Source organism: Thermobia domestica, chromosome 6 (assembly GCF_964235325.1).
Source record: "Thermobia domestica chromosome 6, izTheDome1.hap1.1, whole genome shotgun sequence".
NCBI classification, from domain to species: domain Eukaryota; kingdom Metazoa; phylum Arthropoda; class Insecta; order Zygentoma; family Lepismatidae; genus Thermobia; species Thermobia domestica.
In genome coordinates, this window is record NC_137459.1 from 248,558,887 (window position 1) to 248,630,975 (window position 72,089).

The following is a 72,089-nucleotide window of genomic DNA, read 5'->3' on the forward strand; positions in this document are numbered from 1 at the left end:
GAAAAATGAAAACCATAGCAAGTGACACATCATTTTACTAGTAAATTTTCCCCAAAAGCCAACGGTATGCTTATTTTTGTTCTAGAGTTAACCAGTATGAATTTAAGACTGCTTCTAATGTGCACCAAACGTCCATTATTCGATCTTTTAAATTGTTAACACTCCTGATTTTCACCGCGTTTTAAGATTCCAACTGGCACTTTGCAATTGTTGCCATGGCTCATGTATTCTAAATTTATTACATTGTTTTAAGAGTTGCGATTTGTCAATTCATGAATAGTGTTGGGATAAGCATCCCGCAATCTTTCTAAATTTTGAAGACTTACCATTTAATTATTAATTTTTTAGCCAATGTAATTATTTTTTTTCTATACCTGCCCTTTAAAAATTCGTCTACTGACATGAATCATCGCACAACGAAACAACTCCAACTTTGCATTCAGGTAATACCGAAGACATAGCTTGCAATGGATAATAGATGAGACGAGAAATCAAATGAAAATTCACCTCAAAAGAGAAAACGAAATATGATTGTTGTGTAAACCAATGATCTTTTGTTTCGTCTTATATTTGTTTGTTTATTTATATTTATTTATTTGTTTTCTATGGCAATATTTTAGCTAGTCAGACATAAAAGTCATTCGTTTTCTAGCGATTGTTGTCGATGATTCATGTTTGTAAGATTTATAATCAGTATTGATCGGGATTAAGTTACACCTCTTTATAAACAAGTTACCTGTTTTCATATTTTGTTCATGATACAAACAGCGTGTAGGAAACACTCATATTATGTATCTTTGATATTTCTATCATTGCTACTGTTCCTTTAAAGTTGTATTTATTTTTAAAAAAAAATACCGTTTGTCGTTTGCGCAACATGTAGGCTACATTTCATGATAATTTGTGTTCGTATAACACCAATTTGTTATAAATTCATTTGTATTTCTTTATGTCACATAGGTCCATAGGTTCTTCATGTACTCTGGGTTAAAATAAATAATTACATGGCAAGTCTTCAAAATTTAGAAAGATTGCTGGATGCTTATCCCAACACTATTCATGAACTGACAAATCGAAACTTTTAAAAAATGTAATAAATTTAGAGAACATGAGCCATCACAACAATTGCAAAGTACCAGTTGGAATTTTAAAACCTGCGGTGAAATTTAGGAATGTTGCAAATTTGAAAGACTGATAATTCCACTTCTTCGTAAAAACTGTCTTTCATATCGTCATCCTTATCTTCAGTTGGGGCATGTACATTTAAAACAATAATATCACACCACCGTCCCTTAAGAGTAATAAAAGAAAGTCTGTCAGTAACAAATTCAACCCGTTTAACTGCTGGTAATATACGTTTATGAACGAAAAACCCTGTTCCTAACTGGTGATTTTTGTTTCCTTCCCCGTAAAAGAACGTAAAATTTCCGGAATTTGCAGATCCATTTCCTTCCCACCTAACTTCCTGAACTCCTACTACGTCCATCCTGTATTTCTCTAATTCTCTCGTTACGGATTTTAAAGCGAATGCCCTATAAAGACTCCTAATATTCCATGTTCCAAATCTCATGTCCATTTTCTTTTGCTGAGGTCGTGCCAAGTTATCAGTCCTTGTCCGAGACTTTTGTGAATATTTCTGAGTGCTTTTTTTTAGTGGATGAGGTTGTTAGCCTTACCCAAACCCCCAAGCTGGAGGACCACTCCTAGTCGGCTGTCCGCGACTGCTTATTGAGTATATTCGCAGCTAACCTCTATATCTAGAGGCCTTCTCCTCGATCCGCAACCTGAGGACGCGGCATGCCGTGGTGACAGGAACCCACGTTACACAGAATTATATTCCTACAACAACATATTTATAGACATGTGACAATAATTTTGGACATGAGTCTACAGGTGTTGCAAAGGATAGTGGTAGCCTAAACCATCAACCCAGTATACGCCATTGATGTACCTAAGTAATTATACGCATAGATTGAAATATTTGTGTTTTTATTTTATTTTACTTGACTTTTGGTTATTTTGTATTTGAGAACGTTTTAAATTATTTTAAATGTATTTTCAAATGTATTTGTGTGTATATTACTCTTCATTTTGAGGTGAAAGTTAAAGTTTTCTCTTTGTTAGTGACAACGGAGAGCCAATTTCTTGGGGGCAGTCGGACGGACAGAGACATTTTTGGGGGCAGGTATCTTTGGTATATCGAAAATAATAGTTTTATGTTATTTAACCTACATTATAGCACAATATGTTTGGTGTCTGGGAACAGTCGGAGGCGGACATGTCACGGGGGGGGAAGACCCTCTACCCCTCTAGCGTCGCCACTGTTCTTTGCACACCAAAACGCCAAACAGTGGTGATATGAGATACCCCTGTGTACACACTGGATATTGGATTTCTTTGGAGACAGCCCAATTTTCACAATTTCGTACATATCTCCCTTTACACAGAAAACAAATAAGGATTAAAAAATTACCTAAATAGAGAAAGCAGATCCAGTTTGACAAGACTTGTGCTAAAGACATTTTTGGTAGGTGACGTCTGATTTCTGATAGCAACTAGTCATGCCTCCCCCAACCCTTACCTACTTCAAAACCATTTCACTACTCTTGTTATAGCCGGGTCCTGACGACTACTATAACTTCAAAGATATGCATTTTTCATGTTATCCCATGGACAAATTTTTGTTCTGTGCTGAACGTACACCTTGTGGGGACCAGTAAGGAACTTGCACGTGACCCCTTAGACCAGAAAAAAAACCGTCATATGGACTTGTGATTTTTTTTTTCATGTATATGTACTTTCCAGTGCTGCAATATTTCATTATCAAACATAATATTAACCCTAGATTACAAAGCCTTCGTAAATTTTACGACGCGCCATTTGCAAAAACGATAGAACTTGAAAACCACATTTTTGAGCATTGCCATTTCCCCAGTACCTTCCTACCATAGCCGATAGAAGTCATTTCTAGTTTGGCAGTCGCGTAGATCGGATGTATGTGTCTCATTTCAGCAGTGCGTCGTAAAATTTACGAAGGCTTTGTGATTACGTTACTTTTTTATTTTACGTTAGAATTTTACTCTACAAGTTGTTCTAATTATACTGTGTACATAGTGGTGGCTCTTTGGGTTGATATATATTGTCAGTGTCATAGCAGATGCAGAAGAGCGGGAAAAAGATCGCATAAGACAGTTATTGAATGAGGATTTGTCAGATTATGATGACAACGAAGATGACAACGACATCAAGCATTATTTGTTGAAAGTGATGAAGGGGAGGTAGATGAAGTAGAATATGACGAAGTAGAAGACATGGATGACACAGTCGCCGACCCTGATTATACATTAGATGGTAGTGAAAGTGCAATAGATTCTAAAGAGTTATCTGCTGAAGGATCACTTTCAGGAACGAAAAGAAAACGGAGAAAAACTGTGTATTGCCCCTTTTCTGTCCCATTATCTAATGTTACGCCCTCTTTCTCAACATCCACGTCCGCAACTCTTGACTCTGTACCATCCGCCGCTGGCGCACCCCCTGCTGATGACCAGTACATTATGGTTCTTCCACAACACACAAACAACGCAAGATCTTCATGAAAGAACTGTGCATGGAACTAACAACTCCACACATGAAAACTCGCTTGCAAACACCGTCACTGCAAAGAAACTTACGTACTATGATCTCCGAGAATCTGGGAATACCTATAAATGCGAATGGTCGCTGCCCTGCAGGTGCAAGGAAAATCTGTTCCTTTTGTCCTTCTGCCAAGAGAAGAATGACTACCAATTACTGCAACCATTGTCAGAATGCAATTTGTGGGGAACATAAGTGCAATGTGCTGTGTAAACTGCGATACTGACTAAAGATATGCAAATTCTCATGGTCGGAACAGTGTTATTTGAACAATATTATGTGAACAATTTTATATGAACATTGTAATCAAACTGAAAAAAAAAAAACTTAACTTTTACTGTGTAATATTTAAAATTTTCCGTTTTTCAGTATTAAAACCTCACAATATTTACGGTTCCATCTAAACATGTTTTCTTGCTCCATACTCAAGTGTAATATTTTTTTATTTTACCTTATATATTCTAGTTTACAAAATATAGTTATAAAGTAAAAAAAAAAAAGTTCATATTCAATTTTTCCTCCCCCATCTCCAGGCATCATATTTTTTTAATTTCCAAATACACATGTGGCGAAAATATTTTTTTTATTTTCCCCGCACTGGACGTAAACAAACAAGTTATATATATTTATGATATAGACATACAACTGAATCCTAGATAATTTTTAAATTTTAAAAATATACAAAAATCAAGTAGATATATATAAGAAACCATTGCGTCGTAAAAATTACGAAGGCTTTGTGACGACGTGACAAAAAATGAGGCTTTGTAATCTAGGGTTAACCATAAAATAATAAACTACTAAGCTAGTTTAAAAACAAGAACGTGAACATGAAGTGTTGGGGTAAAATAACACCTACAGAAATTTTGAGCTGCATACGAAAAATATTTTTCATACCGTAATACTTTGCACAAGATTTAAGCCATTTTAAAGAAAATTGCATGTAACTTACAAACGTAATGATTTAGAACGTTGTATTTTAGACATATAATAGCTAGATATATAAGAAAAACATTAGTGCAAGTTCATTAGTAAACATTCAGTATAACCATAGTTATTGAAATATAAACTTTGGTGCAAAGTAACCCCATAGCTGTGATTACTTTGCATAATATACAAAAAAGCATGTTGAACATACGAAAATAACGTTTGTGTGCAATATTTTCCCTTCAGTATTTATACATTTTACTTTCTACACAAAACTGCGTGCAGTCTACAAATATTGATATGAGAATGATGATACCTTTATCAGTACTTAGTTTGAATTATCGATATTTGGAAAGAAAATTATGTATTTCCGGCACAGGAACCGCGTTCTAATAGTTTAGCATATGTCCCACAAAATGCGAACTCAGGAACAGAAAAAAAATCCCCGTGAATTGATTTGCCTTGGTTATTATTTATGTTCAAGAATATCATACCAACCATAATTAGTGGGGATTTGGGACTTTCAGGTTAAAACCCAGCCAAATTGCATTATTTCCTTTTTTTTAAAAAAAAAAACTAATGTTAGTCATTCCTATGCGTATAAGCTGCAAACCCCCCTCCCCCGTCAAAAATCTAGTGATTTCTAAAAAAAAAAGAAGAAGGTCTTTGTGAGTGGATCCTCTCTCAAACTACTTTTCTGGATCCGCCACCGTTCATAATTTATTTTCCAACAAGAAATTCATTCCGGCATCTACCTAAATAGGAAATTTACCTAACTTTAGAATGCAGGAGGTTCCAGTAGCAATAATTTCCTATCTAAGCGGTATTTTAGACCGATGCAAAATAACCCCGAGTAGAGGCTGAAACTGCTTTCTGCCAGTTTTACTTTTTTATGACTTTAAAACGTTTCACATTTCAATTTCAACTATTGCATCAAAGTCCCATTATACACAGTAGTATTCTACGAAACTGACTTAACTTTGACGGCAAATCTTGTACGTCATATCTTTCAAATTTTTGTGGGCATTATAGTGACTGCTTTCCACACCTCTACAACAATGAATCCTCCCGGTAATTAGAACTGATGTTAACCGCCCACATTATAGCCAAAATCCAGTTAGATGTTCTATCTTACGGTGGCAGTTGAAACTTCCTCTTTTCTGTTCACGGTTTTGCTGACAGAGGACTGTGAAACTCTTTTCGTATTATGTGCAAAGTAACCCCTGATGTTCAGAGTAACCACGTCTTACGGCAGTGGTGCTAATCCCCCCTTATGTTGATGACGCACCCCCCAACTGTCTGACTTACCCCCCTCCCAGCCTGATCGTATAATTATGACAATTCAAATTTAAATGTTATGTATATACAAACACTTTCTCTTGTCAAATCGTCTGTTCTACTATCCATAATTTTAAGTTCGAATACAAAATTCTTCCTGCGAACCACAAACAGTTCTCAGCAAGCAAAATCCAAAGAACACTGGCTAAAATTCAGGCTGAACTACAGTATGCCAAAAGTAAAAAAAGAAATCCTGAAACAGTTTCAAGATAGCGGCCCAGGATAACAAATATCTTATCTGAGGCTACTGATACTAGGGGTGTTCGGAATTCGATTTCGTATTCCGGAATTCGGAATTAATCTAATTCCGGAATGTTCCGGAATTCCGGAATGTTTCGAAATTCCGGAACGTTTCGAAATTCCGGAACGTTTCGAAATTCCGGAATATTCCGAAATTCCGGAACGTTTCGAAATTCCGGAATGTTCCGAAATTCCGGAACGTTTCGAAATTCCGGAATGTTCTGAAATTCCGGAACGTTTCGAAGTTCCGGAATGTTCCGCAAATTCCGTAACATTCCAAAAGTTTGGAATTGTGGAATGCTCAAAAGTATGAATTTCGGAACTGTTTTCAAGACTGAAATTTTGAAACTCACTGTTGATTCTGGAATCGTAATATTAATATTAGTTCGAAGTTTGAATATAAAAGTTCGAAACAGTCCTGAGGCAATGGTTCTCAAACATTATTACAAGGCTTTAATCCCACAAATTTACTCGCAAATACTTTCTCGTTTTCACTTTGGTATCTATGGAATATAGTAGCAACATGTCTTAAACAGTTATGCATTCTGGTATTTACAATTATTGGAATAAAGTACAGCATTTTATCTTTATCTTTTACATTTTTTTCAATCATTGCCATTTTGTATTTTGAAGTACCAAGGAAACAATTTACATGTTTGGCATTTTAATTCCAAAATATTTGTTTTACTATTAAGCAAACAATACAAGAGCACACGAAACATTTGTAGTCATGTCATTTGGAATTATATTAATGAACTTTTAATCTAAAGTACAAGGAGTACACATGAGTAATACATAATTGTGAAAATTTTGACAACTGAAACCCTGAAATTGTACAACTGATGCTACCTGAGACGTCATCAAATAATGCAACAAAAATGTAAATGTAAATTACTATTGAAAGAAAAAGCAAAATTTCTGTGCTACAAAATAATACTATTAGAGAACAATGATGTGGATAAAATATTATAAGAGCATGTATTAAATGTCAATTTTCATATAAATGCCCAGATGATTTTTTTTTAAATTAGGGGAAAGTAGACTTTAGACGATATTAGACAAGGCAATTATGTATGCAAAATTAGGAGACATGCATTCAAATTATTTCCTGTAATAAAAATTAGAATTCAACTTTCCATGGTAGATTGCACATGTTCTATCTCCGAACAAGGTGAAATACGTGCAATTTACTATGGAAAGTTGAATGTTAATTATTATTACACGAAATAATTTGAACGCATGACTCTTAGCATGCAAGATTGCATAGAAAATTGCATCGCATAAAATGGGCTTTAGGGACTTTTAGCTTAACAAACTTCTTTCATCCCATTGATCTTTTTTATCTGATTTATTTGAGAAATCAGGAGAAAGAAAGTTTTTGCCAACTTTTCTACTCAAGGAAAGTAAGACATCAATTTTTGTAAAGATCAATTTACGCGAAGTACGAATAGTTTTTGATACAAATTAATTTTTTCGTAAGAAATATGAACATTAGGCTAATACTTTTAATGTGAATATTAACATTTACGAAATGATTTCTTTCATTTTTAACTTTTACCATCGCTACTCACAATTTCGGGTATACTAATTGAACATTTACCTTTCTTGTTGTTAGTTAGTCATTGGTGCAGACCCTTTCATCTGAATGCATAACTACCCTTCATATTGCAGCTTTGTATGAAAATGTACATATTCTGTTGGCTTGTATCAATGTAATTGTTTAAAGAAAGTAACATGCTTTTACATAAGAATTTCACAACATTGATAATATATTGGTGATTAGTACAATTTCTCAACAAACCAATTTTAAATGTTTTTCACTCACACAATTCATTTATCACCTTGCATAAAATTTTGATTAGTAGAGTTAGAACTAATCTTCATACGTAGGTTCCAATGCTTAGTATTTAACTGATAGACACCTTTATTTAGTTAGTTATTCAAATAAGTGTCGCAGGACAAGAAAAGAGTAGCGCGTACATGTGAATAATTATAAGATATTATGTAAAGTTTGCACCTCTATTCGATTTACTCTCGTTGTACATTTTGACAAGTTATGCAAATAATGCTTAATAAAGCTTTCATTTTAAAAAAAACAGCAGTAGCATCATGATTATAGAAGTTACAAAAAACATTAAACAGTAATCCCTTGTTCTAAGAAATGTTTTGCTGTTTGCAGCATGCAGTATACTAAATACAATACAAGCGATGCATTAATAATTTTAGCTTTGCGTGATTTGAACCTGAAATATGAAATACTGATTCTAGTTTCCAAAAAGTTCATGTAACATCAATAATGCATATTTTTACATAATACGGACAGCAGCATAATAATTGTACATTTTTATTTCAGACTATCCTATCCCTTTAATTACTGAAAATCGTATTTTCTTTTAAATGATTCTCTGCCCCTACTTCAGGTACTTATACTTAACAATGGCCATACATCAAAAGATATGCAGTTCAATTTCTTGTTAGGGTTGCCTCGTATAAATGGAAAAGGTAGTCGGTATTCATTTAAAAAAGAGTATAGAAAGTGGTTTATAAAAAAGGTGTTTCTCGGAAGATAACCCAAACTAAAGGGAAGAACTAGCTCGAATTTCTATGTTCCGATTTCTGCAACAAAATCACGGAATTTACACTGAATCACTTATGATTGAGACTTTATGGATAACCAGACAAAGTTTCAAATCTTATGCGCAATCGTTCACAGTGAACGGATCTAGAGAATGAAACAAACCAGTTGCCGTGGACCAAAACTCCTTCCTTCAGCACAGCGGAATCAATATCCAGTTTCAAAGCTAAGCTTTGCGCACACCTCTCAGTTCGGGGTAACAGCAAAAATTATTTTTTCAATAAGAAGTTCCGGAATGTTTCGAAATTCCGGAATGTTTCGAAATTCCGGAATGTTCCGAAATTCCGGAATGTTTCGAAATTCCGGAATGTTCCGAAATTCCGGAATGTTCCGAAATTCCGGAATGTTTCGGAATTCCGGAACGTTCCGAAATTCCGGAATTCCGGAACGTCTTGAAACTGTGTTCCGATTCCGGAATTGGAATTTCCGTTCCGAAAAATTCCGGAATTCCGGAATTAGGAACAGCCCTAACTGATACGTGGAAGTTGTCGTCACTATAAAACATTTAAAATGCTGTTACATAAAAAAAAGCTACTATAACCGACTAATTCAAATATCAATCTGGTCTGATGCAACGAATTTTAACGCATATAAAATATAAATCAAAACAACGCTTTAATGAAAGAGGATTGATGACTCTGGTTAAACATGGACAAGAGTAATGACTGGTCAAGGATCTGCTATCTAAATACCACTTTCCATATTCCAAATTCTGGACAAAACACACGTGAACTTGAAGCTAAAGTTGGATGATTCGTTACTTAATTAACAGGGTTTTCGACATCGAAATTAATCTACCAGCTAATTTTTTTAAAAAATCTTAAATATCCCCTAATGTAATAAAGTTCAGAGAAAGTGCAGGTTGAAGTGGCGTAGACAAGATGATTTTCAGGTAATGAATGCAACCGAAAACCTTAAAACCGTTTCAACCCTTAACCAAACTGGTCAGTATCGTGGTATAAAGGACAGAAGAAAAAAATTATGCATTGTGTTCCGTAGGTGTTCTTCCATAAAAATAAAATATTATTTTCGATTAATTTTTACACCCCCCTTCAAACATATTTTTTATAGATTTTTACCCCCGCAAATATTTCAATGACGCAGTTTGCGTCATAGACCCCCGTTGTGGGCACCCCTGTCTTACGGTACTATTAATATTGAACGGGCGTGAGAGGACAGGTATTATGATAATTAAAGAAGAAAAAACGTATTCGTCCTCAAAAGAATTGTTTAATAATTAGGTACGTTTTGAGTTCATTCATGGAGCTAAATATTACCAATATTCAGTATATTGGTCATGTGTAGTTATTGTTTGTGTTGATGCACTGTAAACAATTACGGTCACATTTACTGATTGATTACCGTCAATTCTGGTTGCCAACTGATTACCCTAAAATTTACGACATTACTGTTAATGTTATGGTAATACGGTACAAATCCAGCCTTTTTATGGTCTATAACATAAATTTTACAGTAATATCGTAAATTTTAGAGGAATCAGTTGGCAGCGAGAACTGACAGTAATCGGTCAGTAAATGTGACAGTAATTGTTTACAGTGTAGGTTGAAAAGGAGCTCCATGAATAAGCTCAAAACGTACCAAATAATACAATAATATTTTTAATGACCAGTATTGAATTGTTTCTTCTTAAATTATCATAAGTTTTGATACCGTTTTAGAATAAACCCGCGTGTTTTTATTACATATAGACAAAATTATTTCTGCTGGAACGCTGGTTGCTATAGATACCAAGGTTAAAGCTTCTTTGCATTTGACTTGAGAACACAAACATCCCTTTTAGCTTTCTGTGCAAACGACTGGACGTAAACAGGAAAAAACAAACCCAAACACCCGAAGAGACGCGCAAGAATACATTATGCTAAAAACTATTTAAACTCATCACACTTGTATTGCGAAAAGTTCTTCCACGCTTTAACTGTTAAACCACCACCAACAGCAACTTGAGACTACCGTTGATTGCATTTGCTAAATTCATATTTTTTCGGAAATATAAGGTTTACAGATTTATACAAAACTGTTAACTTCAGTCAAAATAGGATATAGAAAATACTTAAATTGCAATGGACATACGTTATAAATGTCTTATTAGTCATAGATTCCGGCGCGTCGGTATGTGACGTCAGAATTTCTTTGTACGCAATAGGCGTCGCTCGCTATCATCATTTGGATCGTCGTTTTCACACAAGTAATTATGAGAGGACGTGGTAGGAATAATCAAAGAGGAAACAGAAGACCAGGTGATTATTATAAATGTTAAAATGTATAGTAAACTTGTTGTTAACGTTGATATTTCAAATTATATGAAATGTAGTGCATTATAAGACGTTCCTGGTAAGTATGCAGTTTCGAATAGCAGTGAGTACTGCTTCATCAACTCTATCTTACTAAGAGACATTCTGAATTTCTTTTTAAATGCAATGTAAGGAACTCACACAAAATTTAGAACTAATCGGTCAATTCCATAGTAATATATACAAATTAATGAGTTTCAGAATATAATAAAGAGTAATTTAGTTAGGCTTATGGTTACTTTCGACTCACTGTGCTTCGGCCATTTTCATTGAAGTCTTGGTTCACCCAATGCATTTGTGGAGATAGTAATAGAGATTATAATGCTTCATTTTAGTTTATATTATGTTTTGCTATTGCAAAATTAATGTATCGCATAGCGATTTAAAATATTTGTAAACTTTAGTTTTATGAGCGTATACAAGGGAGATTCATCCGTATCTAATCAAAGCACGAGTTATTGTTCCATAGGCTTAACAATCCACCATCCAAATTTCAGTAATGAATATTAAATTTAGCTGTGAAATGTTAAATCTTATATTTTGGAAAAACTGGAATTCCAATAATGATTCAAAGCATATATATGAGGAAAAACAAAAAGCATTTATCCTCCAAGATTCATGGTCACACCTTGCTCATAAATGTTAATTCTATTCTGCCCAACTAGTTCTTTCATTCGCTGTCAAAACTGTATACTAGCTGAATTGATGTAGACTAATAAACGTGTACAATCCACAAAGCGTGCGAACCTTTTATCAAAATATCTATAACGATTTCTGTTTACTTATCGTCGGCCATTTTGTTTGTTACTGTCTACGTGTTATATACCTTAGTACTAAAAAATGTACAAGGTGACGTGTAATGTTGCAAACAAGTTACATAAATAAACTATCAGTTCCGTTGTTATTTAGCTAAATTAAATTATAGTTTTCGTTATTGTGATTCGAATAATTTATTTTAAATGAGTATTATTTATCTTTCGTGTAACCTATAATATTGAGTTACTACTAATTACCATTTGAAGTTAGATTAGGATCTCAAAAGTAACACAAAATTAAAAATGCCGATTCCCTCAAGACCTTGCGCGTAGCTCCCTCTCAATTTACCATTCTGTCTCCCAAAATGTATCCTTATCGTCCAAAATTTACCTTTCTCCAGTTCGATTGTAATGAAGAGTTAGGTGCACCTATAATCTCATGGGTGCAACCTGTGCCCTAAAACTTGCATGTAGGCACCCCTACATAAAATGTATTTGTTCATTAATTTGGCGCAGAAAAGTACTTATTGTTTGCCTTATCTACAGTTAGAATAGTTGGAGGTGTTTCAAAACTCCCTAATGTTGTATCTTACTATTTTATGCGAGAATATGAAAGTAATTTAAGATAAACGCAAATAATGATTTCCATGAATATCATGCTTAGCTTGAAATTAATCTTTAAACTCTGCTGTTAAGCCTTGTGGGCTTAAAGGAACGGTAAACAAATGCAAGTGAATTATGATGGAAAAATTGTTAGAATGAAGATTGAAAGAAAAACGCGATCACCCCGAAAAAAAAAACGGGGAAAATCCACCAGCAACACTTTAGTTTTGTTTAATTGAGAAATTATGTGAGACTAATATCTTAAGTTTTTGAAACTTTATACTTGTAATTATTTTAACTAGTTGTTCCCCTCAAGCCTTTGACTCGCTGTACATTATAGGTTAAAATCGTACTAAATTAATAACTCTAATTTTTATATTTATGATTTATTTTTAGTTTCTCAACCAACTTATTGCGATTACACAAATACTAGTGCTCAAATCTAAATATAATTACGGTTTTTGTTTTAATAATAAACCAACAAAGCATGTTCATGTTCAATAATTCCCATTACTATCATTTTTCAAATAATTAAATTGAAACAGTACAGTTTAATTTGTCATTAAATTGACACAATATACTACCGTAAAAATACACAAATATTATTGCTCAAACTTAAATATGGTTACACCCCGTGTCCAAGTTTGAGGTAATTATAACTAATGCAGTTCTTAAGACCTTTGTGAACCTGGCCCCCCACCTCCTGGTACGAATAATTTCCGTATATCATTAAAATGTACTTCGTCTCTACCTATTTGTACCGCAATTACTTTTGTTTGTACTTACTGTAGTACGAGAAATTAAGAAGGTGGAGGCTAGGTTCATGGAGCCCCCACCACGTCATATGATCGATTTACTAGGCTCATTTGAAAGACTTTCGTTTCTACCGGATTGTACAGTAATTTGTTTCTTTTGTATTGTTTTAGATTATGAAAAAATAATACAATAAACTGGGGACGGGTCATCAAATCAGGTGTTAACACAACGGGTACACCTTACTTTTGTATATCACGTGAAAGTATTTGAGTTGTACAGGATTGTACCGCAATGAGTTTCAGTTGAACCATATTAGATTATGAGAAATTTAGAAAACAATATTTAAGGTTTGCGTGAACCTGACCCCTCCACCACGTTGTACAAACGATTTCATTGGCTCATTTTGAAGACTTTTCTTTATACTGGATTGTACCGTAATTTGTTTCGTTTGTACTGTTTTAGATTATGAGAAATTAACAGAACAAACTGGGGCCCATTTCTAGCAGGCCCTCAAATCACGTATTAGTACACCTGGTATATATTACTTTTATATATAATATGAAAGTACTTGGTTAGTATCGGATTGTACTACAATGAGTTTCAGTTGAACCATATTAGATCATGAGAAATTAAGAAAACATATTGGGGGTAGCGTGAACCTGACCTCTCTACCACATTGTATCATACAGACGATTTAATTGTCTCATTTGAAAGACTTTTGTTTGTACCGGACTGTACCGTAGTTTGTTTCCTTTGTATCATCTGAGACTATGAGAAATTAACTTAACAAACTGAGGGTCCATGTCAAGCAGCCCGTGAAGGCAAACCTTTATAGTATGTCCGTACTTATAACTGTTACACGTCAGTAAATAATGTTGTTACAGACAAATCAATGGGCCTTATGCAGAGTCGTTCTGCAACGTGATTTGTACCATACTAAAGAGCTCGACTAACATATGTTTCCTTCAGTAGTCAGGCCTTCAGTATGACGCTAATCATATGTCAAAACGACTTTGCATAAGGCGGAATGTGTTTATCAAGTCAAAATCCCCACGTCTTACAGGGGAAGAGAGAGAGAGATTATATATCGAAGTGGAAGATGGTTTATACATCAATCGAAAGTTCTAATGACGCCTATTAAGAATCTGTAATATATTTTTTTTCGATTGCATATACCGTGCGAGTCATATGAATATACAGGGTGTCCAGAAAGTTTATTTCCACCCCTAGAAATCGCAAACGGTGAGACAGGTGCCAGAACAGGAAAACACGTGTTTGATCATTTTAAAAGTACAACGCATCAAAGCAAAAAGTGTTGCCCCAGGGCCACCCGCAGGGTCCCAGACGGGGTCGAACTCAGAAATTGCAAATAGTAAGGGGGTCAAGTAGCATGTCGTTGGAAACCTGTTGGGAAAGGAAAGAAGACGGAACAGGTCTCGGCTCTCTAAAATCACTCTGTGCAGTATGGAGGCTGGTCAAAATATCAGCAAAAACATCATTGTAAAGTCTATGACCACTCCCATAAATCTGAAACGGTGAGACAGATGTCAAAACAAGAAGGCAAATGTGTCCTCATTTCAAAAGTACAATGATTGAAAGTAAAAATATTTGTCTCAGGATCCTCCACAGCAGGGGTGTAACCACGGGGGGCCCATCGGGACCGGGCCCCCCAAATGAGTTCTTCCCCCCCCCAAATGACCAGCTTATAAAACATCATCGTAAGATTACCTCGCTTTAGTCATTTAAAAATAACAAAGTTTTTATATAATTAATAATTCACAGTAAAATAGTATGGAAAATAATATTTTACCATGCCAATCGAAAAATAGTGTGGTATCCAGGGGCCTCGTTAAAGGGGGTGAGGGTGAAGCTTCTCCCCCCCCCCCCAAGTTCTCAATTTCTTAACAAGTTGGCAAATTAAAATACCTGGTTGGCAATTTGAAGAATGCCGCTCAGTTCTTTTATAGACTTGGCATAAATTTTGTGTAATTTCCTATCTTGAAATAAATTGATATATTCCTTGAAAGCTTCATTACTTGTTGCAAATGATCAGTGCCGGATTTACGTATAAGCTAAACAAGCTATAGCTTAGGGCTCCACTGTCTTGGGGCCCCGAAAACCTGAAGAAAACTGGATATCAATTTCCAATGTATAAGAAAATCAATCAATAAAATAAAATTTACATATACGTAGGACGTAGCAACAGTGCTTCCTGTTGTGTAGGCTACTATAATGTAAGTAATGGTGCCTCTTCTGCTAGCCTGCTTCCAAAAATATCATTAGTTTACCCATTTCTGTATATAGGGTGCCTACGTTCACCTGGACACGTAAGGGGCCCCATTACCTTCAACAGTTTAGGGCTCCACTAAACCTAAATCCGACTCTGCAAGTGATCGCACTTCACTTTTGTTCATTTGATATTCCTAAACATTTTGAAGAATCTTTAATGAAAAATCGGGAAATTGTACCACTGACAAAAGCAGAATAGAGGTGGCGTGCCAAATTAAAACAAAGACAGACAGAAGAAGCACTTCGGTTGCAGGTAGAGCATTGGACGCAAAAGAATTTGATACAAGAGCGTATACAAAACAATACACAGATTGTGGAGATTAATAAGAATTAATAGGCCTATTAATAAAATAAGAACAAGACAGTGACTTGTTAGTATAAACTTTTTACTATGTACAGTATGTAAACTTGACAAATTTAAGAGTTTTTTCCCAATAGTAAAATATCAAAGGGAAGTAGATTTTGATACTAGAGTGAATATATTGTGTAACCGTGTCTGCTTTGTGTGTGAATAGACCTTTCTCTTGGAACAAAAAGTGATCATATTAATACAAAGGAAAACAATAGATTATTTCAGTTGTTTTGCAGTAAGACTCTATTTACAGGGTTTTTCGAGTAGGGAGAATTGAACAAAACGTGTTTTGGGAATGGTATCTCAGTAGATTTCTGGGGGTGTTGTTCGGTGGGGAGAAAAGCTACAATGGATATCAAGCAGTGCCGTACCTTGTGGTGGGGGGCCGCCCCGGGTGCAGATGTAAAGGGGCACAATCTTCGGGAGGAAAATGCATGTGCGTACACATGTATAAAATGCAAGGAAAAAAGTAATTAAAAGTGCTCAAAATCAAGAGAAAGCAGGGTTTAATTTTGAATTTTTTTTTACCGCTTTGCGCCAAGCATGGTGGCGTTTCGCGGCTGGTCTGTCGATCTCACCCATATGTACGGGGGCACCGTCGTATACTTTCCCCCCGGGCGCTGAGTTACCACGGCACGGCACTGGAGTCCAGTCATTTCGTCGCTTCCGCTGTGAACTTAAGTGCAAGATGCCAAAAGTCACATTTTGGGGTTCAAAACAATACGTCTGCTGGGTGAAAGCATAGACCGGTGTGTGTTTCACCTCATTTTCATACAAATGTGTTGCCTTTCTTACCTTTTTTTTTTTTTTTTTAATTCCGTAATTGCTTCTTTCGAATGTTAAACAAAAATTGCAATTGTTCCTTCTTCCGCATTTGTAAGTTAAAGCTTTACATATACCGCTGTATGTTACTTATGTAGCTCACAAGGCTGCAACTATGGGGGAGGAAACGAGGCACGTGCCCCGTGCACGTGGTTGGAGGGGCGCCTAAAAGGGAGGTTATATATTAGTATTTTTCCTGCCGGTATTTAATATATTTAATCAGAGTGTGAAATCATGAAATCGAAGTGGAAGGAGACGAGGACTGAAGAGTTTTTTTTTTTTTTTTAAACTTTGCGCACTCTTATGCTTCAAAGTTTCGATATAGAAAGTTCACGTATTTGGGCATCCAGAAGTAGTAAGCTATACAAAGTTAGATATTACTAGTATACCGCTGATCACTAGTTCGTCTAATAATTAAATATGAAATACATGTTGATTACATATGAATTACGGTAATTACTTTGGAAACTTCTGACATTATTTCAGTGTATTATTTCCCCCAGCAAGGATTTAGTGAGGGAATTCTCTCCAAAAATATTCAGTGCGGAGAATTCCCCTGTTCTCCCAAGGATTTCGCACCCTGTTTTTCACAATTTCACTATTTCAATTCGATAATAAATAATGAATTTAATGTAGAATCAAATCTCATATCATAATATGTATTATAGTGCATTTTCCTCTTCTCTAACTACATAAATTATTCATTTTGGTAGAAAATCATTCTACAAAGACATTCCCTCAAGCTTTCTCCCACTTCTCTGCCAGAGCCTTTTTCCGTACCCTACCCAACAAGATCCGGCGTTTTACCAAACGTCCTTAAAATATGAAGTAGATGAGCTAAGAAGGTATTTGTGTGCAGGTTAGCCTGATCTCTCACTAAACCCCTCAATTGAATGTTTGTGTAAATTATATGTCCCTATATCACAAGCAGTAAATATAGCCTACATTTTCCTACGTTTTTTTAGTGCATTTCTATAACAGATTATAGCTTTGGAGGTTCTCGTGAGGATTGGGTGACGCAGATTACCTAACCTAGCCATAAGTTGTCAAATTAGCAGTTGTGCATCGTGCATGGTGATAATGATCCTGAGTTGAGGTGTAAAATTGCACTCGAAAGTGGGACAAGGGCTGTTAGTATTCGTATCTCAGACGAGGCATGGAATGGGACGAATATGAAAATAAGGTTGATGTAATAGATTTACACAGGGTTGGTAAAAGTGAGACTAAGATTTTCGAAACACTTTTCATTTTTTTAAAATAAGACTTGGCAATTTTTAAAATCAAGACTTTTGGCAATGTCAAGTTTCATTCCCCCCAATCTTGTAATGCTCGCTACGTCGCTGATGGTACCTCTTCCTTATACCGATCGGAATACTTTATACTTTATACATTATACTTTACAATGACGTTTTTGCTTACATTTTGACCGGCTACCATTTTGCACAGGGTAAGTTTAGAGAGTCGAAACCTGTTCCGTCTTCTTTTATTTTCCAACAGGTTTCCAACGATATGCAATTTGACCCCTTACCATTTGAGTTGGACCCCGCCTGGGACCCTGCGGGTGGCCCTGACACAATACTTTTAGCTTTGATACATTGTACTTTTAAAATCATCAAACACGTGTTTTCCTGTTCTGGTATTTGTCTCACCGTTTGCAATTTCTAGGGGTGGAAACGGATTTTCTGGACACCCTATATATTCATATAACTAACGTAGTATATGCATTCGGAAAATTTTTATTACAGTTTCGTAATTGATGTCATTAGTGCTTTCGATTGGCGTATAAATTATCTTCCACTTCGATATATAATCTCCCTCTCTTCCCTTGTTAGAATCATAATAAAAGTTATTCCTATCGATAGTGCTAAGTTAGTGCTTCAAGCATAAGTTAGTGTTGCTAGGTACGGAAAGTTATTAAAAAAATAAAAGTGGCGATTTTGACTTGACGTCAAATTAGAATCGCCTATTATCATTTTTAAAATATCGACAAGAAAAAGATTGTAATCGTTAGTTTTACGTTAGTTTGGTTAGTGCTACCAACACAATGTTGTGATTGTAGCACTGACGTAGCTCTAACAATTTACACCAGTTTTTGTTATCCAGAAAGGTATTTTCTAAAAATGGCGATTCAATATGACATCAAGCCAGAATCGGCACATTGATTTGCTAATAATTCCCCGTACGTAAGAGCACCAGCTCTATACAGAAGGATTTAAGTAACACTAATGGTTGATATTATTCTTGTTTTCTTCAAAGATAATTTTAAAGTGACGAGTCTAGGTTGACATCAAGCTAGAATCACTACATTAATTTGTTAATGGCTTTTCGTACGTAGCAGCACTAACAATTTAAAGTGGCGATAAACTCACTAACTAACTAACTAACTAACTCTATGGCCTATGGAACCCGGAGGTTCAGTGCCGCGTTCACAAAAGCTCTCCACTGACTTCTATCCTTAGCTAATTGGATCCAGTTTCTACTTTGTATTCCTATCTCTGCGAGATCCATCTTAATATTATCCTCCCATCTGCGCCTAGGTCTTCCTAATGGTCGTTTTCCTATGGGTCTACCAGTCAAGACTTTGAAAGCGTTTCTACTTTCTTCCATTCTAGCTACATGACCTGCCCACCTAAGCCTCCTAGACTTGACGACCCTAACAATGTTGGGTAAACCGTATAGACTATGTAGTTCCTCGTTATGAAGCTTCCGCCATTCCCCATTCTCGTTCCTCTTGGGTCCGAATATTCTTCTCAGGATCCTGTTCTCAAATACTTTCAGTCTATGTTCTTCCCTCAGAGTAAGCGACCATGTTTCGCAACCATACAGAACAACAGGCATGATTATCGTTTTATATATTTTAAGCTTCAAATTCCTCGACAGAATTCGCGACGACAAGAGATTTTGAACCGAATAGTAACACGAATTCCCTGCTTTTAGTCGACATTTAATTTCTTCGTGAATAAACTCACTGGTTTTCCAAAATAACTTCCAACAGAACAAAATGTCTACCAATCGTTATTTTTGCGTTGGTGCTGGTTAGTGCTCAGGCACATTGTTAGTGCTTTAAGTACGAGAAATTTTTAACAAATTAATGTGGTACAAATCAGAACTAACGTAGCACTATCGATTTACATCGCCTTTGTTCTCTTGGGAGTCATTTTAGCAAAGAACGAATTTAGCTTGACGTCAAGTCAGAATCATCAATTTAGTTTGTTCAAACTTTCCGCACATAGCAGCAAGGATGTAATGGGGCGTATACGGGAGTATACGTCGTATAACCACCTAAAATTTTTATAGTCCAGTGTATATTCACCTTAAATTTCCTAAAGAATGAGCGTATATTAGAGTGTGTATACTCCAAGTTGTCTTGCGTATACGCTATTCTTTTGAAAACGATCGAGCGTATTCCTACCAAAAATTATAGCATTACATCACTGCATAGCAGCAATATTATTGTGCTTATATCACTAATGACTGGCACCCTTTCTATTTTTCAAAATTGTTTTTAGTAGAAAGGGCGTTTCTAGCTTAATGTTAAGCCATAATCACTACTTTAACTTACTAATAACAATGTATTTGTATATTAACGATTGACACACTTTTTTGTAGTCCTCAAAGTTGTATTGTAGAACTGGTATTTCTAGCTTGAAGTGAAGTCAGAATTTCCAGTTCAATTCGTTAATAACTTTCCATATATAATAGTATTAACGTTGTGATTGTAGCACTAACAAGCTCTAACGTAGCACTAACGATTTGTATCGTCTCTGTTCTTCTCTAAGTTGTTTTGAAAAAGAGACGAGCTTGACGTTTAGCCAGAATCGCCAGTTCATTTTTTTTACATAACTTTCCGTATGTAGCAGCACTAACGTTTTCTTTGTAGCATCAATATTTGGCACTCTTTTGGCTTTCTTGAAAGTTGTTTTAAAATAATAGCGATTCCAGCTTAACATGAAGCCAGAATCTCCACTTTAACTTATTAACTTTCCGTTTGTAGAAAAAGTAATCTTGAGCTTATAGCACTTACGTAGCACCATCGATTAATATAACTTTCTCATTATGGCGATTAATCAAAACTCATTGCAGCTCAATTGGGTACAAATCAATTACATTCAATTGATATACGGAAATCATGAGTATCGCATGTTTCAACTCCTGATTAGAGAATTTGTTTGAACTGTGACTCCAGTTTGATCTGTTAATTTCTCATAATCCAAGATGGTGCAAACAAAACAAATTATGGCACAAGCTGGAACAAAATAAAGTATTTCAAACGGACAATTGAATCGTTTGTACGACATAATGGGCGGGGTGCAGGTTCACACAGCCACCAATTTTGTTTTCTTAGTTTGTCATAATATAAAATGATTCAACTGAAACTCATTGCAGTACAATCCGGTACAAGTCAAATACTTTCATACGATATAGAAAAGTAATGTGTACCCTGTGTATTAACACCTGATTTGAGGCTCTGCTTGAACTGGGCCCCCAGTTTCTTCTGTTAATTTATAGTAATCTAAAGCGATACAAACGAAACAAATTACGGTACAATCCGATACAAATAAAAGTCTTTCAAATGAGTCTATTAGATCGACATGTTAGGGTGGGGGCGCTTGAACCTGGTCCCCTACTTTGTTTTCTTAATTCCTCGTACTACAGTATAGTACAAACAAAAGTAATTGCGGTACAAACCGGTCGAAAAGAAGTGTTTTTTAATGATATACGAAAATCATTTGTACCTCTAGGCGGGAGAGGGCAGGTTCACAAAGGTGTATTTAAATTGCAAATAAATCTTCATAGTTGTTTTAAATTTCCAATTTGTCTGTCGGGCTACTGACAACTATTGGCATCAGGCAGGCAGACAGCACAGCTAGTTATAACTACTAATCTGTCTGTTAAGATATTAGGAATTAACGTGACGCACTGGCGTAGTAATTGTGTAACGAATAGCATTTATTTAATATATAGTTTCTAACAACATAATTGCAGTTGAAGTGCTACACATTCTTTGTAATTCAGAACAGCTTTTGAGTTATAAAACGCTATATGTGCTTTGAACCATTAGTGCTAAACAAAAAGGTGAGCCTCTAAAGTGATGATGTATATCCTTTTTTAGTGTTGAAACAAAATAATCTACAGCGCAAAATGCTATTGGGGTACTGAGGCTGTAGAGGAAGGATTTGAACTCACGGTAGCGAATTCGAGCCGAGAATATATGTGAAAACACAATGAGATAATGAAGCGTGTGAGAGAGTTACTTCGAAGTTCATATGTTTCTTACTTATATTTATTTATTTAGATTTTGTCATTTCATTAATTAATTCATTTCTAGTGTTTAGGAGAAATATGAGTGGCTCAAAATTAAAATGTGATTTTCGATTAAAGTTTCAAATTAACTATTTATATCGTCTCATTTTAACGAAGAGAGTTGCGTGAAGTTCTAGGAATCTCACATGGTTTAATTTTTGGTTGAGAATAAGCAAACTATTGTTCTTTTTAGAACTTTAAAGAGTAAAAGTTAATCCTTCAGTTCATTTATTTGTTTTCAGTGAAAACAATTTAGCTCATTAGGACATTTTTTTGAAACGATATTCTTTCATATTTGTAGTATAGTGCTGAATTTTGTAACATTATATCCTAAGCTTTTTTTTTTTTTTTTTTTTTTTTACTTTACTCATATCATGTAAAATTCAAGCGGATATAAGTACTACCTAGGTCCATCCTGAGCATTTTCTTTAGGGAATTTCGAGAACAATATGACACCACTGGAGACTATGCCTATTTACAAAACGAAAAAAAGTATCAAACAGAGAACTTAACCATTGATAACTGTCATATGGCACGATTGCAACCTAAACTTTTATTTTTACTCAGACTAACAGGACACTGAATAAGTAAATGTTCTGAGTGTAGAGTCAACATTTATCAGTCACAAAACTCTCAGTTCTTAAAATCTACCATATTCACAACTAAATATTGAATGAATAAATTAACTAAAGCTATATACATATACTATTTTGAAATTTTATACATTATGGGCTGGTAGAAAAATTCTTAAACTCTGTATCATCACTCTGATAAAAAAAAAATGAACTTATCTCCAACGTAAAGCTATATATTGAAATGTAGTTCAAAACATCGAAGACAATAATTAATTAAATTACTATGAGTAATTAATTAAATTACTAATTAGCTTACTTTATTTAGCTATTTATGTAAAGTTTATGTATTCTTAGGAAGTTATTTGCACTAAAACATCAAGAAAAAATGTTATCCATTATGCATAATTATACACATCACACAATACACCCACATGTAAAAATAATAATTACTACTATGTGAAACAGAAATTTTTAAATGGCTGATTCCAGTGAATAATCGGCTACTAATGAGATTTTACAGGTATAAGCTTCTTTTGGTGAGTTCTACATTGTGTAGAAGCGGCTAAGACGAATTCATAAAATTGAGGAAGTTACAGCATTTGGTTATGTCAAAATTAGTACTTTGTAAAATTTACCTTTAAACTGCTCTCCTGTAAAATTTACTTTTCCCGACCTAGCCGGTTATTCACTGGAACCAACCATATAGGAGATGGGGGAAAATATATATATGAGAAAAAAATAAACACGTTAGGTTGGGGATTCAAAGGGGGCGTCAGGATCAAAGTTATTGTCATAAACATATCAGAATTATATTACTGTATAAATGTATCTACGGCTCTCCAAGAGAAAGAGTTAGCTTACCTATTTATTTGCACTATTTTTAGCCTTTCAGAGCAGAAAATTAATTTTCAGAGAAAAAGTAATGGCAATGTCAGCCTTATACTACTGGTAGTCGAGTACGCTACTTCAGTATTTTAAATCTAAACTAGGAAATAATAATTGCTGCATCGTCACCTGAAATAACTTAAAAACGTATTACTCTTATACTATAAAGTAACAATTAATTTCCTGTTACTATAAAGTAACAGTAACTGGCGCGATTAATGTACAGTCCACTTTTGGCCATTTTTGGATACAATATATTTCAACTGTAAGATCTCAGTCTGAAGCTCTTTTCAGAGTTTGAAAGATTCATCTCCAGATATTGTAAATAACTATTATAATGCAAAAAAAAAGTGCTAACTTTTCCATGTACTTCGCACTGTACAGACTTTATCTCTCTTTTTCTTACATAATTTCCTTTTCCTCTGAACATCCCAATTATTATTACGAAAACTTCATCATAATCAGGAAAAATATAAATAATCAAACCAAAGTTTTTTTTACAGCCGGGTCGATTATAATAGGCTACAGGCTTTTCTCTTTTTTTTTTCTTACAGAGGGAATTGCTATGTATACAAAGAGTTATTTCCATTCCATCTACCGGTAATTTGCACTTTGATTCCCATGAACCAAGAAAATATAAACAAAAACAGATTTAATTCATTTTTAATGGCTAACCTGGTGAAATAGTAAGTTTTTGTTTAAAAAACTCAGACTAAATTATATATATAGACTAAATGATATATAGTATTCTTGACAAAATTAATATATTAAACTTTCCGTTGCGCTTTTAAATAATGCGTTTGCGTCACCATCATAAAATGTATTAATTTAACTTTATTAAAGTAGTTGAGGCGTTCCAATATAATGTGATACATCCCTAGTATATACACGCAGATATGATTTGTGACTGTTCATTTTAATCTTATCACTATTTCTTAATTGTTATTAATTATATGTTATTTTCTACATCTATACTTAATAAAGAATACACGAATTAACTTTGCACTGTAATGTCTGGGGAAATTTCATAATTTAAGTTTTAAAAAAAGTAAATGAACATTCTTAAATATCATACATTTATAACACTGGATCAGATTCTGAATTACCTGATCACGTACAGTGTGCATCAGGAATTTTTGAAGAACATCACCGGAAGCAAAGCTCATTTTTCTAAACGTAATATTAATATACATACGTATTTTTATCAGTTTATTTCTTGTGTATAAGAGAAAAGACTTAAACCACAAGATACTGAAGAAATACCGTGTTAAAAGTACGTTCATAGTACCCTATAATAAAACATTTTATAATAAGAAATTCTTGCAACTATGAAATCTTCAAGTAGAAGTATCATTTTGCTATAAATATATGCTCACCTATTATGTAAATAGTTTTAGTGATATACCCAGTATACAAGGGAATAAAAACTTTCTATTGTTTCTATAAAATCACTAGAATATGATATGTTTAAGTGGAATGAAAATGACCATGTTCCAAAAATGGTACATGTGAATATATCTTGAGAAAAAAGACAAACGTATTACTGGCTAGTGTACAATATAAAAAGAAATATAAAATAATGAAATAAATATGAATGAAATAAGATAATTAACTAAATTAAGAAATTAATTAAAATAGGATTAATTTCTAGTCGAAACAAATGCAATTAGTTTTGATATCATATGACCACATATAAGTTACATAAAGAGATCCTGAATATCAACACATGGAGAAAGGCACATTTTTAAGTGTCCTCACGATGAAAAGTGCGTTCCCATCGCCTTCTAAAGTACTGATCATGATTTATGTCTAAAAAGGGCAGATTGCATAGAAATCTGTGATATGTTATTATTATTATTATTATTATTATTATTATTATTATTATTATTATTATTATTATTATTATTATTATTATTATTATCTTGACTAGAGAATAAAGGAGCGAGTTCATGCAGTTAGAACTCAGGTTCACACTATTAGTGCAATATCATTTCTGAAAAGATTCTAAGATTCGGATTCTAAGATTCTCGATTTTTACTCTATGTTAAAGAAAGCACCACAATGTGTATCAGCAACTGACCAAGATGATTTTAGCAGAGTTTTGACTTTTCAAAACTATAAAATATACAGGGGTGCCAATATACATTATTATTTTTTATATTATCAGTTCTATATATTTTTCGTGTTAAGTCCAAACTTTAGAAAACTATTATATTTCCGTACGAGGTCCAATCTTTCATTTAAGATGTATATAAAAGTGAGCTGTTTATAATTTAAGAACGATGTGTACTAGGAAAGGAGTGTAATTTTTAGAAAAAATTGTCAGCATTTTCCCCTATATCTCTAGTGCCAAGGCAAATTTACAGAAAATTATCATTTTATAATCTTCATTTTATCATTTAATGTGCAAACAAAAGTGGACTGTTCATTATTTAATTATGATATGTACGAGAATAGGTCAATAATTTTTCGAAAAATTATCAACAATATTTACTCATATAAAACTATATATCTGTGGTGCGAAGTCAAAACTTAATAAAATAATCATTTTCTAACCTTTTACCAGACTACCTTTGTCACCGAATATGCATATAAAAACGGGCTGTCTATTATCTAAGTATTATATGTACGAGAATAGGACAGTAATGTTCCGAAAAATTATCAAGACCACCTTGATATAAAGGTATATGTCACTCGTGCTAAGTCAGAACTTAAAAAAATCATCATTTCCTAATCTTCTACAGGACCAGCTCTTTCATCTAATATGCACATGAAAGTGAGCTGTCTATATTTAAAGAATGATATGTACGAGGATAAAACCATCGAAAAATTATCGACATATTTTTTCTCACATAAAGTTATATATTTGTCTGAAGTCAAAATTAAGAAAATTATTATTTTATAAACTTCTAACGGGTCTTCTCTTTCACTTAGCATGCATATAAAAGTAGGCTGTCTATAACTTAAGTATGATATGTGGGAGGAAAAGACAGTAATTTTTCGAAAATTATCAACTCATTTTCACTCACATAAAACTATCTATCTATCTAGTTATCTTTGAGTTTTGATTTGACACCAGGGATGTCTATCTTTATATGTGGCAAAAGTGTTGATATTTTTTTTTTAAAAATACTGTCTTATCCTTGTACATATTATACTTACATAATAAACATCCCCCTTTTCTATGTACACTCATGTCCAAAATGATTGTCGCATATCTATAACTGTCTTCTTGTAAGAATATAATTTGATAATGATTTTGCAGGGTACTTTTAATACTGATACTATGTGTATAATCGGGAAAGGTATATTTGTGGTAAATTTCATAGCAAAAGAATTATAAATACGAAAATTAGAATGAGTAAAAAAAATGTTGCTAAGTGGACAAGAAAGTTTTATTTTCATTTTATTGTTCTTATTTACTGCTCTTTTGACATGAAATTTGCCACATACCAGAGTTGGCGTGGGTCAATGAAAACTTGACCCATGACCCACTGACCCGCGACACACCGTGACCCACGACCCACTGACCAAAGCGACCCACCATGACCCACCGTGACCCACTCTTACCCACCACCCACCATGACCCACTCAGACCCACTCTGACCCACCGTGACCCACCACCCACCATGAACCACTCTCATCCACTGTGATCTACTCTGACTCACTAAAATCCATCGTCATCAACTCTGAACACGATCCACGGCCTCTTCTGTACTGACTAAAGAGTTTACACTTGTAATAAAACAAGACTGTGAAACTGTCACTAATCGGAGTTTGAATTTCTAGTCAATCGCTCAAGCACTACTCTCTTACAATAACGGTGGATCTGACCTTTACGATATAAAATGGTAAAGTGTTTGTCAGTGAGGAAATTGAAACAGTTCGAGGTGGGGGGAAATTAGTGTGTGCCTAAAATATACTTGTACTAAGAGAGTATTCTTGCAAGTGTTAATTTCTGAACGCATTCCAAAAGAAACTTATATTCGCAGGAAAATACCCCTGTACAATATGGAAAAGGCTATGATTTCTCAATTCACAGTATTTTTCTCACAAAAGACTTGAAAAATCAGTTTTTCATAGTGTATAAAGGTGCTCGGGTACCCTATGTGAAGGCATCTCCATAAAGTGTGCTCATAATTGTAATTTGTGAAATCACTAAAACACAACGTTAAATTTAAGTTACAAATATGCATAATTGCAATTATTATGAATATTTATTCAAAGTAGTTTACCTAAAGCAAAGAAGAGACTTACTAAAAATTAGGTACAAAGTTGAATAACACAAATAAGCCATTAGTAATACAAGTAGGCTATACATTTTCCATAATTCGTAATTTTCCACCTTAAAACAAATCTGAAATCGGGTATATTTCCTGTTGGTAACTTTTTCGTGGTAAATCATCCGCAGCGGAATGATGTCCATCCTTCAGCCAAGAAGTAACTAGCTCGTCTATTTCGAGCTTGTCTAGCGGTGGGCCATTAACATTGATGAAAAACAAGTTAGACAATGTTTGAGCACTTAGTCTATTTCTAATATCAGTCATCTGTAAATTCATAAGGGAAAATCCCCGTTCGCACTCTGTCGTGAAAATTGATAATACTTCTACCCGATTTCTGCAACTCCTCACCGACAATCTGCTTGTTAGACTTAAGTCTGATAACGATTTTTCTCGGTAAGTTTTGAAATACTCAGCAAGAAGTATCTCTCTCGATCACCATACAACATCCTTTCCATGTCGACCATGTCAGTTGGCAATGCCGATTCATGGAGAACAGAAACTTCATCTACCACGCCTTTGATAGGGAATCTTGTGCTTAAATTATCAATTAAAGCCTGATAAACTGATGATTTCTTATTTCTTTATAAATTTATTTTTTGTAATTACACATGAAGGTTTGATGCCATTACCAAGTTCCCTACCCCGTCTAGAAAGCGAAAGGGAACGAAGTTCCTGGAAAGTGTTCAGAGGTGAATGGGAATTTCCCTCCTTTTTCAACTTCAATTACCACACTGCTGTTTGCCATGGACCAAATTACGATGATTTTAATTAAATTATCATAATGTTGAATTATCGATACTTTTCAGTAGAAAAAAAGATGAAATTTGAAAGTTCCAAACCAAGGTAAGTAGACCAACGTAAAGGGGGAAAAAAGTGTAAAACTTTTCATATAATTATGCGTACAATCCAAACTTCAAATTTTCGTGTAATTGAGCTTACGGTACAAATTTTATGCCTATTTTTCTCATAACTTTATGGGTTGATTGCTCTGTGCTGTAAACGCTCCATATAATAAACATAAGCTTCAGCAATTATTATAGTAGAAAGCAATGGGTATATGAAGCCACGCACTGTATTTTTGTTTGATTTTTTTTCTTAAATAACATGAATCATTTTCGATCATTTTTACAAACCAACTCACTACCAATTTTCCATATATAGAAATCCCCCCCCCCCCACACACACACATAAAGGAGAATTTTAAAAAATGCTAGGACACATTCTATTTATTTTCAACAAAGAGTTAATACACTGAATTTCAGCTCCGTAAGTTTAACGGTTTGCTTGATACTCCTTTTTTTTTCTCAAAAATTCGGATCCTCACTACCTCCTTAGGATATTATGCATTATAATGAAAACAATATAACATCCCAGTTTGGATTAAGGCCTAACTATATACCAAAGTAATTTCATTTGACTTTGCAATTTGACCGTGATGATCAGGCACACATAGTTACATTCAATTTTTTATATAATAATTTATATATTACAATGATCCAAAAGTGTATTTTTTCCAGTAGTTACCTCCTCGAAAATCTCACAGGTCTCGAAAGCCAAGTAGTAGTATAGTAGTAGTGCTATTATTACTATTTAAAATATCAATATCTAAAAGTGCCTGATGTTCATTTTTTCACTTAGTTAGATATACCCACCTGAGGTAAATAGACAGAAACAAATGGAAAAGGAAGGGAAATGAAGGTCTTGAAAGTAAAACGAAGACAAATTTACCAGTCATCAGAAGATATTGACATTGTCTACAATGCAGTGAGCAGAGTGAGTCGGTAGATCATACTGAGTCGGTGGGTCGCAGTGGGTCACGGTGGGTGGTGGGTCGCAGTGGGTCATGGTGGGTGGTGGGTCACGGTGGGTGGTGGGTCACATGGTGTTGACCCACGACCCACTGACCCACTCAGAAAATTGACCCACTTGACCATCTCTGCCACATACATGTCTTTTCCTATTATACACATACTAACATTATAACAAATACCGGGCGAATTCGTTATCAAATTATATTCCTAGAACAACATATTTATAGACATGCGACAATAATTTTGGACATGAGTGTATATAAAATGAAAGGTCTCAGTAAAAGATTATGAAATAATAATTTTCTTAACTTTACAATTGGTATCATATAAAAGGGGTAAAAACTGGGGGGAGGGGCAGCCTGAACCCAGACTATGATAGGTATACCGTGAGTTTACTATAAACTTTCAAAAATATTTAAATAATTGCTTAAATTATTTTTGTCGTTCAAAAAACTGGGGGCCTAGGCTCCTCCGGCCCCAGGCTATATCCACCCCTTGTTCCAGTTCAACTAAACTATTAAGAAAACAGTTTAATTTCAACATATCCACCTGCGACCTACAAAATTGGGCAAAAAATAAATAAGAGTTACTGGTGTATACACACTGAAACCTTGGTAACAACCACACTGTCGTGAATACCTGTTTTATGAAATTCTCAAAAAAAAAAAATAAAATAAAATAAAATAAAATAAAAATAAAAATAAAATAAAATAAAATAAAATAAAAAATCGTACATTTTAAAATGATAATATCTCTCACTTCTACAGATATTTCCTATTAATTTGTCCACTACCTGTACGTGCTGCTTATGCAGACTCTTTGAATCTGACCTACCACGTCATTACCTTAGACGAACATTTTGAAAATTAATTGCAAACGTAAACTTGAGGATTTACTGAATAAAAATACAAAAATATTATTTTTTGCCCTTGCAAAGAGCGGTTCCTTTACAGAATTACGTACGTACGTCCACTATACAAGCAGGTGGAGCTATAGTAACAAATTACATCTTTCGAAATAGTCTTGTCTGCTTACAGTATGGAATGTTCACAATAAGTAACTCACTTGATGCTCCAGCCGACTTGAGTAGTTTTGTGTCCCTCTTAACAGCTAGCAAGGCAAGTTGGCGGAGTCTGTGATGATGACGACGTCAAACGAGGAGTTACAACGAAGGTGGCTCGAATTAGGAATTAAGAATTAGATTTCCATGCTCTCGGCATCTTATGGCTATTCAGGCCGTCACGAATATGATGGATGACGTCCCTCGGCGAGCACACTATCCAATGAAAGGGAAGGAAAAAAGGATTGGGCAAGGAAGGAATCAGCCTGGAACCATTATGTTAGGTATCATCCCGGCCTGATGTGAATGAGGTAAATCCAGGGAAAACCTTACTCAAAATGGCTTGCCTGAAAATGCTGTTACACTTCCTCGACCAAGTGTCCCCACCGGAATCGAACTCGGGACTGCTGGCACCAAAGGAGAGAGCGAACGTGGTTCGAAGCCTAGAGGAAGAACAAAAATTAACCTCCGTGCTAACAACTACAAAGTGATTTAATGATTTCAGGTAAAAGAAATTGCACGTGTAAAAACATTTTTATTCCATGTGCTTTAATTGGTGCGAACTTTTAACACTAAGCGATCAATATCCTATGGATATACAAGGGGTGTCCTGCGAAACGTTCCTTGCTATGTACATGAGGTGGACCTTCGACTATTGCACTAACAGCATCGTAAGATGTCTGTGGGACATCCCAAATGGCTCACCCGGACATTCCCTGGACATCCGCAAGATATTGAATGCTATAAGGACTAACTCATGTTCTTAAACACAAACAAACTATTTGCTGAACAAAACAATATATTCGCATTTAAAAACTACATAGGTGTTACAGTTTCGCCAACTAACACTTGGCTTCATCGGACACTATATTTTATGTCTGATGAAGCCAAGTGTTAGTTCGCGAAACTGTAACACGTATGTAGTTTTTAAATGTAAATATATTGTTTTGCTCAGCAAATAGTTTGTTTGTGTTTAAGTATATACAAAGCAAAGCTTCTATTTATGGAAAATATTACAACTCGTGTTCTTTTGTTTTGCCTACTCCCTTGAAAGGGTCTAATAATTTTAGGAGTTTTGCATTTTTTTACTTAGCTACTACCTACTAAATGACAAGTAAAACACAGATAAAATTACAGCTGTTAGATATCAATGTATTAGAATAGGAAAAACAAATATAAGTAAACCCCTACAGCATTAATAACAAAAAGTTTAATTCTCAATTTGAAACAGACTTGAGTTATTGTTACAAATAGAAAACATCGACATCATTTGAATTGTTAAGTTACTTAATATTACACCATTTAAAATAGTTAAAGTAGCCTCATAAACTTCCCGACAGAAGGCAGGAAATCTCGAATTCCTAGGACTAGATTACGTTTTTCATAATTTAAAATCAAAGTTACTATTTCGCAGAACAGTATGTTTCTATATAGTACATTTTTAAATATATATATATATATATATATATATATATATATATATATATATATATATATATATATATATATATATATATATATATGTGTGTGTGTATGTATGTATGTATGTATGTATGTATAAACTAACAAAATCAACAACTTGAACCTCGTACCAGACAGCATACCTTTATATGAAGGAAAATACATTTAGAACACTAATAAAAATTATTGTCTTAGCCTCGTACATGTCAGAATTATAGAATAGACGGTTCACTTTTATATACACCTTAAATGAAAGAGGAAACCTCGTAGAAGAATATAAAATAATAACTTTCTTAAGTAACCAGTAGACATGTAAACCTTTATATAGGGGGAAAATTTATTAGAGTATACAACTTTATTTGAGAGAGAGAGTGTGTAGATAACTTTCTGAAAACTTGCTGTCGAAGCCTCGTTCATATCATACTTAGGAAATAGACAGGCAACTTTTAAATACATCTTAAATGAAAGAAGAAATCTCATAGAAGAATATTAAATAATAATTTTATTAAGATTCGATATAGCATCAGAGATATGTAGCAGTATATGAGAGAAAAGCATTGACAGTGTCCAAAAAATTATTGTTCTGCCTCGTACATACGCTATTTAGAGAAGAAATGACCCACTTTCAGATGAATCTTAAATGAAAGAGTACCATAATAGAAAAAACGGAAAAATAATAATTTTCCTTAGTTTCGAACCGAGCTTCAAAGATATATAGCTTCATTGGAAAGAGAGTGTGTGGTCAATTTTCCGAAAAATTAATAAACTAGCCTCGTGTATAACATACTCAGGGAATAGACAAGCCACTGTTATATATATCTCAAATGAAAGAGGGAGCATTCCGGCACACTTTCGTATACATTATAAATAAAATAGGGGAGCCTAATAGAGAAAATACTTTTCAAAATACTTTTATTAAAATTCGACTTGGAACAATAATTTGTGTGAGAAAAATGCATTGATAATATTTTGAAAAAATATTGTTCTATCCTCGTACATGTGTTACTTAGAGAGAATAGACAGATCACTTTCATATACATCATAAATAAAAGAGAGCATCTAATAGAAAAACATAAAGCGATACTTTTCTCAAGATTCTAGCTGGCACTAAAAATATATAACTTTACTTGAAGTGTCTTGATTGATTTTTCGAACAATTACAATCCTACCCTCGTACAAATAATACGATATAAAAATAACAAATATTTTATATGCATTTTAAATGAAAGTCTGAGCTCGGTAGAAAATTACTAAATAATAATTTTCTTTAGTTTTGACTTGGCACCACAGATATATAGCTTTATATGAAGGAAAATTGTCGATAATTGTTGGATAAATTACTCTCCCATCTTCGTACATATCATACATAGACAATACACAGTCCACTTTTGTATGCATATGAAATGAAAAAGAGGGTACGATAGAAGACTATAAAATGTTAATTTTCTAACGTTTTGACTTGACACTAGAGGTATACAGTATTATATGGGGAAAAAGTGTAGATAATTTTTCGAAAAAAAAAATGTGTATTATCCTCATACATATCACACATAGATATTAGACATCTTACTTCTATATGCATACTAAATGAAAGAGAAGGCTCTGTGGAAGATTATGAAATTATAATTTTCTTATGTTTCGAAAAACTACCAGTTTTCCTCCTACATATCATACTTAAATAATAAATAGACCACTTTCATGTGCATATCAAAGAAAAAGCGCGAAGGTTAGAAGGTAACAAGTTTTTTTCGTTTTGATTTCGCATCAGAGATATATTTCTTTATATGAGGGAAACGGATCGATAATTTTTCGAAAAATTACTGTCCTTTTCTCATATCAAACCATACTTACAAGGAACATCATCTTAGTGATCCAAGCCGATTTTGATTAAATTTGGCAGGAAGATACTACACAGGAAATAAACGAATACGTGTTTTTTATTTTCTGCGTAAAAACGGTTTGAGGGGACAAAAGAACCCACCCAAAATTTTGAAAGTGGGCCCCCGAAGGGCAAGAACAAGTGGACTGAAGCAAGTGAAATTGTACACACATACACTAGACATAAAATAAGGGAATACGTGTTTCGTGTTTTCCGGGAAAAATCAGTCGGGTGGGGCACAGACCCCTCCAAACGTATAAACACAAAATCTAAAGAGATAGTGTAATGCAAAAGTACCTCAAGTACATGCAGAATTGTAACCAAACTCCGTGTAGGAACAATACACAAAAATAAGCGAATACGTGTTTTTTATTTGCTGCGGAAAAACGGTTTGAGGGGGCAAAAGCCCCCACCCAAAAATTTTGAAAGTGGGCCCCCGAAGGGCAAGAACAAGTGGACCGAAGCAAATGAAATTGTACACACATACACTAGACATAAAATAAGGGAATACGTGTTTCGTGTTTTCCGGGAGAAATCAGTCGGGTGGGGCACAGACCCCTCCAAACATATAAACACGAAATCTAAAAAGGGATAGTAAGCGTAATGCAAAAGTACTTCGTTTATTTCCAGTGTAGTATCTCCCTGCCAAATTTTATAAAAATCGGCTTGGATCACTAAGATGATGTTCCTTGTTAGATAATTTAATGTCCACTTTTATTTGCATATCAAATAATACAGATGATCTAGTAGAAGATTATAAAATGATAATTCTCTAAATTTTTGAATTTTTACCAGAGACGTATAACTTTATATGAGGGAAAAATATCGTTAATTTTTCGAAAAATTACTGTCCTATTCTCGTATATCGTACTTAATAATTGACAGTCCACTTTTATATGCATATAAAATAATAAGGTGACCCTGCAGAAGATTATAAAATGATAATGTTCTTTCCTTTTGACATATCACCGGAGGAATATTGTATTATATGCAGTGCTGAAAATTTTCGATAAAGTTTTGAAACGGAAAATTTTCCGATTCATAAAAACATACTCCACTTATTCCTACGTCGTTCTTTAGCCGTAAAATTTATTGGTAATAAATACTGTCTGAAAAAAGTTTGATGAAGTGAAAATCTCACGATTCTTCATTTCTGCAAAATTGTTTCAAATATTTCAATGTGTTCTTCCCTCAATATTCACTTTTGATCTCACAAAATCATGTTTCGTCAGTTTAATACTCGTACGACTCACAGTATAAGTTTTCTCATAACGTTGTCACTTTTCTGGATTTACATACTTGCAACATATATAAATCAGTAGAATTAATATAAAGTACTTATTGTAAATTTTTGACTACCCAAAATTCCAGCTTAAGTAAGTCATGAAAACAAATACTGAACATTTTCTGAAAATAAACATTTATTTATTCAAATTTTCATTCAGAAGAGAAAGTAAAATGTAGCTAATAAGCAAGCTGACTAGTGTAGTTGTTAAAATAAACGAAACGTAGGAAGCTGCGCTATTAGCGCTTCGTTCTAAAAGCAACATGTAATCTCATTTTAATTTGCAAAATAAAAAAAATAAATTTCTTTTCCGTAATATATATGCTTGTTCTATCGAATAGTTATTGTTTCTAATACATTTTTATACATAATAATGGTAGTTTTACAATACAAAATATCTGCTCTAAGATATTGATTATACAAAAATCCAATATTGAAGTTATAATTTACGAGTGTTAAACACATTAAAATCAAAGCATTTCTTCTTATTTTCTGTTACAAAAATTATCTCCATGAGGAACTTTTATGTAGTTATTTCATTATGCAGGCCTATATGTGAAGAAATAGTGAAATTTTCTGTTTTTGAAATAATTGATAATTTCACAAACGTTTCTTTTCGCTTTTTGTAACATTTTAAATAATGGGATACGATATTTGTATTCACGAACTCGATCTATGTTCCCTGCACTCTACACACACACACACACACACACACACACACAGATAGACTATGTAAATTTTTACTTGCAAATCGAAATATTAGAAAATTTTCCGGTTCCCGAAAGCTAATTGGAAAATTATAATTTGTTGCTGTCTAACGTTCCTCTTCAGGAATTCAATTTTATAGCTCAATGTGCAGTTAAATATAGTGGAAAATTTTCTATCTAACATCACTATACATAATATTCAAAATTGTCCGGCTCATGAAAAGCTTTTCCACTTGTTTCTACTTTGTAATGAAAATTTTCCGATCCATGAAAATTTCTTTCATTTGTTTCTACAGAGCAGTAAAACTTTCCAATTCACAAGTTGTTTTATTTTTGCTTCAAAATGATGAAAAATTTCCAACTCATAAAAAAAATTCAAATTTTCCATACACGACATAAAATTTTTCGATTCACGAAAAATTGTTTTGCTTGTTCCTACAAAGTACTGGAAATTTTCTGAGCCATGAAAATTTTCAGATTCTTTAAACGATCTTTCAGTTTTAACGTTTCTGTACATGAATTCAATCAATTTTGTGGTTAATGAGGAATTGTTACTTGATCACTGATATTTGTTTAGAACGGAAAATATAACTGAAAATTTTCCGGAAAAATATAGTGGAAAATTTTTGGAAATGGAAAATTTTTCGCGGAAAATTTCCACCTCACATCACTAATTATATAAAAGAAAAATGTTGATAATTTTTCGAAAAATTACTGTTCTATCGTTCTACACATCACATTTATATAATAGACACCTTACTGTTAGATGCATATCAAATGAAAGAAGGGGAACGGTAGAAGGTTAGAAGATAATTAGTTTCTTACGTTTGATTTCACAACAGAGATACATTATATCACTTTATATGAGGGAAAAGTGTCGTTAATTTTTCGAAAACTTACTGTCTTATTCTCTTACATATCATACTTAAATAATTGAAAGCCCACTTTTATACGGATATCAAATGAAAGAGGGTCTCTGTAGATTATAAAATGATAGTTTTCTTAACTTTTGACTTGGTACCAGACATATCTAGCTTTATGTGAAAGAAAAGTTTTGAAATTTTCCGAAAAAATACCATTTTCCCTCCTACATATAATAATTAAATAATAAAGTTCACTTTTATATGCACATTAAATGAGGAGACCGGATAGAAGATTATAAAGTAATAAGTTTTTTTACATTTTGATTTGACACCAGAGATATGTAGCTCGATATAAAAGAAAAGTGTTGATGATTTTTCGAAAAATTATTCATTTCCTCCTACATATCATAATTAAATAATGAACACCCCGCTTTTATATGCATATCAAATAAAAGAGGTGACCTGGTAGGAGAGCGTAAAATGATAATTTTCTGAAGATTGGACTTGGTACCGAGGTATTATAGGAAAGAAAAATGTTCGAAAAATTACCATCCTATCCTCCACATATCACACGTAGATAATAGACACCGTATTATTATATGCATATCAAATAAAGCAGGGTGCTTGATGGAAGATTATAAAATGATAAATTTCCTAAGTTTTGACTTGGCACCAGAGATATATAGCTTTGTATGAGGGAAAAGTGTCGATAATTTTTCGTAAAGTTACTCTCCATTGTCCTTTTCTCGTACATATACCTAGAAAATTTACAGCCCACTTTTATGTGGATATCAAATATTACAGGAAGCAGGTTGAATCTTATAAAATGATAGTTTTCTTAAGTTCTGACTTGACACCAGACATAAGTAGCTTTATATGAAATAAACGAGTTCATTTTTTTTTTCGAAAAATTACTGTTTTTCCCCCTATATATCATAATTAAATAATAAGCAACCCACTTATATATGGATATCAAATGAAAGAGGGTGCCCGAAAGAAGATTTTAAAATGACAATTTTATTAAGCTTCGGCTTGGCACCAGAGATATATAGATTCATATGAGGGAAATTTTTTGTTAATTTTTCGAAGAAAGTAGTGTTTTTTGAAAGTATATGTACCTAAATAATAGACTGCCCACTTTGATATGTATTTTAAATAAAAGATTGAATCTCGTACGGAATTATGAAATTATAATATTTTAAGTTTTTACTTGTCACCAGAAGGACCTGGATTATTTTAGAATGTATTAAAACAGAAGGTACGCTGGTAACCCTGTATATTTTATGGTATTGAAAGGTCAAAAGTCTCCGAAAGTCACCCTATTAAGTAGCTGGGTAGTTGAAAATCGAATTTGCAGTGTATTTGTGGGAATATACATCTCTATAGATGAGGAAGAGAAAGAGAAACAAAGGCCTGTAACGTCTATAACATCTATTTGATTCACTAAACAACTATTCTCGATTTACAAGAAGTTAAGGGAGGAACAAAAGGATCTACAAATTTGAACTTTTAACAATGTCCTAGTGAGGCTTAAATATGATTTTAAAAAATTGTAATTATTATAACGTAATTACTCTCTTTTCTTATATTTTCGTAAATTATTTTGAGCATCCTAACCTAGCTATGCAAGATTACGAGAGAAAGGTAATATAGGAAAAAGTCCCTTTTAAGATTTAAAACAGAAAAATTTAATGCCCGCCGACCAGGATTTGAACTTAAAATCTTTCGATTGAAAATTCAACCCTCTACCTCTCAGCTAATACAATTATGACTAAACGCTGCGTATTGGTATCGGTTGTAAAAGTCCAAACCTAATTAATAGTTTGTTTTGTTATCCTAACTATAAAACTGCATGAAATCACGGACACAAAATAACGGGTACTTGCATTTGACATACTTTTGGGACTAACCCACAAGAAAATTGTCGAAAGATAACATTTTTAATTTTGGGGGATCTAAAGGGCGATGAAGAAATTCTCCGTTATTTAATTTGACCTATAGTCACATGTTTTAGAAACTTGGAATAAGAAGTTAAAATTAGGTATATTTGTACATTGTAGGATGATGGCGCTTGACGCATTTTTTGACCTACTGAGCATGCGCAAATTTTTCGTTACCTGTCCAGTTCCGGTTCATGTTCCAGTTCCGCTTCCACTTTCGATTCCAGTTCAGATTCCTGTTCCGACTCAAGTTCCAGTACATGTGCCGGTTCCAGAGCAGACTACGCAACGAGTAGCCTGTTCCGACCACTTTTTTTCGACCATTATAAAAGAGTATAACCTATTTTTCATTCCCTAAATAACAATACACACACTGGAGCTCTTTCGTGGCTAAGCGGTTAGCGTACGCACCTTTGGCGTGGGAGACCCGGGTTCGATTCCCGGCGGGAGGTCATGTGGTTAGGATTCCACGTTAATCAGTAGGTCCACGTCTCATATAACCTCGCTGCTGAACGAGACGCTAAACTAAAATCAAACAAAAAAAAAAAAACAATACACACACACTTGGTTGCGCACGCGTGGTAAAATTAAATTTTCTATTTAATAGAAAGTACACGCATGCGCAGAAAAATTGCTGTTCCAACTCCCACTTCCGGTTCCGATTGAACACAGCAGCAAGAGCAGCAGACTACAACATAGAAGTTTATGACCACAGACAACAAAGGCTACAACATAGGACCATGAACACATATTCCAACTCCTTTTGAACATAGAAATTTAGAAAGGCTGCTATTTCTATAGCGTTTTACTGTTTTCATTCTCTAAAACACATACAATGTCCACCCGTATTACTCGAGTTTAGTGTGAACATAGTAGAGTAGTGGTTCGCTACCCGCTTGCGTGCAGTCTCCTTTAGTTTAGCAGACATAACATTACAGCTCTCTCTCACACACACCACACACTTAATTTATGGAGCACTTAGTAGCGAATGCGCAAACTGTTCCGGTTCTGACTCAAGTTCCAGTTCCGGTCTCGGACCAGACTACGCAACGAGTAGCCTGTTACGACCACTTTTTTCAACCATTATAAAAGACTATGACCTATTTTTCATTCCCTAAATAACATAGTACACACACACACACACACACACACACACACACACAGACACACACACTGGGTGGCGCATGCTCAGTTCCAATTTAGTAGAAATTACCCTCATGGGTAAATTGTTCCGGTTCATGTTCCGACTCAAGTTGCTGTACCAATTCCGGTTCCGAATATACAACACAGGAGAAGCTGCAGCTGACTACGAACATAGCAGACTTTTTAAGATTACACAAGAAAGGCTGCGGCACAGCAACAACAGACTACGCAACACATATTCCAACTCCCAGTCTAGAAAGGCTATGACCACATGCAGAAATGAAGAAGCGGCGGCATTTTTTCATTCCCTAAATAACATACAAAGTCTACCCGCTTTACTCGTTCACTCTTTTTCGACGAAAATAGTAAAGCAGAGATTAACACACACACAGTTTAGGGAACACTTGATGACGCATGCGCAGTAAAATTAAAGTTCTAATTTAGTAGAAATTACACATATGCATAGAAAAAGTACGGTTCCGATTCCGACTCCTGTTCCAGTTCCGGTCCCGATAACACAAAGGAGCAGCAGCCGACTACGAACGAATAAAACATCGGCGGCTGCGCTTTTTCATCTTTACAAAAACCTTTGCCCCTAAATAACATACAATGTCGTTCACTTTTATACGATCACTTGTTTTGGTGTAAAAAAAAAAGAAACTATTGCACCCTTATTTAACATAATGGAGCAGAAATTAAATAATAATAACACCATAAGTCTAGGGCAGAGCGGTGGCTCAGTGGTACACTAATAATCCCGGTTCCAGTGCCAGTTCTGGTTTCAATTACACCTCAACTCGCTGTGGGTCTGCGTGGGTTTCATTCTCACTTTTTGATTATTACCGCCTTATTTAAACCTATTCGTCTTATTCGTGGGACGTAAAACTTAAAAATTGAATTTCGACCCATACACACACACACACAAACACATGATTCACGGAGAATTTGGTAGTATATGCCCAATACAATTACAGGCCCAATTTCGTTTCCAATTTAGTAGAAATTACACTTATGCACAGAAAATGTACAGTTCCGATTCCGACTCCTGTTCAAGTTCCGGTTCCAATTACACACAACAGCAAGCTATGAGCATAGAAGAACGAGTATGACATTGTCGGCGGGGTATCTGTGACCTTTATAAAAGACTATGACCTATTTTTCATTCCCTAAATAACATACAACGTCTACCCGTATTTCTCGTTTTTGGTGTGCAAAAATGCTATATCAACATAGTGGAGCAGAGATTAAAAAAACAGATGCGGTGGCTCGGTGGTTCGCTCTCAGCTCGCGTGCGGTGGATAAATCGTCAATTTAGCTTATTCGGCACACTTTTTTAAAAAAATTCTATGTAGCATTGCAGAACTAATAAAAGAGAATGACTTATTTTTACACATTTGAATCCCTATGTAACATAGCAAAAATTACAACTTTTTAACCCCTTACATGTAGAGATTTTTATAAGGATATGGCATATTTTTGCAATTCCTATTTAACATAACAGAAATTACCGCAAACTTTTTCCAGCTAGAGGCGGGTTTTCTAGCACTGCTTCTGCTACAACAGGAGAACTGCAATTTGTGCTGTGTTGTAGATCTTTTTGTATTTTGCACGTAAAGACAGAGGGCACTCATAACTTCGATTTAATCAATTTCGTAGAGCTCAACAAGATAATATGACTCTTATGCGTAGTTTTTGAGGTGCTGCGCAGAGCATACCCTCATTCTGCTGTTTTACACTATCATATTTGGGTCTACTGCAGCGTTCTCAATGAAGTACAGGGTAGGTACAATGTCCCTTTCAATTGACCACTGCGTGCGAATTGGGTGGCACGATAGCCCAGTGATAGAGCGCTTACCTTTACTGTGTGAGATCCTTCGTTCGACTCTTTACCAAGTAAGTTTGTGGTGGACAACACTGTGGCCTCCCATTTCCTCCCACTTTCTCATTCCACCAATTCTTCCATTATTATGTCTCCTTTAGCCTGTGATTATGTGAAGAAAGTCTGTGAAACAAGTTCAACCCATTTAATTGCTGATATTAAAAGAGTCGAAATCAAAATGCTACTTGTGTGGTCACATACAGATAAAAATTACAAAAGTTTACAATTATTAGTGGAAATTACTGCTGTCACCCATTTTGAACATTTTAAAAGTATATGGTTACTAACGCATTGCAATTTCATTTCTTATCGATAGTATGAAACGTTACAAATAGTTGTATTGTAAATTACAGTACTGTTCTTCAAGTGAATTTGTGTACAACCAAAGGTAGTTTTGTCAAGTTTAAAAAAGTTCAAAATACGAGTCTTGAAAACAGCTCTTATTTGTAAAAGAATACATAATGATCGTTTCGACTGTTGCAATGGTTTGCCCAAGCAGCTTAATAAAAATTCAGTGTAGTACAGTATAACAATAGCTGCTACTTCTCTTAAAAGTACAAAAAAGGAAGGAAAAGCTTGGTGTAGTGAGTGTAGGGGCGCCGAATTCTCATTCGCCCCGGGCGCCGAAATCTCTAACTACGGCTCTGAAAGTATCAACCTATTTCTCGGTCTCCATTCACTAAAAACATTTAGAAAAAGGTAAGATGAGGCACAAAGGAAAAGAACCAACGGAGGATGAAAGAAAAAATATTATTAGGATGCACAATTAGACTAAATCGGTATCTGAAATATCTAAAATCATGGAACGACTTCCCTCAATGGTGCAGTTGATATTAGATAGATTCAGCCTTACGAAGTCAATCAAGAGCAAACGTAGGAGTGGTCGCCCAGAAGAACTATCAAATAGATACAAGAACAATAATGCATACTATCAAAATTAATCCAAAGATAAGGGCTAATCAGATTACAAATGCGCTATCCCGTATAGCCTGCAGTCATCCAGCAACCTCTCAAGGAAGGTCGATGGCAATCCTACGTCCATGTCTGGATCGAACCATGGCAACTCATCTATCTTCGGAACCCGGAGAAAACTCCTGCAGCTAGCGTGAGTGTCCACTGATCTACCACTCTCCTGGTTCACTTGGCTGAGATCCTCTAAAAGAGGATTAGACGCTTGTGACGTCGGAGTCCTACGGGGTGGTTCCATTCCCGAAAACGTGAGTTGAGATATGATTGTCACTGCTTTCCCAACTCTCCTTTCTATCAAATCAGACATTTTCTCCGTCAGGGATATGGTCAGCTGGTCCACAGTCTGTTGAAGAGCTCCTGCTTTCTCCCGTTCTTCATCTTGGATTTGCCTCAGTTCATCGATCTTGCTGCTTTGACTGGTTAGGCTCTCCACTAGCTCCTCCTGTCGAAGGGTCATTGAATGCTCGATATTTTCTATTCTTGTCTGCAGCTCTAACCTATGTGTTTGGTTCTGCGTTTCCAAATCCGCCCGTATTCGCTGCATATCTTCTAAAACCTATCCCTGCCTTTCCTCGATTTTCCTGACCAATCTTTCTTCCATTTGGCCAGCTTGTACCGTGAGACGTTCCTCGGCCTCCTGCAACTGCCTATGCTGCCGCTATCTCTGTTCCTTCAGACTTTGAGAGATGGCGCGCTTGAAGTCTTCCAGCGCTTCAGTGTTGGACTTCTCGTGTTCATCTAGCCTCCTGGTTTGCTCCTGTAGCTTTGTCGAGAGGTCTTCTGCCAAATGTTCATTCTATTCGTGTAACCTGCCGAGTCTCTTGTCTTGCTTTGCCATGAACTTGTCGAGTTTCCTATCTTGTTCTTCTTTTTGTTTTTCCAACAATTCTTCAAATCGCTTGTTTTGTTCTTCGCTTCTCTTATTTTGTGCTTCGCTCCTCCTGTTCTGTTCTTCCCTGAACTCTTCGTTTTTCTTGTTTTGTTCTTCAATTAACTTCTTTTCTCCTCTTTGTTCTTCAGACAACCTTTCAAGCCGTTTGCTTTGTTCCATTTGTTCTTGCATCATTGATTGAAGCAGTGTCTTCAAATCATCATTGGTGCTGGTCTCCCTCTGATTCTGTTCTTTGCTACCTCCAATTTTGTGTGTGACGACATTCCCTGTACTTGACCTTGCGTCCTTCTGGTCACCACATTCTGGGCAATATTTGAGTTCGTCCGTGCGATCCAGTTCCTGTTCCCATTGGTCACGTTCGCACGTGCGACAGAGTTGTGCTTCTTCGTTTGCGTACATCCTGCTTCTGGGTCTTTGCCTCAAGGTGGAATGCCTCAACTGTGGCATCTGCAAATAAACTCAATAAACTTTCTTTTTCTTAAATTGCACAAAATTAATTCTAATTATTTGGCCTATGCCGTTAATCACTTTGAATATCTTACTCCAAATACACTTTAATACTCTAGAATATTCCTATTTCATAAAAATAGCATGCCAGGCTACATTAGCACCACACATTTTCCACAACTACTTAGTCCTTCAATTCTTCTCCTTCTTTTTTTCTGTGCATACCTGCATGTATATATATGTGTGTCTATGGGACGCCGTCAAGGTTGGACGACGACAAGCCTGGACACTTAACTTTGGTCACTCCCGACAAGGTTGGACAACGACAAGCTTGGACGACGACAAGCTTGGACAACGACAAGCTTGGACACTTCTCAATTTATCCTCTTGCACCAGTCTCGAACGAATTCCTGAGGTGTACAAGCTTGTCGTGGTCGATCCCGACAAGCCTGGACACATCTCATTTTGGGTCGTTGACGACAAGGTTGGACGACGACAAGCCTAGACACATTCCTGGGGTGTCCAAGCTTGTCGTGGTCGATCCCGACAAGCCTGAACACATCTCATTTTGGATCGCTGACGACAAGGTTGGCCAACGACAAGCCTGGGCACATTCCTGAAGGTGTCCAGGCTTGTCGGGATCGACCCAGAGATGCTTTGTCATATCTCATTTTGGGTCGTTGACGACAAGGTTGGACAACGACAAGCCTGGACACAAAAAGTGTCCAGGCTTGTCGTCGTCCAACCTTGGCGCGGTCCCGTGTCTATACTTACATATTGTATGAAGTAACAGACAAAATATCTAAGATACAACATGAATACATAAGTAACAAATACATGTGTTAAAGAAAAGTATTAAATCTAACTTATACTATATATATATATATATATATATATATATATATATATATATATATATATATATATATATATATATAATTAATACTAACATTATTCATCCGAAAGAAATTTATGTGTCAATATGCAAAAAATTGCATATACCCTTGCACTTACCGCTTAGCTGGTGCATTATCTTTTTTTATTTCTTCTTCCTTTCTTTTCTTCTATTTCAAATCAATCAAACAAACAAACAGATGTGTCTCTTTGTTCTTCCAGGCAAAAAACAAACAAACGTAATTTGAAAACAATTATTCTTTTTGTTTTTACGCATGTGCTGAAATATAATTAAATTGGGTGCGAGGGAGAGTAGAACGCTGAATCGTTCTGTACGGGTCATTTCGAAATAATAAAATTCTTTCGAATACAAAGTTACCTAATTTCGTGTGATATTCACTATTATTCAGATTTTCCTATTACGGAATAGAATTAACTACAGTTTTCGTTCGCTGTTCGAAATTAACTATGCATGTCTCTCTGAATTAAAATTAACTACGCTTCTCGGGTCCTTGTTCGGGAAAGCCAAATTTTGTAAACTTAAAGAGAATCTAGAAAAGTTTTTGGTTCGGATTGCCAAACTGTATTATGACGTGATATTATGAATAAACAATGTCACGTGTACAAGCGTCATGAATACTGTATTGTACGGGCGTCAAGTTTCTAATGAGAGAAATTTGGGACGTACTGATTTTGGAAATTGATTCCTTAACTCTGATTTGCATATTCAACATTAACTAGAAAGAATAATTAATGCAATCACGGATTAGCCTAACATTGCATTAAAAAATGAATAACTGAGATTCAATTTAAAGGGGAATGGTATCAAAAGGTGGTGACTCATCTGCCTATCCCACAAATAACAAAAAAATGAATGAGAGTTTGGAGAAGTGAAGTTGACTCCACGGGGCTCGAACTTCAGTTCTCCAAGTTTAAAGTATGGGTTTCGAATAATTTCAAGTTAAAGGAAAAATAAAGTTAATACCGATATCTAAAAATAATTATGAGTTAAATTTAATCGATCCTGTTTTCCCCATAACGGTGTCTTCAAGGCGCTGGGAAAACAGGTGCGTAGTTAATTATTAAATGTATCCATCTATAATATTGTTGAATCTCACAAGCTGCAAGGCTGAAAAAAAGATTTTTTGCTACTGGAGTTTTCCTTTAGGTTGGCTACACTGACCATCACTTTTAACACCAAAGTAATTGCATAAAGCAGAAAAAAATAAATCCGATATATATAGAAAAAATAAAATTGAAAGCTAAAAAGGTATGAGTTAATTCGGAAAGAGGTTTCTGATGGTGTATGTAACGGTACTTTGATTTAAAATAAAGAGTAATTTGACGTAAAATTTTTTTTTTTAAATTTAGGTATGCAAATCTAGGTTAAAGAAACATGTATATTTTAGAAATAATACTACAGAAATGCTTTTGTCCTAACGTCAATAGACTTTTTTAAATAAACTCAACAAGAAGTAAGATTATTTTTTACAAAAATAACAACAATTATATGCGAAGGAGATGAAATGAATGAATTGAATTGGCCGAGAATGAATCAGATTTTTTTTACTGTTTTGACAGTGATGTGGTTACTCTTAACACATTTTTTAAACTGAAGAATTCAATGTTTAAATTATACAATTTTACAGAAAAATAGCAACAATCTTATAGTGCTTAATGAATTGACTACATTCGAAATTTTATAATTACTGTTAAAGTAGATTTACAAAAGATAATTTCTATCAAACCGAATATTAATCAGGGACCTGATTTGTTATATTATTGCTTGTTTTCCACCTAGACATGAACAGTTATTATGTAAGCCACTTACACTCAGAGCTCGAAGGACAAGGTATGGAATGAAAATATATGTCTAACCTGTCCGTAATAGGACACACACACATGTCGTAATGATACTAAACACACTGCCAACAACGTGAATAATACTGTCACTAAACACACTACAAGACGACGCTAGAAATATTAATTTTAGTGGAAATAATGCTAGTTTAGTCACTAGACATTTAAAAGGTGCTAAATTTCTATTCTAACAACACAAATGAATCAATTGTTTTTAATAAAAATGTCCTTAAAAATTTCTAGATCAAGCGACAAAGTGCTACATTGGTAACACTGATAATAAGAGACAAACGACAACCGCCATACGTTTCCGCGCATGTGTATAAATTTCTGACGTACAATGATATCATCTCAAACATTGCCCCAGTGATCAAAACATAACATACTAATCCGTCAAAACTAATGAAAACAAGGCAGTAGATCATTTTGACATGCTATAGTTGATCACATTTTTTATGTTCATGGCGAACTTATCCGTAATGTCAAAAAATCAACATATTTCCTTATGTCCACCATTAGAAGGTTAGTCATTTGTACACATTAAAGTATGTCCAAATTTGAAGACATTCATTTTTATGTTGTTTTGAGTCGTTTCGGGCTCTGTGTGTATGAAAATTCTCTACCTACAAAGAAAATTCTCTACCTGCGGAACATAAAGGATTCGCCTTGCGAAATATGAAACAAAATAAAAGATGTTTCTTGAATTTCAGAATTAATTGAATTTATTTTTTTGTATCTAAATACATGAGTAGTTAATTAAGTATGTGAGAGTAATTGTCACAATACATACAGTGTTCTATTTCTAAAAATAAAGGTGCCGGTACGCTAGACTTCAGGTACATAATAGTTAATAATGTCTGATTCCTACATCTTAATTTTATAATACAATAAACGTAATGATAAGCAATATTTCTTAGTTATTTGTTTCTTGCTTTTTTCTCTTTTTGTAAACGGGTAATAATAAGCCGCAATTGTTTGTTTTCAAAAGCCATCAAGAGTTCCACAAATATTGAATTTCAAGATTGCTAATAAAACTCCAACTGACCAAAGCAGTACATATATTTTAAGATTATACATTTGTGTCACAGTTTCGGCTATGTAACATAGCCTATATACTGGTTTCTTCAGTTGGAGTTTTGTTAGCAATCTTGAATTTTCCAATGAGTAATTTACAAATTGAATTTCAATAACAACATACACATCGTACGTTGTTCACATAATGTTCTTCAGAATACTCGTCATGCTACCAAAACGTTCTATATACCTCTTTCAAATTAATGGATGAACTTTGCGAAACAAAAATCTAGGGGATGTTTTCACTTAGTCCTCTTCCTAATAATAAATAAAAAACAATTAATTGGATACATTAAAATAGGGACTGAGCAAAGGCTCTTGTGCGGAGAAAGTACAGAGCTGAAGCCCCAACAGAATTTTTGTACTGGCTTTCAGTTTAGTCAAACTTCGGCGACAGACTTTGTTCGAATTATTTTGTTGTGGGAGGTCAGTCTTTTATGAAAAAAAAATATTTGGTTTATAGCCTTTATGGTTTATGTTACCGCGTGAAAAGGAATGAAATAAAGGGAAGCGCGAGGTTGTGCCACCAAGCGAGAGACAGAAGAGATCAAATATTTCTAATACCTGACTACAGTTAAGCGACTTCAAACAGGAACAAAGTTTCGCAACTCTTTCTTTAGAAAGATAAAAAGGAAAAATAAATCAATAGAAACGCTGATTTTGAATAAAACTATGTGTTTACAATTTGGTATTTTTAAAGTTTCTTCTCAACTCTTTTTCACGACAGAAGAGGAAATATTCCATTCTCATTTAAAAGGTGCCGGTATGCCATACCGTTCCGTATCACCAGAAATAAAACACTGTATATATATATACGCCAACAATTTTCTCAAAGAGTTTATAATAATATGTAATTAGAAGTTTCAAATTTTACATTTAACGTTAACATAAAAACATTTATTTTCTTTAGGTGGCAGAGGTCGACAGCATCCTTCACCAGCCACGAGGCAACAACGTCCACAAGGCTTGCAGGAACATCATGAATATCAGCAAGGTACACAACTGCAACAGTTCCGAGACACTCAACACCAACATTTGCAGATCATTGAGCACCAACATCCTCTTGCCGAGCATCAGCAACTGTCATTTGCCGCGTTGCAACAACCTCAAGCTGTTTATAAACAATGTCCTCAAGACAACCAACAAAACGTGCTTCAACAATGTTTACAAACTATGCAGCAGCAACATCGACAACCTCCACAGCAGCAACATCTACAAGCTACCCAACTGCAACCTTCCCAAGTTATGCAACAGCAATATCTTCAAACAGTGGATCAACAACATTTGCGAAGCATACAGAAAGAACATGATCAAGCTACTCAACTGATGTATTCACAAGGCTTTCAACAGCACAATCCTGAGGTCATCCACCAGGAAGTAGTGCATCAACAACCCTTGCCAGATAAATTACACCAACAATTTAATGCTCTTTATAAGCAACATCTTCAAGACAGGCAACAACAATATATTCTAAACATGAATCAACAACATTTGCAAAGGATGAAGCAACAACAAGCTCTGCAACATCAACACCCGGAAGTTACTCAATTGGTAGGTCCGCAAATCATTCAACAGCAGCAATCGCAGATCATCCAGCAGCAACATTCTCAAGCAGGCCATCAACAACCCTTGCCAGATAAATTGCAGCAACAATTTAATGCTCTTTATGAGCTACACCTTCAAGACAGACAACGGCAACGTATTCTGAACATGAATCAACAACATTTGCAAAGGATGAAGCAACAACAAGCTCTGCAACATCAATACCCGGAAGTTACTCAATTGGTAGGTCCGCAAGTCATTCAACAGCAGCAATCGCAGATCATCCAGCAGCAACATTCTCGAGCAGGCCATCAACAACCCTTGCCAGATAAATTGCAGCAACAATTTAATGCTCTTTATAAGCTGCACCTTCAAGAAAGAAAACTACAACGTATTCTATACATGAATCAACAATATTTGCAAAGGATAAAGCAACAAAAACAACAAGCTCTGCAACATCAACACCCGGAAGTTACTCAATTGGTAGGTCCGCAAGTCACTCAACAGCAGCAATCACAGATCATCCGGCAGCAACATCCTCAAGCAATGCATCAACAACCCTGGCCTGATATGCTGCAGTAGCAACGTCAAGATGAATACATTCAACATATTCAAGACATAGAACAGATCTTCAAACCGTGGATCAACAATATTCGGAAAATATGCAACATCAACATCCCCAAGAAATACATCAAAATCTTGAAGGTATATATCAGGAAAAATTTCCAGCTATACAACAACAACACTTTCAGAAAATGCAGCAGGCACCAACACCCAATAACCCAATAACACCCATGCAAATATACCCAAGGCACGCAACAACAAGATTTTCAATTTACTTATGAGCAGAGTCTGCCAGCCAAGCAGCAAGTTTTCAAAGGCATTAACCAACAATACTGTCAACATATGTATGAAAATTGCGACCCATTCATGAATGTGCAAGATGCACAATCCTTCTTTGAGCAGCATTCGCCTGCAATTAAAAAATTCACATTTGAGAGATTTGTCAGAAGTAATGCCACAAGTCAATTATGATTCACGGTAAGAAAAGCAACACCAGCTTATTTATGAACAAGATAGTAATAAGCAACTTCTCCAAATGGACAATATTATCAAGTCACGAATGAGGAATATCCGCAAGGCATGAATGAACAACTACCACAGAACATGTATGAACAATATCCACAAGGTTTAGATGAGCAACTTCAGCGAGGAATCTATAAGAAATGTCTGCAAGATAAGAACGAGATATTTATGATCAATATGCAATAGTCGTGCTTGATAACAACGACACCGACATTCCAGCTCAAAGGGAAATGGAAAATAGAAACTATGACGAAGCGGCTAACAAATTGTAGTGGTTTGATAATGTTCTTAGTGCAAAGTATAATATAGACTCCTTATTGATTTTTCTCAAGGATGAGTTTCCACTTCCAAGTGATAGAACAACATCTCCTTCCTCCAGACTGCCTGTATTTTGTCAACTGGTGGAAACGACTGACTTTCTTCATTGAAATTTATAGACAAAATTTCCAGTCGGAAACTCAATTTCAGTTTCTGGCATCAACAGAGAGTATCAATCATCATCACCGCAATCCACATTCAGGTCACCACCACAAAATCAAATTTCATTAGGGCAAGCACTATCGCCAACCCCATAACAACTGACATTTGCTAAGGGCACTCGAGCTCCCGTTCAAACAACTATAGTAGGCAATGTCACTGGAAGCAGAAACATTATCAGAACAGCAATAGCCATTACTTTTACAATCATGACTGTAATCAGGAGCAAGAATTGTTGTAACTAATTTAATTTAAACAAGAATAGGCTGTGTCTCAACAATAATCGCCATTTCCATTAACTGATTGTCTTTTCACTGAATAGTCATATGTCTCCTAAGCTACTATTTTAAACTGTGCCAATTTCATAGATTAAGTTTTCGTAATACTATAATTTTGATGGCGGTGGGGAAGAACGATGAATATATTGTGAACTGCAATAATTGAAGTGTTTTCGTTTTTCAAATGATGTTCATTATATTAACAAAACAAAGTTGCTATGTTCACAATGATAGCATGTATGTTAACCAAATGTAAACATTGATAGTAAAGTACTGTTTATTGCAAATTAACTGTTTCATTGAATATTCTAAAAAATACTGCCATTGAAATGACGCAATGTATTAGCATAAGTTATCTTTGAACTAACGCAATCTTGGTCCATTTCTCAGATGAAGAATATGATTAAAATTGGTCAAATACTTTTCAATTAAGTTAAATGCTTATTGGTTTGCTGATTTAGATTTAGCATACCTTTCAGCACCGAGGCTATATCAGGCGTGACGCTACTGTTTAATGTGAAATTCGAACTACATGAGATCCAACCTGGAATTAAATACGTATGTTGTGCAACATGAAGAACATTAAAAGTTTTATTGTTAACTACAAGAACATGCTTTGATGGATGGATTATTTTATAAAAGTGATTGGCACACAGGTTATTGAGAGGTGTAGTTGAAGAAGTCGATAATCCACAACAACACAATTGTTAGATAGAAGTGATTAAAACTATAAATTAGAGTGAAAAATCGCATCATTCAACCACCTGGTCGATTTTCACAATCGATCCTTATTCAATAGCAAGCTACCCCTCAATTGTTAATATACGTTACTATGATTCAATTATTTTAAGGAAAGTGCATCAGATATAAACAATACTACAATGAAGGTTATCAAGGTTTTCGACTACATCCCTCAATTATATAAAGATAATAATTGAACTCAAAATTAGCAACAACTACATTAGTCACATCTAGGTATGAATGTGATCAGAGATGGTACGTGAGTTGAAATCGCATCGGTAAAATAATAATAATAATAATAATAATAATAATAATAATAATAATAATAATAATAATAATAATAATAATAATAATAATAAACGTTTATCGCTTAAAAGTAAAGAAAGAAAACTTATCTAATATGTCTAAGGAAAGAGAACTTACCTAAAATACTAATCATTATATACAACAGTGAGTGCAATAGGTAAATTTTCTTTCCTTAGTTTGAAACGACAGAACTTTAGTTTTTACGAAGTGACTTCGATCTCGAGAAGCCGTTAAAGGAGATAATACTTGGATGGTTCAGTAAGTAGGTTAACAGTGATTTTCGTTATGAAGAAATAATTAAATTGTACGTATATATAAAATAGTATGTAGATTATTTTTCCATGCAGTCTCCATAATCTGCAAACATGTATTCTAAAATATGTATTATACATAGAAGTGATTTTTATGTGTCTGAAGCCACGACATGGTGGCTTGTGAAACCTCTTCAGCGGTTATGAATCGATTTCCACTGTATTTAATGTAATGATACTGCAGCAGATGCAAAGATATAGGCCTAAATTCCCTCATAGTTGCTTTGTGAGCCTCTGCAAGCAGTACCTAGCGTGAACACCTCTTTCTATCTCACAATTGATTACGGATATTACTGTGCACTGAGATTTCCAATTCATTACTAATACAACTAAAAACAATATTTTGCTCCCTAGTATCTAATTGGTTAGCGTACACGCCTGCTGTGCGGGAGACCTGGCTTCTATTTCCAGTGGGATCTCATGTGATTCAGATCGAATCTCACGTTAAGCTGTAGTTCTATGTCTCATATAGCCTCGCTGCTGGAACGGACGTTAAACTCGAATCCAACCATTACCACAGTATGACTCTTCTTGTCACAATTCGTCGGTAAAGGCACGCACAGGCATATCTGAATGTTTTTAATTTTACAGGAAAGCGAATTGAAATTGTTCGTATAACATTATACCTTACTACTCATTTCATTTTCAACACAGTGTTGCAAAAGTTTGTCGCCCTTCCGCCGCTTTTCTAAAAAAAAAAAAAAAAAAAAAAAAAAAAAAAAAAGTTTAAGTTGCGCCCTTTAGACATTAAAAATAAGATGTAGCTAAAGTGTTAAGCGTTCAAGAATACGCTGATGATAAGGAATGAAGTTGAGCCGGGGCGCGCCTAGGCGATGCCCTATTACTTTTCTTACTGCCAGCGCATCTCCTCGGTACGTTTTCAGATACTAGTGTACCGTTCTGAACATTCCACAGAGAAAATTTGTGTTTTCATGTTCCGCGGTTTGAACTCAGGAAATATGAAAGTGCCACAGTGTGTGTGGCCATTATTATTATTATTATTATTATTATTATTATTATTATTATTATTATTATTATTATTATTATTATTATTATTATTAATAATAATAATAATAATAATAACAGTACGCGCGGTTTGACGCCCCGCTACTTTTGTAATCACCACTGCCGCACATCACTGCTGATGACACTCCCATGTATTTGTAATGGTGGCCAAGAAGTAGTAATATCCCTGATATACATAAATGTGCTGTTTCTTTTGAAAGGGACAAATTAAATTATCAGTGACAATGTTTTCTTCTCGCACCTTATATCTTAAAGAATTTTTAGCATTATAATCGTATCTTGAACTCAGTAAGAATATATCTATTAGTTAGAAATTGGTTACAAAATAGTTACAATAAGAATACTATATAACAAAATAAGAATCCTACAGAAAATTTTGTTTTTAATGTGACTTAAAATAATCCTCCATGTTGCAATTGCTAACAGTACCAAATACAATACGGTTTCCATTATTTTTGAAACATTTAAATCATAATTTTATTATATACCTAGAAAAACAATGAACTGTGTTATATTCAGCATAGTATTCTTCACCAAACTAAATGTTATAGAAAATAATGATCATTGAAGTAATTTCCCGTCACTGAATTAAGATCTAAGTTCAGATCAGAGAAAACTAGAATCCCTAACATTAGAAGTAAGAGCTAATGAGATCTTTTTCTTAAAATGAACTTTTGCTCACGTTCCGACTACCCTCCCAATTAATCAATCAAGCAAAATTAACTTTGGTTATGATCTGCCGTTATTATTCTCAGCGCCTCGATTAATTCTTGGACTTGAACAAAACATTGCAAAGCACGACTGAAGAAAGGCCATGAGCAAATTATCTTATCGCTTTAATAGTATAATATGTGATGTGTTCGGCTTTCTTTTCTTTTTCTCTTGTTTTCCTTTTTTCTTTTCTTTTCTTTTCTTTTCTTTTCTTTCTAGAAAGAAGTCCAACCAGTTTACTCATTCACAAATAGAAATAAAAAAACTAATCAACGGGCGAATAGCTATATGTTAGTTAAGCCTCTTCGTAGACTTTTTTAGACGCTTACTTTCAAGATACGCCATTTGAAGACACGCCATAAAAATATCCATTCATATCAGGAATTCAGCTATGAAAGTTTTATGCTTGATAGAGCAAGTTAAATAAGCATGCATAATGTTCATAACTCAAACTCACAATTTTGCAAGTTACGCCGCTACGTGCCTTTACCGACTAATCGGCACCTATATTACCACGACAAGAGTTTAGAAATCGAGATTCATTAAGAATTCCAAATGAACTTACCGAAAATTTCAAATCGGGAACTCAATTTCAGGTTCTGTTATCAACAGTAGAGTGTCAAACTCTATCACTGCTTTACCATCCAGATCAGCACCACAAAAGCCACTTTCGTTAAAGCAAACACCATCGGCAACCCCACAACAACTAGAACTGCTAACGTCAGTAGAGATCTCGCCCTCGCAACTACAGAAGCCCATTCCACTGAGAGCAGAAACATTATCAGAACTGCAAAAGCCATTATTGTTAGAGTTATCAATGTAACCACCAACAAGAATCATCGCTGCAACATATACAATTTCAAAAAGAGTAGGCACAATCTCAAGAAGAATCATTTCCACCAACAGATTAAGTCTTCACTGAGTAGTAGGGTGCGCCGAAAAAATGCATTTTTTTTTCAAGTCTTAATACCTCGGAAAAGTTGCGAATCAGTGAGACTAAAAAGTAGTAAAATCTGTTCATATCTTCTGGTCGTGTATATGCTTTAGAGTGTGCCGAAATTTAGAAAAATCCAAATTTTTTACGATAATTTTTAATATTTTTAAATTATCCTCTTCCCGAAAGTAATAGGTCAAATACTTATGTTTTGGAACCACAAAAAATAATGCTTAAATATTATTTAAATCCACCAACATCTTCAGATAGAGCGTTGCCGTCAAAGTTAATGACGTTTTAAATCAAAATTTGCATATAAAGACAGACCACAATCAAACCGGACGAGTTACAATGAGCGGCTGAGTTTCATAGAATTGATAGTCATTGCGCAAGTGGAGTACCTTGACCGATTTGAATAATTCTTTCCTCTAAATCATTATCGATTCAAGTAAGATTCGACCAGAGCTATTACGGTTAAATATTGGCTAGTAAAATTAAAAAATATCGGAAGATCGTTGGCTATTTTTTTTTTTCAAATTTCGGCAGACTCTAGAACACATGCTCGACGGGAAGATATAAATTGATTTTATTATTTTTTTACTTCTTGTTAGTCTCCCCAATTCGCAACTTTTCTGTGGCTTTACGAAAAAAATGCATTTCTTTCGGCCAACACTTCTGAGTGGTCATATGGGCTGCTTGAATCGCATATTGGCCTAAGTAAAAAAATGGAAATGTATTAATGCCATCATTCACGTCTATACATAAATGCCTTTTTTTAAAAAAAAATCTAAATTTTAAATTATTAGACCATAAGCCAGATACTTAGGGTTTGGGTTGCGAACGTAATATAAATATTAATTTCTCATATTGCATTAAACTTCAAACTTCTCTGATGGAAAATTTCAATTTGAACTTAGGCCATGTGGCATCGGAGCAGCCCATATATCTCTTAAGCTACCATTGTAGTGTTCGCCGATTTTATTGATTCAAGCATTTGGATACTATAACTAACAATACGACGAAGAACAATGAACATATTGTGGACTACAGTAATTAAAGTATATTTCAAATAGAATTGCTTATTTATACAAAACCAACTGCTATGTTGGCAATGGTAGCACATGAATGTAAACAAAATGTAAATTGTTCTAAAAGTGAAGATGTTGGTAATGAGGAAGAGGGAGACAGAAGAAAGGTGTTGACAGTGCGAAAGGAAAATGTAATGTAATCTTTCAGTTTAACGTCCCACGGTTATGCCCTTTAGTCTACGAAAGATGGATGATTAAGGTAAGCGAATGATAGTGAAGGAATCGGTGGAATGAGAATGTAGCAGCAAACTACAGACTTTGACACAAAATAACAACAGCGGTGTGAATCACACGTCTTGTCTTCTAAATTACTGCAACTACACTAACTCCAATTTGTATTCTTACTAAGTAGGCCTAGTACTACGTAATTCAATCTCCGTCCAAACAATATTGTCGGTAGGAAAGAGGAAAACAAATCCGTTCGGTAACTTATGGACCACACTGTGTATGTTATGATGGGAAAATGCGTAGGTATATGTCAGACGGAGAAAGTGTGTACGAGTCTGGTGATTCTTTTCAACCTTCAAGTACCACGCAGGCTCCTGAGCCTGCGACTTGATGAGGGTTGGTCAGGGGCGTAGACAGAATATGGTGACCCTGCAGTTAATCCTCTCTACGGGAGCACAAGGGATCTAAAACCGATCTCTTCTTTGGCCAGATGTATGACGGCTTGATTTGTTCTTCCAATTTTTTACTGTAAATATTCTTATGCAGGTAGTGGATCGGATGAACTTCTACAGCGATCAGTTTTCCCAGAAAGCTTGCTATTGTCCAAGTGAGCATTAGAGCTCCACCTCCTTAGAGGAACTATATGTCTTCCTTGGGCTATGGTTGTTAATAGACCTTAATAGACCTTTCTAAATGGAACAGATTTGTAGATTACACTGGTTAACAAGGTTTTTGTCACAAGGAATCTGAATAGTGTTTTAAGCTAAGTCGTGGGTGATAAATTCGAAAATGAAATCAGTTTTTGACTATCGGGCTCAGTTTTCTTGTGACATGCTACCACTCTTTATTGAAATCCTTGAAAATCGAAAAAAAAAACGCTGCATATAGTTTATTCTATCATAGCTGAATTTAAGTAACTTGCAGATTTATTGATTGAAATAAAAGTGAAAGAAAATGAGATAAAATCGAGAAAAGCGCAAGTAATTCCGATGCACGTCCCAGAGGTTAAGGAACATACTCCAGGAAATGAGTGACGTTTGGCAACATTGTCGATAAGTCATATTGAATCACATAGAATTGAGTTGACTTTGCCACCTGTGTCGCAGCGTTGTGAGTTCTGATAGTGGGAAGTGGTTGCCTGTTCTTCTAGGTCAGTGGAATTTGACTGTTGTGGTCATTCAGAAGAAGAAAATGCTAGTTACCTCTGTCAATAGTGCAAATTCTTTTCGTTATATCTGTGGAGAGGTGACTCTTAAGTCTCAGAAATGACAATTGACTCCGCTCGTAAAGAAGTACTACGAACTTTATTTTGGGTGTAAGGTTGGCGATCAAGACAAGAAATGAACCCCCTACATATGCTGCTTGACATGTGTTAGATTTCTAACCGGCTGGGCAAAAGTTCACGACATGTGCTGTTCGCTGTTCCCATGATCTGGCGGGAACCAACGGATCACACAACAGACTGTTATTTTTGTCTAACAAAAATAGCTGGAGTCACATCGAAAAGAAAGAAGAGTGTGCAATACCCGAATTTATCATCTGCTATGAGACATGCATGCAACAGTGAGGAATTAACAGTACCAATGCCTCCAGAAAATGTGATAGTGAGTGACGATGAACCTGGTAACGAGCTTGAAGAAGGCTCAGAAGATGGGGGATCCACTCATGCCGACCAAACATTTGAATTGCCCAATGAATCAAATACCCCACACATTTTGACACAAGGTGATCTCAACTATCTTCTTCGCGAATAAAGTTTATCTAAGCAGCAATCTGAGCTTTTAGATTTGCGATTGAAAGGGTGGAATCTTCTTTCTCCCGATGCAATATTGAATTTTTTCGTGACCGCCATGTTGTTTTTTCTGAATATTTCTCGAAGGAAGGTGGCATTTTTTTGTAACAATATCGAATCCGTTATGGAGACCCTTGGCCATGCATACAGTGCAAATGAGTGGCGTCTGCTCATAGATTCTAGTAAATTGAGACTCAAAGCAGTTCTTCTCCACAACGGGAACAAATTTCCTTCTGTTCCGATTGCTCACGCGGTTAACCTTAAAGATACTTATGAGACTTTTAAACTGCTTCTCACTCTTATCCAATATGACAAATGGAATATCTGTGGAGATCTAAAGATAATTGCTATTCTGTTTGGCATGCAGCCGGGGTACACAAAGTACTGGTGCTTTCTATGCGAATGGAACAGTAGGGACAGAAAAAATCACTATTGTGGGAAAAAAGAGCTGTTCGCAATGAACTGCTGCCTAAACATAAAAATGTGGCGAACACTCCTCTTGTTGACCTTAAAAATGCGTATTTACTTCCATTGCACATTAAACTGGGATTTATCAAAAACTTTGTGAAAAGTATGGCCAAACATCACGTGCATTCATGTACTTACGACAAAAGTTCCCAAAGATCAGTGATGCTAAAATAAAGGAAGGAATATTTGCAGGAACGCAAATTAGGGAATTCATGAATGATGAGAATTTTTTTGGCTTGTTGAGTGATGTTGAGAAAATGGCGTAGCTATCCTTTATAAGTGTGTGCAATAACTTTTAGGCAACTACAAGGTGACGTGTTTTTTTTTTTTTTTTTTTTTTGGTAACAATATCGAATCCGTTATGGGAACTTGGCCATGTATACATTGTAAACGAGTGGCGTCTGTTCATAGATTCTAGTAAATTGAGACTCAAAGCAGTTCTTCTCCACAACGGGAAACGAAAGGCAGAGATTTATGGCGATATTGTACATGAAATAGTAAAATGTCACTTAAACTGCGTTTCCTGAATGACCATTTGGACTTCTACCCGGATAACCTTGGTGCCATTAGTGACGAAAGTGGTGAACGCTTTCACCAGAATATTTCTCAAATGGAAAAGCGTTATCAAGGGAAGTGGAGTGCAGCAATATTGTCTGACTATTGCTGGATCTTACTACGGAACTTTCCTGAAGCAAAGTTTCGCAGGAAATCGGGTAGAAAACATTTTTAGGAAAGTTTCATAATTTTATTTTACTTCTATGCTGCTCATTCCTTTGATTCCTTAGTGTACTAATAACGATTTTTAAAAACTTTATGTAAGAAACTATTGTTATGAGACTGTGTCATTTTGGTAAATACATATAATTTGTAAGCTACCATAGGTATATACAAAAACCACTTTCACATGAAAACTGAGGCCGAAGGAGAAATTCTGCAATTTGATCTGGATTCAGGGTCAAATTATCTTCCAGAAAGTTTGTTTTGTCCTTATGACAGAAACTTTATATACACCAGTGTTACTGGAAAACAAACGGAATGAATTGAACTTCATAGTATCACGATACCGTGATGTGTAAAAAGTTCTTTTTTTTTCTCAGTAAGCTACATTCCGAGGATAACAAAATTTCCCCAGGGTATTAACCCGTTTGGAGATTTATGCGTTAGTTTCACAAAATAATTAATCAATTCCCGAAAGAATACTGCCCGACAGAGTGTGTATTAACATATGGAGTTATTTTCTTGTTCAAAGAGAGGGTTGGTTGCATTCACACAGTATATTCCAAAGAAGCGTAAGTGATTTGGAGTCAGAATATTCCAAATCACTGATGCTCTTGGTTCTCTTGTAAGATGGAGGTCTACCTCGTGAAGTTAGGTGACATGACTCGTGTCAGGCCCGTAGCCAGCCTGATTGCTTAGGGCGGGCAATGATGAATACTGAGGGGGCAATGGCAGGGACCTCAATGAACACAAAAAAAACTTTCTCTCTCTAATATGTATATATATATATATATATATATATATATATATAGCTTTGTTCCTTGAGGCACTTGTTGTCAATGTCTATGTTCATTTATATATTTATTTATTATTTATGAAATATATAAGAAAGTTGAAACACTTTATTATGCTGATAAATATTACAGGGCCAAATCCACGACTATCAAATATCATCATTAATATTTTTTGTTAAAATGATGGTATATAATTCAATATATATGTTAATACACTCTCATCATCGTCATAGGTATTCTGCCTTTATTGGCAGGTCACTTGCCGCAGCTGAGAAGCTTCCATGCTCCACGGTCTTCCGCTAACTTCTTCGTCTTCGCATATGATCTTTCTGTTTTTATATCATCCATTAATTGTAGTCTCCTTCGCCCCCTCCCTCTCTTTCCCGACACCATACCCTCTAGGACGTCCCTCATGATACAATCTCTTCTTAGGCAATGTCCCAACCAGTTTCTCTTCCTCTTACTAATAATATTTAAAAGTGTTCTTTTCTCACCCACCATTTCTAACACTATCTCATTCGTTTTGCGCTCGACCCAACTAATTCTTTCCATTCTTCTCCACATCCACATTTCGAAGGCTTCCAGTCGATTTTCATCACCTTTACGTAATGTCCACGTTTCCGCCCCATACAGTACAACACTCCACACGAAGCATTTTATGAGTCTTTTTCTCAACTCTTTCTTCAAGGTCCCACAAAACAGACTTTTTCTTCCTCCTAAAGGCTTCTTTCGCCATTCCTATTCTTCCTTTTATTTCACGTTCTCACTTCATGTTATTACTAAGAATACTACCCAGATATCGAAAACTATTCACTTGTTCTATTTTCTCCCCTCCTACTTTTATATTTGACACAGACCCCTTCGTTCCAATCACCATGGCTTTTGTCTTTCTAACATTTATTTTCATCCCATATTCTTCAAAGCCCTTTCTCATTTTTTCTAACATTTTATTGATTTTCTTTTCAGATTCTGCAACAAGCGCCATATCATCTGCAAATCTTATGCATCTAATCATTCTACCTCCTACCGAAATACCATCATCATCATGTAAACTCCTTTTCACTATCTCTTCTAGATAGACATTAAATAGTGTTGGCGAGAGGCAGCATCCTTGTCGAACTCCCCTTCCAATTGCACTCTCTTCCGTCAGTTCTTCCCCTATCCTAACACTTACTTGTTGGTTCATGTATAAGTTTCTTATAAGTCTCCTATCTTTCCATTCCAACCCTATCTTCATTAGAACTCCCAACAACAATTCCCAATCCACGCGGTCAAAAGCCTTTTCTAGATCAATAAATATAACATACACCTCTTTCCCTTTTTCTATAAATCTTTCACCGATCGCCCTTAATAATCCAATTGCATCTCTTGTACCCTTGCCTCTTCTGAACCCGAACTGCTTCTCCTCAACTTCTTTATTTGTTCTTTCATATAACCTTCTGTTCAGTTAATACACTAAGTAGTACTAAAAGTAAAAAAGAATAATTTATTTTAGGAACATTTATTAACTGTTATCTAAATTATAGTATTTTGGAACTACAATACTTTTATTACAAGTAGATTATGGAATATTTTTATGAATAAAAATTAAGAAACAACCCTGACATAAATAAAATAAATATTTTTTACAGTCCTTATGTAAGTAATTACATCAAAAGGAGTTTACGTGAGCACTTCGCAAATTCAATTACAAGCTGGTCTAGATCTAGTGCACGCAGAATATCTTTGTTGTAATCCAGGAGAACGAGGTCCGATTTTCTTTCACGTCCCATAGACAGACATTGAGATCGAAGGAGAGCTGTCAGATGTGAGAAGCAGTTTTCGACCGTGGACGTAGAAGACGGAATAATTAGAGCAGCTTCTGTAAGTATCTTTAGGCCCGGGAAAGCCTCGCCACATTTTCCAATTTGTTTTGTGAGCTCTTCCAGAGATGATATGATGTCTTGTTGATCAGTCGATTTGCTAGATCTATTTCTTGCTTCAAATTCTGAAGCACTTTGTAATGCAGGTCTTTGTACTTTACAACATCACACAGAGGTTTCAAATTTTCTTCACTTCTTTTCTCGCTCAGTAAGTGGTGAATGGCACCAACCACAGCTGTCCCTGTCTCACTGAATCTGTTCCGAATTTCTTCGACGGAGATATCGAGAACTTCGCAGAATAATCTTTTCAGCTCCTTCTCGTCTTCCTTTCCCTTCTCCAAATTTATGCCTTCGAAATCAACAACCAAATCAGCTAAGCGACTGGGGAGGGTGCATTTGCATTTCAATGGCTGCTGAATCGAAGTGTTTAAGGCATATGCCTTCATTGCATCGTGAAGGATATATTCAAATATTCCTTCGTCTTGCTGGCAAGACCTGAGCTGTTCCGTTACCGATCCTATTAACTTTACAGCGGCATCAATGTTCAAATCTCTTCTTTGTAGCAGTGCGTTTGTCGGTTTTAGATATCCCTGAACATGAGCGCAGTAAGAAAACAGAAAGTCCTAGTGGAGATCTGATGTAGTAAACCGGTAGCTTCATCTTTCATTGAGACATGTTCTTCACGGGAAGTTTGAATTGCCATCAGTGCACTTAATATGTGAAACATGTCGTCATAAATTACAGTCATTGTGTCAAGATGTCCAGTCCAACGTTGTTCCAACAATCGCTTTAAACTCCTTCCTGCGTAATCTGCTGCAACGCGTCCTTTTCTGTAAAAGTAATATAGTTGTTGACAAATATCAAAGAACTCTTTCAGTTCAGGAATTGTGTCAATGGTTCTACAAATAACTAAATGTAACTGGTGATTGAAACAGTGAACAAATAAAATGTTCCTCTTCAAATCCTCAGACAAAAGAGCTTTGCACTCCATTTTTCCATGACAGGTGCTCCATCGTAGCACTGTGCTATTATCGTGTCGGTTTTGAATTCTACTTTTCTTAAACAATCTAAAATGGCGTTCTTAATGCTGGCAGCATCTTGTTTGTCCAACTTCAGTATAGCTACGTATCTTTCTTACACTTTAAAATTCACAAAATACCTAATTGCGACAGACAAATCTGCGATTCGTTGCTTGTCTCTGGTTTCATCTGCAAGTAATGAACAAAATGTACTTTCGTTTGCTTCATTTACTATTTTTCTCTTAACAGATTCTGCCATGAAATGAACTATCTCATTCTGAATATCCGGACTAGTGTATGTTGCATTGGCAGGGATAGTTTTGACAATTTCTGCTAATTTCGAACGAATTACGGATACTAAATTCAAACAAATTTAAGAACAAACCACTTGATTGTTTTCCGAGTTGCTCACACCCAGAATCTCCCCTAAAGGACAACTAATTCACAGCTAAGAATTGAATAACTTCCATCACACTTTTCACATAGTACCTATTGTTCATAATTACATCACTACACACCTTCTTCACGACCGTTTCGCCCGAGTCCTCACGTTTCCGTTGCTCCAAGTAGCAAGCCACAGCGTGCCTATGAGTTTCAGAATCGGCGTGACGAGAAAATCCCTTATTTTTCTCGGTTGCATGCTTCCAGTCTCTGAAACCATTCTGCACAAATGAGGGATTACTGTTTCTTCATGGATATTTCCGGCATGGGAAGCAAAAGGCAGCATCTAACATAACAGAATACTCGAGCCAATCCCATGTTTTGTGCCATATTGGACGAAATCGTCGAACTGAACCAGAAATGCTGGAACCTGGAAAATTTGCAAGATGCGGCTGAGCGGGTTTTTTTTATCGCCAAGGTCTGACACATGGTGGAAATCAGATGTTTGATGTTTAGTTTCTTCTTACCTTCTACACATGTTGATACAGATGACCCTGCGTCTGACGTGAGTTAGTTTCATTTTCGACAACTTCACCAAAAAATGACTTGATGGATGCCTGCTTCACATTTATGGCGTTATAATAGTCAGTAGAGTAATTGGAAACGTCTGGCGGGATACATTTGCCTGTAGTTCATTTTCTACTGTTTTTGTTTCCTTCTGAATAAGTTACCAAGTACTCTGCTACTTACCGGTATTATTGCGCGCAATTATAACGGTGAGTGACAAAATCTTTTTAAAATAATAGGTTCGGTGTTCTGCTGCCGTCTTGACTTTATCCTCTGAGTGCATATAAGAAATTAACGTTCTCTTCATTCCGTATATTTGTAAACAAATCGTGAAACAAATGGTTCGGTGCCAGTCAGAAAACACAAAATGAGCCGATGCAAACTGCTATTTAGAAACATTTTACAATCATTGATTTATTTTCGTGGGTGCTCCCCGCAAAGACTCAAATCACGTGAAAAACAGTATTGTTGCCGCTTTTACAATAAACAAAATTTCCGAATTCCCCACTGATTTTTTTGTATCTGACTATTCTAGAGGCGCATGTACGTTTTCTCCAGACATCACAGTTTCGGTACCAGTTTCATATATGAGACATGCGTTTTCCTTGCACTGTAAAGAACATGGGCATGTTGCATGTTTTATACGTTAATTACAGGCACACGTGGGACATGTACTGTCAAGTCGAAAAAACAAATGTTTTTTTACCTGCAATGTTACACATGCACAAGCCAGGCACTCACATTGATGTAACATAGCCTGTTTTCGGGTCAACTTTCATATGGGTATTCTTTGGAAGGGCATCTTGTCCAACACCTTGAATGCTTGTCGTGGTTGTGATTCTTCAAACTCTTGGAATGAGGAAACGTAATACATGGGAGATTATTGAGTATATCTAGCAATAAGAATAACTGTTGTTTTTCATAGAAATATACACCGCGTTCAATGTCATTTGTTAGTAGTAGTAAATGCGCGCTAAGTTCAATTTTATTTAGTAAATAAAATCACAAGATTTTCCTATTTGGGATTTGCTGAAACAATTTGAAACTTCTGTACAACGTCCTTTTTAGAGCGGAAAAAATATTTTAGAGAGGGCAAAAAATATTTTAGAGCGGGCATTGCCCGGTCTAGCCCCTCCCTGGCTACGGGCCTGACTCGTGTCCAGCACTCAATCGCTTATGAACTAGTTCTGAGATTGACAGACGACCTGAAAAATGTTTACCGTAACATGTTTATGGACTACATTTTAAGCACACCTACATTTTATGACGAATTATCGTCATTGGTGATCTGCACATGTAGGAGGGTCAACTCTCGGCAGAAGGGAATGATACATAACTTCGGTCCGATAAATTGAGGCTGAAGCAGAATGACTATGTCTTTACAGAGAGGTGAACTGTCCACTATAATGAAGGATCAGAGATATGTCTACATGCTTGTAAATATGCATCCTCTACAAACTGCCTGGAGTTTCGTGATCAGGATGGCAACTTTCCCAAGCAGCACATAGCGATGAACTTTAAGAGGTGTATGGGTTATCTTAACAAGGATGATCAAATGACTATTATATATTCGGTTTGAAGCAGATAACAGTCAAATGAGCAATCAAACTTTTTCTTCAATTTGCTCGAAGTCATAGCCGTCATTCCTACATCATGAGCGACAACTTGAAGGGGTGAAGGGACAACTTTTCATCTTAATCGGAGCTGATTGGCTGAGAGACAACACGGGACTCGATCACCTAGGGTTACGTCGTAAGTAGTAAATGTTCCCTTGAATCTGGTGGGGTGCTTTGGCCCACTCGTTAGTTTTTGGAAATTGTCAAAGCTAAAAATATATTATGATAGGATAAAATTGGAGTACGTGTTGGTACTTCCACCTCTTTCCCTTTTATGGGTAGAATATTGCCCAAAATTCAAACCAAAGTATCATGATGAAGACCAAGTTAAGTTGAGATCCAGTTATATATGAATAAAAAGAGGAAGTTCACGGATACACGTCGTTACATTATTTTTCCTATGTATAGAAGAAGCCCTTCAAAAAATAACCGGGAAATTTCTAACACGTTCGAATATGGGTCCTACTATTTTAAATTAAAAGTTGATGTACCAAGTTTCATCTTCCTAATTTGAAAGTATTGTGAGATAATCAAATTTTCTCATAAATTTTGAAGCTTCGCTGCCCCCCCCCCCGCCCCTAGGATAGACATTTTAACCAACGTTGCATGAGAAAAGCTCAAGTTAGGCTATTGTAACCGCTTTCCGGATCTGCCCCTGCTGTCCTACCAACGAGTACATTCAGGAGACCTAAACTTACCATAGGTGTCCAAACTCGCGAGCCCGACGCTCATGAGCTCGGCACTTGCGCTCAACCGGGCTCGCGCTCAATTATTGAGCGCGAGCCCGAGTGAGCCCGAGCCCCAATGAAATGAGTGAGCGCGAGCCCAAGTGAGTGCGAGCCCAGTTGAGAGAAGTGAGTGCGAGTCCGAGTGAGCGCGAGCCATAGGGAGCGCGAACCTAATCGAGAGCAGTGATTGCGAGCCCGAGTGAGTGCGAGCCCAGTCAAGAGAGATGAGCGCGAGCCCGAGTGAGTGCGAGCTTAGTTGAGAGAAGTGATCGCGAGTGCTAGTGAGCGCGAGCCCAGTTGAAACGGGTGATCACGAGCCCGAGTGAGTGCGAGCCCAGTTAAAAGAAATGATCGCGAGTACGAATGAGCGCGAGCTAAGTTGAGAAAAGTGATCGCGAGCCCGAGTGAGTGCAAGCCCAGTCAAGAGAGAGGAGCGCGAGCCGGAGTGAGCGAGAGCCCAGTTGAGAGAAATGAGCGCGAGCCCGAGTGAATGCGAGCTCAGTTGAGAAAAGTGATCGCGAGCCCAGTTGAGATAAGTGAGCGTGAGCCCGAGCGAGCGCGAGCTCGCGCTCACTTCGCACTCACGTGGACAAATTTGGTTTAGAGCCAAAAAGATAGGAAACGCATTCCATGTGCAGAATTGAAAAGGAAGATTGAAACAACTTACAAAAAGAAAAAGCACATTCTTGAGGTCTGACCTGTCATTTTATTGTTCAAAGGACTTCAAACATCTTCGATAAAAAAAATAAAACGACTTTTTCATGGTTATTATGAGGGGATGGTATTTGTTTGAGGCAGGTATTTGTTTTTGTTGTTTTAGTAGCAACTTCCATGACCGAAGTTTTTTTTTTTTTTTAATTAAGATTATAGAGTAAGCAAACTGCTTGACCTTGCAAAGTAGGACATGTATATACTAGCAACTAATGAAGCTGTGGCTTCATAGAAAAGTCGAGCGAAATATGTATTATCTAATTGTAGCTTCTTTAAATCAAAATAAACAGGAGTGGCTCTTAAGAATGTTGAATACTTGCACCATCATGGTTCATTGAAATTTAACTACTATATTATATAATTTTAATATTCATAAATAAAAACTAAAACAAAATTACATTTATACACTGGCGCAAATCCCGGGGGAATGAAGGGGGATATGTCCCCATCAATCTTAGAATTGCGGTGCTGTCTTCCAATAATCCAATTTGATAAGTTTTTTTTTTTTTTTTTTTTTAAGATAAGTGTGACTGCCACAAAAGAAAGTGAAATGAAATTGATTTCTCTTGGCTTTTCCATTTCACATTAACGATGTAAAGATTTGAAACTTCATTACCGGTACATTAAATTTGTCATATTTCCAACTATTTCTTTAATTCCTGTAACGATTGCTATAATGCTACTGAGATCACCATCATGTTGTGTCATACATAATTGATTTTCTTTCTTCATAGTTTCGGGGAAGTCATTATTTATATTATTATAAAACAACTGTAATAAAATTTTAATGTGGATCATTGTGGATGCCTCAGTAGAAACATATCAATTATAAATATGCATATATTCAGATTTCAGAATGTGTTCACGGCACTGATATGTACCACTACTTCATCTAGATCACCTGATATATAATACAACAGAGTTATTAGATGCATCTACTGTAATATGAGTCTCATCTCCCCCTGCCCCCATTTCCAGAATAAGCATCAAATCTGCCCGCCTTCCAATGTTGACGACAATTGTGCTCCCTTCATCTTCCATTGTGCATTGTTTTTCAACTTCATAAATATTTTGAACATCGCTATAAAAATATGTTATGGGAACATTCTTACCCGTCCCCCCGAAAGTTGAAGACAGATTTGCGCCGCTGCGTTAATATATAAGAATATTTTTAAAGCAAGGAATATTTATAGAAATATTAAATGTAATGCAGAGTGGGTATTTAAATAGATCTTTCACAACATAAGGAGGAATGTTATCAGGACCACAATATGCTTTTGGTTTCAACGCTCGTACAGAATTTTCTATTTCTTCGAGGTTTATTTCATTTCATTGCAAATTGTTTAATATATTACATTCGGTCCGATTTGAAAGCTGATAGTCTGGCAGCCAGTCCATAAGATTTGCAGAGTACCTTGCATTTTGGGGTGACCAAGTTTTTTTGATGTTTTCTTATAGATTTTGATGTGCTGAATCCAAAACTGCTGAATGCAACTTTGGCACCATTGAGCATTTACCACAAAACTCACTAACGATTTCCCCTCTCCCCTTTTTATTAAAAATCGTTGACTTCTGGGAAATTATCTGTAACTTCTACAGTAGTTAACGTAGAATAAAAATTCAAATCTTGTTCTGATTCTAATAAAACAGTCTTTCCAACTATGTTAATCACTTGGGCTGTGACGAACAGGAAAGGGAAATAAAATGGGAAATTCTAGAAAATTCCCTCCCAAAGCATCTTTCAGCTCTTAATATCCAAGAACCGTACCTCGAATCTCCATCCGGAAAGAAAATATTTTTATATTTTCATGAACTTTCGACACTAGCAAACAATATTAGGAAAGGTACAGCCCTGGCACCCTTGAACATTTCCCACAAAACTCACAATTTCCCATCATTTGTATTTTACCAAAAATATTGACTTCTGGGAAATTATCTGTAACTTCTACATTAATTAATGTAGGATAACGGATCAGACCTTGTTATGCTTCTGGACGGATTTGTGCAAGCTGTCGTGACAACTTCGACACGTCTATTTCATCTCAAAATGGCCTACGTCAAACTCACAGTATGGCTCTGCTGATAACTCAAGTGGAAAAGTCAGGGAGTTGCAACAGTAACAAAATTTGTCGCATTTCAAAGGAAGAAATGAAGGAACGTGTGACTATTGGAGTGCCTGTACATCGGTACACAGGGCCAAAAAAGCCACCAATGCCCCAACATTTCTCAGTAAAAGAAGTGCCAACTCTTGCATTACTTGCATCTCAAGTTTATTCAGTGTACAGAGCACAGAGAATAGATTTCGAGTTTTTAAAGTCGATAATTAGGAGTCCTGAAGTCACTCCTGAATATGGTGGCTATAATACGAGAAGGGAAAGATTAAGCTACACTCCATCACGACCGAAAACAAAAGCTATTTACACACTTCCTATTGACATGACTCCATGTGATCCTGATACAGCCCTGATATCAATGTATGAGGTTCAGAAGAAAACACAATCCACTGGACAGAAATACAACAGATCAACAGCTATACAAAATTGTGGTTGGAGTGCAATGAGCTTATCCATCCGAATTTCAGTCATTCGTACCTAGTCTGGAGTAGTTGAAGACGAACTTTTCTACCCGAAAGTAAGAATGTTAACGGTACTTTACGTAATAATGATGTTCTAACATGGTTCTTTAATGGATGTTGTCAGAGGGGTGACGTGTATGTCATTATGGGTCGATGACCTGCTTACGTGTGTTGGAAAGTTGTTATATTTCTGTTTTTAGTTGTGATGACATGTCTGTATTGTTGGAAAAGGTCATGTGCTCTTTTCCGAGTGTGTATACGTGTCTGTAGAGACTCTATACTGGCTATTTTTAAAAATAATAATGGAAATTTGAATTGGTTTGATTTGAATTAAATCTGTTGATATGATGATACATTATTCTGTATCACTTACTTCCGCAGTAGTGATTAAATTAATAATCCGTATTAGTGATTAAATTAATATTTATATTCTGCTAATAATTTAGTCGGAACAAATAAGATGTTCGAACAATATGTGAGAGAGAATAAAAGATTACACGAGCAATATGTGAGAGAGAATAAAAAGATATTCTCCTAATATATTTTATGGATCGATTTCTATTTTTATTGGTTCATTTGCTTAGCAAATTCAAAAGAGAAACTTGTTTCGAACAATATGTGAGAGAGAATAAAAAAAAAAGATATTTTCCTAATATATTTTATGGATCGATTTCTATGAAATCTCATAAAGTGGGAGGAAACCATTTTATTAGAAGGTGAGAACACTTATAATGTGTGATACGTATTGGGATCGAACCCGGGACCCTTAACACTAGAGGTGTACACTGCATTGTACTGAAAATGAACCTGGTACCCTTAGCAACAGAGGTGAACAATGCATTGTATTGAGAATGAGCCTGGGACCCCCAAGCACCAGAGATGAACGCTGCATTGTACTGAAAATGAACCTGGTAGCCTTAGCACCAGAGGTGAATGGTGCATTGTACGGGGATTAAACCCGGGACCCTTAACACTATTGATGAACGCTGCATTGTACTGAAAATGAACTTGGGACCCCCAAGCACCAGAGGTGAATGTTGTATTGTACTGAAAATGAACCTGGTACCCTTAGCACCAGAGGTGAATGCTGTATTGTATTGGAATTGAACCAGTGGTCCTTAGCAACAGAGGTGAACGTTGCATTGTACGGGGATTAAACCCGGGACCCTTAACATTATTGGTGAACGTTGCATTGTATTGGAATTGAACCCGTGGCCCTTAGCACAAGAGGTGAACGCTGTATTGTACTGAGAATTATTGCAATCCTTACATGTAAATTGGCGAGAAAAAAACATATGGAAAATACGATGTGTGTGTATGTGTGATTTGAATGGTTTATTTATTTATTTAATATTCATCGTTTTTATTCCTTATAGTTAACTCCGTGTTTACAGCCAAGTTTGAAATACGGAGCGAATGATTGTTGTTCCGTCTCTTACAGAAGACTAGCTTAGAATGAACAGAGTTTTATTTTTGTAATTGCCATTATTTCCGGGTCGATGCCTTACACGCTTTCTCCTTGCTCCCGATAGAACTATGACTTGTGACACGCATGTATAGAGTGTCAATGCACTTTCTAATTTTATTTCCGATTGTACTGGAATAACCTTAGACGCTTTCCCCTTGTTTGTTGGAACTTTGACTGATGACATACTGAAATATTTTTCCATTAACGATGATTGTCACGGTGATACTTATCGGCAGTGATGAAGAAGACAGATAGAAATTCGATGTTTCTTCCCCCTTTAGAAGATGTTTTGGACAAACACGTAAATGTATTTTTGTGGCAATATCTGATTTTGGCAGAATATCTAATATCTGATGAAAGTTTAACATGTAGGCATTTTCCTTAATTAGATGAGAACCGTACATTGGTAGAAGACTCAAATGTTGATACCATGTCTGAATGAGATTTCTCCAGCGGTTGACGAACTTGAAAATAAGAAATTTTTAGATTTCTCGCTGTGGCAATGAATGAATAAACGATGTTAGCGGATATGATGATTTTATTTATTTATAATTAATGAAATCGGGTTGAAAACATGATGCTTGGGGGAGGGACATAATGAAATCCTTATATATATATATATATAGTATTGAAATAAAGTTTGTTATTATTGTTTTACACAGTTCCATAGTGTGTGTGTGTTGATCTTTTGTGTGTTGAACTTTTTCGTCACTGATTTTAACAGAACGAACTCTGATTTTTAAGGTGAGAACTTTTCAAATGCCATGTATTATTCACTTAATTATAATAATGAGTTTTTTTTGAATAATTATTGAAAAACTACACGAGTTGCTTCTGAGAAACATTATCG

At 35.4% G+C, this 72,089-nt stretch overlaps 1 protein-coding gene across 1 annotated transcript; it reads left to right on the forward strand.

The window, feature by feature from the left end:
• The first annotated feature begins 10,947 nt into the window (after positions 1-10,947).
• LOC145687777 (uncharacterized) lies at positions 10,948-51,524 on the forward strand. Its single transcript, XM_081761214.1, has 2 exons — positions 10,948-11,031; positions 48,784-51,524. Exons 1-2 carry the CDS (start codon positions 10,986-10,988, stop codon positions 49,995-49,997), a joined length of 1,260 nt encoding a protein of 419 aa, XP_081617340.1. The 5' UTR covers positions 10,948-10,985; the 3' UTR covers positions 49,998-51,524.
• Positions 51,525-72,089: the final 20,565 nt, after the last annotated feature.

What these genes read in the sequence shown, in the direction of transcription:
- LOC145687777 (XM_081761214.1), top strand. Translation starts at nt 10,986, where the DNA reads ATGAGAGGACGTGGTAGGAATAATCAAAGAGGAAACAGAAGACCAG. An exon ending in AAGAGGAAACAGAAGACCAG is followed by an intron (nt 11,032 to 48,783) that starts GTGATTATTATA and finishes TATTTTCTTTAG; the next exon opens with GTGGCAGAGGTCGACAGCAT.